The sequence below is a fragment of the Amphiura filiformis genome, chromosome 4, assembly GCF_039555335.1.
Source record: "Amphiura filiformis chromosome 4, Afil_fr2py, whole genome shotgun sequence".
NCBI lineage: Eukaryota > Metazoa > Echinodermata > Ophiuroidea > Amphilepidida > Amphiuridae > Amphiura > Amphiura filiformis.
The window spans coordinates 12,841,111-12,913,199 of record NC_092631.1 but is presented as its reverse complement, the minus strand read 5'-3'; the positions used below and the strand labels follow the sequence as shown (position 1 = coordinate 12,913,199).

Here is a 72,089-nt window from a genome sequence, read left to right as displayed (position 1 = left end):
GCTACAAAAATATCAATAAATTGACAGATATTAAGTTGCCCTTAATAAAGCAGTTCAATAAATTTCATATTTCTTATTGTATAAAATCAATATCATATGAAAAAAGGTCATGTCAGTCTACTTGACTGAAATTAATATGATCAATAGATACACTTTGCAGATCAATTTCCTTCATTCAATGTTTGCACAGCAAATTACACAATATATCAAGGGGGGAGAGGAGGGGGCACTCCCACTTGACGCATATGTAGGGCTGTTAGACCCCTTTTTTAGCATCGCTGTCACCCAGAAAAACCCATCTTTTTACAAACACATACTCTATCACCCAAAGACCCCTTATTTTTCATTCGATCTGCCACCCAAAGGCCCTTGCTTTTTAATATGAACATCAATTAGGGGTTCGTTCATATATTTTCATGACTAAATGGTTGTTTATGCAAAAGGGGCCGCTTCCCCGTTCATACATATAGAACAGTTTGTGATTCTTATTTCATCAAAATAATATATAACAAGTAACCAGGGTTCTAGCTAGAGATTTTTTAGTGCCACTGTAAGGTGGTATTTGAGGAAATTTTTCGTGAAATTGACAATTTCATTGACAATTTCATTAGCAAAATTTTAAATGATTTTGCAATTTTTGACACTTGAGTGCTGGGTGCTAGAGCTTGTTTATCAGTGGTGGGCTCTAAATCTGAGAGATTTGAAGAAATTAAAATCTGAGAGATCATAAGAAACTTATTCAATGGTCCACATTGCACAATTTTACGGTCCAGCGCTTCAGATGATGAACTCAACTAGCCAATCACAACGCATAAGTGAGCTAGCGCGATTAGCATAAAATCACATTACCATGTCGACTTTACACCCAATGCGTAAATGCTGGCAACCAACTTATTTTTTGTTAAATCGGGCATGCTGAACTCGAATATTAATAATAATAATATTAATAAAAAGCGCATTTCAAGGAGCTAATCAACATTATCAAAGCACTTTACAAAAAATACAAAATAAATACAAAACAGAATACCTGAATCATGAAGAAAGAATAAACAAAGAGGCTTAAATACTACGGCAATCAGTACAGGTGAGTTTTTAGGTTACTCTTGAAACTATGTAGTGTATACTTTTGGATAACATAAGTTAACAAAAATCAATTCGTCAGTATCTTTTTTCAAATTAATTTTCAAAAGATAGATAATGGTTATAATGTTTTCTTTTTTAAATATTTGGTGAATTTTCTCAAAGTTGATGAAAAAAAACAAAACCCTAAACATTTATATTTAAATTAATAAAAATATTACTGAAGCAAGTTTTAGCTATGTTGTTCAAAATGATCATAAGACTATACTGAACATTTCAAGAAAATCAGAACGAAATTAACACAAAATTGTGGTATCTCTAATTAAATAGAGGCCTTAGGTAGGCCTACTTAGTTGAAAGTTTCAAAAATACCTAATGACAATTTTAATGACGTTTCTTTCACTTGTAAGTAATTTATAGGCCTACACAATTTTATTTTTTACACTTTCGCTGGGATCACTGAATTTGTCTCATTTTAAGTATAGGTATAAAAATGAGGATCGAAAATTTGGCTTTGCCCTCTCACACCAAAATACTACTGCACGAGCCTCTGGCTTTGGGTGTTTACACACTCGCCCATTTGGCGCCCATATCAGCTTCAGTGTTTTAAATTATTTTTTATGAAAAATTCAAAATCATACATTTGACTGATAGTTCATAGTTATTATTTCTGCATGTAACCTCGCTTGATTGATATTTTCTCATTGTCTCTAGTTATGATCTATAATTGGTCGGGATTTTCAGGTGTTGGACTTGGGCTTATTGAGCAAAGTATAGCATTTGAAAGAGTGACGTGTGTTTTTAATTATATTTTTAATTTTTTTTACAGAACCAGGAAGAAGAGATATTCTATATTCACAAATACCATGTTACCTTTAATTTTATTTATGTTAAGTTGTTATTTGGACGAATATGAAAGTGTCATGTCAGATGCTCCATAGGAAAACCATAGCGCGCCCAACCATGATTTCTCTGTGCACTGGGCCGTAGAGTTGGCTGCATACTGGGAAATGCAATGAATAAGTTTGAAATGTTTGAAGAAATTAAAATTGTGCACTTTCAACATAAGGGGGCTATCATTTTCAAGGGGGTCCCAAATATAGGCCTACTTTGGGGGGTCATAAATTTTTGGAAAGAAAAATAAGGGGGGGTCATAAAATTTTTGATTTAACCAAAATGTAGGGAGTCACAAGATGACCACAGATAGTTTTATTTTATTCAAAAAGACTGATTTCAATACAATTTTAGCCTGTTTAGGGGGTAAGGTGTATCAGTGGTAGGGGGGAGGGGTCATAAAATTTTTGTTAAAAAATAGGGGGGGGGGGCTAATGTGTTGCAATGTTGTTGAAGCCGACTTTTCGTAAATGCAGGAGCCCCGGCCCCTTCCGAAGAAAATGATAGCCCCCTAACATACCATTTGACACAAATGTACCAGAAAAGGTTACTAATATTTGATTTAGGCAACTTTTTTGCAACTTACCAACATGAAGCTGTGTTGTACATGTACATGCTATGCAAAGCAGTTCCTGAGTTGGAGGTAAGCTTACGAACTGACATGTACGGTGATGCTGGTGATCATGGATTCCTTCAAGCTCAAGCTCCTCATGTCCTACCGCAAATTATGGTCCATGGGAACTTGTAAGCTCCCGTGATGCGTTTGACCATGATGTGCAAATATTAAATAGTTTCTTGTCATCTGACTGAGAGCATAAAAACGATATTGCTGAGCGTCTTTTTGACTCCAAAATGACCCAAATTCGCAATACCTTCAAGAATTATCATCAATCTTTGCCCGTCGCTCCACAACTGCTTGTGACCAGTTACTGGTCCAGTAGTCCAGTCAAATTATGAAATAACCCACCACTAATTGCAACAGAATCCATTTTACATGCGTCCATCTCCGGGGTCCATCTCCGGCTCCCTCAGAAGTTCACACATTGCCTAATTTGCATAAATACAAAATGGCTGCTTATGAAGGGGGCGAAATTTCAAAGTTGGTCAAATACAGGCAAATAGAATAGGCCTACCAATGTATTCCTCTCGTCATAAGGATTCAGAACGAGTGTAGTTTGACTTATCTCTGATCATGATGAACACTAGGCCGGGGAAGAGGTCAAATGTCAAAATTTAGATTCCACATGGGACAAAAATTGAAAAATTCTCTGATTCTAAAATGGTCTCAGATCCACTTGCAAAAACATTAAAAAAATCATTGAGCCCTGCCCCTGTTGACCTTAACCTGTTTTGTGACGTTAGTCCGTTAGGCCTACCTAACAAAACAATGCAACTTTTCTCATATTGATCCAGTTTTGCCAAATGAACAATTTGAGACCAGTTAGATTAAAATTGGATCATTTTTCAATTGTAGACGCATGCCCTGCGCCAGCCTGCGCATGTGGACCCCAAAATTTGACCGTTGACCTTTTGCTTATAACCTGGGAATTGTTTGTCGGAGACCCCCTGGCATAAGCGGCCATTTTGGATTTATGCGAATTAAACACTGTTCCACTACTTGGATTTTCGGGGACTTTTGATGCAAAATGGTTTTTTTAATGAATGGTGATTGCCTCTAGTTACAATTTATAGTGGTGGGTGGAACCCGAGGGGGGGGGGCACTCCAACTTTGGAGGTGACGCGACGCGTATGTAGGGCTGTTAAGACCCCCTTTTCAGCATCGCTGTCAGCCAAAGACCCCATATTTTTTTACGATCACATGCCCTGTCACCCAAAGACCCCCTATTTTTCCATTTGATCTGTCACCCAAAGACCCTTACAAGTTCAATTTGAATAGCAATTTTCATTTATCACTGATTTTGTTACTTATTTTGAAGAAAAAAAACAAAGAAATGTGTAGCCATTTAGAACTAGAAATTCGATTTTCGAGGTTTCTGTGGCGCTGTTTCGGCTCTCACCCAAAGATTCCAGTTTGTCATGTTCTCACCCCATATTTTTACATTTTGCTCTCACCGAATGCCAAAAATCATGCTCTCACCCAATGACCCCATATTTTTTACATTTTGCTCTCACCGAATGCTCCTTAGTGCGAAAGTGCCAGCCCTACACCTATATCCATTTCATATTGAGTGTTGCCCCGGGGTGGAACCCTTGTTTTTCTAAGTTGACTGGTCTACAGCCATGGAATGAGTGCATATGATATGGCATGCCTATGAGGTCATAACCTGAAGAAATAAGGTAAATGTCTCATTTAAGACATGATGCAGTCATGTCTACAGTAGAATTCACTACGACCTTTGCAGGACTTAAACCCCATTAAACTAACACTCATTGAAAACAGCTCAACTGATTAAATCAGATCTTCTCTGGTTAAATCCACACTACACATGTTTCTGTTTTACCTGTGCGGTATTGCAATGAGCTGGTATTATAGTTTCAGTTGGGTAACCGATTATAAAGCAAACGCAAGGTAACAATACTATGTGCGCCTTTGTTTACGAAATGAGACAATAGTCTGCTTATTGTTAACCAGCATTCTTGAAAATGAGAAACATATTAAATGGTTGTAGACTTAACACGGTTTGGAAATAATTTCTTCATATTTTTTGGTGTTATCTGTCGTTTACATATCCTTCCTAAGACACAAAAGTCCTATTACCTATAACATACACTAAAACACCAAAGTGCGAATATTTCCAAACACCTAAATTAGCTAAAAATTTAGGACATGTTACAAAACTACATTTTCTAGAATTTCAGAGAATACTTTCAAATTGGCCGGTTATTTTTCACACAGTGACGTTAACTAAGCAATGGCCTATACTTCTAACATACACTATTTGTAGAGGTCACGCGTCAATGGTGAGAGCACTGTATATTGTGTATAGGAAAACATATCCTTCCTAAAACACAAAAGTGCGAATATTTCCAAACACCTAAATTAGCTAAAAATTTAGGACATGTTACAAAACTATATTTTCTAGAATTTCAGAGAATACTTTAAATATTGGCCGGTTATTTTTCACACAGTGACGTTAACTAAGCAATGGCCTATACTTCTAACATACACTATTTGTAGAGGTCACGCGTCAATGGTGAGAGCACTGTATATTGTGTATAGGAAAACAGACAGTAACTGCAGTATGACTGACCATCACGACATGCTAAGTATGGTCAGGGGTTAATAACCCTAACCTCATATCAATTTGAAAGCGCCCTTTAGTAAAGTCATAGTTTATTGAATTTACAACCGTATGACAAAACAGGCGAAAATAGAAACTTTTTGCACAATTTTGCAATTTCATAGTGCAGTTATGTGACCACGGCAAATTCACCGTGACCTTTCCAGCCAAAGACCCGCTTAGTGAAGATTAAATCGAGATATGCAGTACTAAATCATTATAGTAATCGATTGTCCAATGCACATTTATTACCACGTGATATTATTAATCCAATGAGCGATCGAATTGTCCGCTACGGTCGACTAATCCAATCGATAATGACGCTATTGACATACATGTACGGGCGGAGCTCCACTGACCGAGTTTTGGGGTATTTTTCACTGGTTTGCTGTCATTTACTCATCAAGGCGGTCCTCCGTTATTATAAGGACTTTGCTAATGATTTAAAGATTGACATGTAGAGAATAAACCATACTTGATTGACAGAAAAGTACTAAATTTGTATCTATTACGGTTTCGTGACACCCTCTTCCAAAGAAGACCAAGCCAGGGTAGGCCCGGTGAAGCAAAACGTGCATTGAATAACACGGGAGTTTGGATATAGATGGTAGGATTTCTTTCTCATACAAATGTATGGTCCCCGGGTTGAAAATTCAGATATTTTGAAAAGAATAAGTAATTGAAACATAGAGCAAGTACTAAAATCATAGCTTTTACATTTTTGATATATGACGCTAACTAGTTCATCTCCTATATCTACAAGAAGGGGTCAAGTGCTTATTGTGAGTGCCCCTGTGGTGTGCATACATGTAGGCAACAATAACTGCATGATGTAAAGAGAATTGGTCATTGCACATTCTAATGAGGCTAGTATATGGACAATATATAAGTGTGCTCTTTCATTTGATGACATAAAATATTATAAGGAACACTTGAGGTTTTGACTTTTAAAACCTACATTTTGGTCAAAAATTGTGCTGGGATAGGTCGTTTTCAACAGATTTACCATATTTGCCTTGCTATGAACATTGAATTGCGTTATCTGTTGACCTAATGACAAGTGTTTTTAAGGGGAAGTGTTAGCTTTTTCTGATTGGATGAAGGGAACACTTGAGGTTTTGACATAAACCAATCACAGATTTCTATTTTCCACTCGATCTCACACTTATGATGCTATACACTCAACCGTGTAGTAAAACACAGTCTGCGTAGAGTCTAGACTCGCTGTGCTTGGAAATGTCCGTGTGCTCGGGTGTATCGAGGTGGAAACTGTGCGTAAGCATTTATAAGAGAATCGTTTTGTATGTCACCCTTTATACCTAACTCTAACCCTAACCCCCATAACCCCTGACCCCAATTTGCATATCGTGATGGTCTGTCAGGCTTGAGACATCTACCAGAAAAAAACTATGTATAGGGCAGAGGGGTAAAGTTTTAGGAGGAATGTTGGACCAAGTGTATAGTCCGAAACATCGATGCATCATGGCCAATTTTTATTCCTTTTATCATCAGAGCTAATCAGAATGTCCAGAATCATCCTGTAATTATTCATATTCAATGATCCCAGCGAAAGTGTGAAGGATAAGTCATTAACATTGTCATTAGGTATTTTGAAATGAAAAATTTGGCAAAAAACGAGTAAAACAGCAGTATTGACAAACATGACAAAGTTGAAGCCCCATGTAGCTAATATTTTTCGGTAGTAGAGAAATTATATTTTCATGTAAACATGTCTTATTTTGTTTTAAATACCAATAGCAGGCTATGTTAGAAGGCCTACATCTATGACAATAACATTAACAAAGGTGCTAAAAAACACAGAAACATAAAAAAGGTGCCAAAAGCTAAGCTGTATTTTTATGTTTGTACGATCCTCAGGATGATCAAATCACTGAATGTGACTTATAATGCAACGGATGGGTCTATCAGCAGAATAGACCATCCTTATGGAGCTAATCTAAATGACCCATTTCATCACCAATTTGCTACGTGTTTTCGTGACCAAGAGACAAAATCACGGGAAACCAGCAAGATACAGGAGAATGCAATTTCTTTCATGTGCTCACGTTTTATAGGACATTTCTTGACACCTTTGTGCTGTGCTAATGTCGTAAATCATTGAGCTTTTTAATGTATTTGTAATTTAATACCAGAAAACATAGTAACATGGGGAAAGCAGGGCAATTAGTTTCAGATGACACGAGATGGTGCAGATTCCCCACCCCATTTTTTTTTTTACAAAATGGTTACCAAAAGTTTGGAAACGTCATCAAGACCGAAATAATTGGATCTAAAAAAGATCTTTTTTACACTTATAAACGATCCTGACGAATCTGTTTCAATGATTAGTATACTGTAACTTTCTGGAATATGGGGGAGTAAACATCGCTTGTCAGAATGTTCGCTAGTAACCTACACCTCATCCTAAACCTAACCATGCTAACCCTGAATTTAACCCTAACCTAACCTAGTATTAATGTTTATTATTTATATCAGCGAACCTTTTGTCGGACCAGCGAGCTTTTTTTCGGACTAGCAAACGTTAGGAATATTGTTATTATTTCTGTCAAATCCTTTTTAAATACGCAATACAGTTAGGACGCGGGACTACCAATTCTTTAGAAATGCATAGTCGCGCTAAAAGTCGATCGATACATGTTAAAATCAGCACAATTCAGAGATACACCTTTTTGCTATGAAATTTATTTTCTCGGTCAAATATAAAGCAATATTTTTTTTTTCTTCAGTAATGTCAGTTAAAGACATAGTGCTTGGATATACATTTTTTTTTAAAATCCTGGTGTTAAAATTTTTTGGTGTTATCTGTCGTTTACATATCCTTCCTAAGACACAAAAGTCCTATTACCTATAACATACACTAAAACACCAAAGTGCGAATATTTCCAAACACCTAAATTAGCTAAAAATTTAGGACATGTTACAAAACTACATTTTCTAGAATTTCAGAGAATACTTTCAAATTGGCTGGTTATTTTTCACACAGTGACGTTAACTAAGCAATGGCCTATACTTCTAACATACACTATTTGTAGAGGTCACGCGTCAATGGTGAGAGCACTGTATATTGTGTATAGGAAAACATATCCTTCCTAAAACACAAAAGTGCGAATATTTCCAAACACCTAAATTAGCTAAAAATTTAGGACATGTTACAAAACTATATTTTCTAGAATTTCAGAGAATACTTTAAATATTGGCCGGTTATTTTTCACACAGTGACGTTAACTAAGCAATGGCCTATACTTCTAACATACACTATTTGTAGAGGTCACGCGTCAATGGTGAGAGCACTGTATATTGTGTATAGGAAAACAGACAGTAACTGCAGTATGACTGACCATCACGACATGCTAAGTATGGTCAGGGGTTAATAACCCTAACCTCATATCAATTTGAAAGCGCCCTTTAGTAAAGTCATAGTTTATTGAATTTACAACCGTATGACAAAACAGGCGAAAATAGAAACTTTTTGCACAATTTTGCAATTTCATAGTGCAGTTATGTGACCACGGCAAATTCACCGTGACCTTTCCAGCCAAAGACCCGCTTAATGAGATTAAATCGAGATATGCAGTACTAAATCATTATAGTAATCGATTGTCCAATGCACATTTATTACCACGTGATATTATTAATCCAATGAGCGATCGAATTGTCCGCTACGGTCGACTAATCCAATCGATAATGACGCTATTGACATACATGTACGGGCGGAGCTCCACTGACCGAGTTTTGGGGTATTTTTTCAATGGTTTGCTGTCATTTACTCATCAAGGCGGTCCCCCGTTATTATAAGGACTTTGCTAATGATTTAAAGATTGACATGTAGAGAATAAACCATACTTGATTGACAGAAAAGTACTAAATTTGTATCTATTACGGTTTCGTGACACCCCTCTTCCAAAGAAGACCAAGCCAGGGTAGGCCCGGTGAAGCAAAACGTGCATTGGAATAACACGGGAGTTTGGATATAGATGGTAGGATTTCTTTCTCATACAAATGTATGGTCCCCGGGTTGAAAATTCAGATATTTTGAAAAGAATAAGTAATTGAAACATAGAGCAAGTACTAAAATCATAGCTTTTACATTTTTGATATATGACGCTAACTAGTTCATCTCCTATATCTACAAGAAGGGGTCAAGTGCTTATTGTGAGTGCCCCTGTTGTGTGCATACATGTAGGCAACAATAACTGCATGATGTAAAGAGAATTGGTCATTGCACATTCTAATGAGGCTAGTATATGGACAATATATAAGTGTGCTCTTTCATTTGATGACATAAAATATTATAAGGAACACTTGAGGTTTTGACTTTTAAAACCTACATTTTGGTCAAAAATTGTGCTGGGATAGGTCGTTTTCAACAGATTTACCATATTTGCCTTGCTATGAACATTGAATTGCGTTATCTGTTGACCTAATGACAAGTGTTTTTAAGGGGAAGTGTTAGCTTTTCCTGATTGGATGAAGGGAACACTTGAGGTTTTGACATAAACCAATCACAGATTTCTATTTTCCACTCGATCTCACACTTATGATGCTATACACTCAACCGTGTAGTAAAACACAGTCTGCGTAGAGTCTAGACTCGCTGTGCTTGGAAATGTCCGTGTGCTCGGGTGTATCGAGGTGGAAACTGTGCGTAAGCATTTATAAGAGAATCGTTTTTGTATGTCACCCTTTATACCTAACTCTAACCCTAACCCCCATAACCCCTGACCCCAATTTGCATATCGTGATGGTCTGTCAGGCTTGAGACATCTACCAGAAAAAAACTATGTATAGGGCAGAGGGGTAAAGTTTTAGGAGGAATGTTGGACCAAGTGTATAGTCCGAAACATCGATGCATCATGGCCAATTTTTATTCCTTTTTATCATCAGAGCTAATCAGAATGTCCAGAATCATCCTGTAATTATTCATATTCAATGATCCCAGCGAAAGTGTGAAGGATAAGTCATTAACATTGTCATTAGGTATTTTGAAATGAAAAATTTGGCAAAAAACGAGTAAAACAGCAGTATTGACAAACATGACAAAGTTGAAGCCCCATGTAGCTAATATTTTCGGTAGTAGAGAAATTATATTTTCATGTAAACATGTCTTATTTTGTTTTAAATACCAATAGCAGGCTATGTTAGAAGGCCTACATCTATGACAATAACATTAACAAAGGTGCCAAAAAACACAGAAACATAAAAAAAGGTGCCAAAAGCTAAGCTGAATTTTTATGTTTGTACGATCCTCGGGATGATCAAATCACTGAATGTGACTTGGCAATGCAACGGATGGGTCTATCAGCAGAATAGACCATCCTTATGGAGCTAATCTAAATGACCCATTTCATCACCAATTTGCTACGTGTTTTCGTGACCAAGAGACAAAATCACGGGAAACCAGCAAGATACAGGAGAATGCAATTTCTTTCATGTGCTCACGTTTTATAGGACATTTCTTGACACCTTTGTGCTGTGCTAATGTCGTAAATCATTGAGCTTTTAATGTATTTGTAATTTAATACCAGAAAACATAGTAACATGGGGAAAGCAGGGCAATTAGTTTCAGATGACACGAGATGGTGCAGATTCCCCATTTTTTTTTTTTTTTTTTACAAAATGGTTACCAAAAGTTTGGAAACGTCATCAAGACCGAAATAATTGGATCTAAAAAAGATCTTTTTTACACTTATAAACGATCCTGACGAATCTGTTTCAATGATTAGTATACTGTAACTTTCTGGAATATGGGGGAGTAAACATCGCTTGTCAGAATGTTCGCTAGTAACCTACACCTCATCCTAAACCTAACCATGCTAACCCTGAATTTAACCCTAACCTAACCTAGTATTAATGTTTATTATTTATATCAGCGAACCTTTTGTCGGACCAGCGAGCTTTTTTTCGGACTAGCAAACGTTAGGAATATTGTTATTATTTCTGTCAAATCCTTTTTAAATACGCAATACAGTTAGGACGCGGGACTACCAATTCTTTAGAAATGCATAGTCGCGCTAAAAGTCGATCGATACATGTTAAAATCAGCACAATTCAGAGATACACCTTTTTGCTATGAAATTTATTTTCTCGGTCAAATATAAAGCAATATTTTTTTTTCTTCAGTAATGTCAGTTAAAAACTTGGTGCTTGGATATACATTTTTTTTAAAATCCTGGTGTTAAAATTCAAGCATCATATTTTGTCTTTTAGTGTGATATTTTGATTTTTATAGGCCTTTAGTTCGCCCGTGAGCTTTTTACGGAATTCATTTTTAGCGTCTCAAACTAATATAGTTTGCTAAAGAAAGATATTTCCCACCTCTGTAAAGCACATCGTGTGGGTCTATATATTATAGTTTTGTCAGAATTTCCGTTTTTATTTTACCCTTTTTCCCTTCGTGCTCCGGAAAATGTCAAACTCAGTACTTTATCTCGAGAACAACCAGCAGAAATAATCGATATTTCAATTGTTGTCAACCAGGTCCCTTTTCCATTGAAAACCAGGATTGCCTGACCAGCGATTTGGTAGCCCAAATCCCCAATTCTGGTAAATGAGGTGAATTTTGGAAATTTGCTCCCGTGATAGCCTGCAATTTCAATTTATAGGGGCTATGGATTCCATGATTATGAAAACCATTTTGTCTGTTTGTTTGTTTGTTTATTTACCTAGGATGAGGTCCTTGGGAAAATCCACTGTCCATCGCGGGTTGGCATTTTCATTACACCCTTCAGACTTGCGTTCGGGTTTGTGTAGGCCTATTTGTCATAATTTAGCGCTATAGGACCTACTTTCTAAATGTAGGCTATAGCTATAGCCGTGCTATATAAATATTATAAGGTACCGGTATGCAATATTATGTAGGCCTATGGGGTGAGGTGGGTACTCAACACATTTTAACCATGACTTACAATGCAAGGCTCATTGTTGCCATAAATGATTTTTCCTTTAGGTCATTATAATAGGTTGTTATAAACTTCCATGTTTAACCTTGTATTGTTTTGGCTGCTTCATTATGACTTTCGGTGGGTTTAAGCAATTTCAAACAAACACAAACAAAAGGCACTATACCCAGTCACCTTCATGACAATTGAAACACTAGGTAATTTTCTTTGCTATATTGAAGTTCTGGCAACACCGTATCCAGGCCGGGCACCCAGAGATATCGATCCACAATGCTAGTATTAGCCTAAGATTTCACGAGTGGATTTGAAAATTGTTCAGCTGGTAGTCAAAAATTATGGAATCAAAACGGAAATTCTGACAAAACTATGATATATCGCTCACGGTGATGTGCGTTAGAAAGTTGGGAAAAATCCTTCTTTAGCGAAATATATTACTTTGAAAAGCTAAAAGATTGATCCAAAAAAAGGCTCGCGGGCAGAGTTGAAGCCTATCAAAATCGAAAATCTTACACTAAATGACTGAATTTCACGACTAAGTTTAACACTAAGATTTGAAAAAAAAATACAGTATCAAGCATTACAGTTTTTCCTGACATTTACTGAAAAAATGAAAATTATTGCTTTTCATTTGGCCGAGAAAAAAAATTTTACACTGAAAAGGTGTAACTCAAAATTTTGTTCATTTGAATACCAAATTCGATCGTTTGTATTGCCTTATTAAATGACTGAGTGAGCCTTGCAGAACAATAACAATCGGTAGTCCCGCGTCCTAACTGAGTAGGTTAATCTGTGGCCCGATCCTGATATTCCACACAGACACTAAACTGAGAAAAATCAATATTATTTGAAGTTTTCACTCAGTGCATGAACCTATGTGAGAAAATTGATACTGCCCTCTATAGCGTAAAAGTTGGTTATTCAGGCTGTTGGGATTTGAGCAAAGATGACTACAAAAACAATGTGAAATTGTGGGATATTAGGTTCATGCATGGGGCCACAGGTTTGATATTTTGTGATTAAACAGAGATTATTGATAACCACTTCATTTTTTATAACTGAAATCAATGACAGATGCATGTAGATGCGTGGTATTTATTTATACAGCTTTTTAAAACAAATTCTGGTGTTAAAATTAGGTATGAAAGCGTACTTTGTAGTGTAAGATTTTTGAATTTCAAACTAATATAAACTGGACTCGAAAAGAAACTTATAATTTTTTACATGATCATATCTTGAAAATCTATCCACCAAAATGAACCAAAATTACACACAGGATTACTTCAATCCCTCTACTCGAATGAAATGTCAATATCCAAACCGTTACCTTACTTAATACACAACTGACAAATGCTGTATCACATGTCACAGCCTGGAATTTTGGAATCGGGTGGAATCGAATAGCAACGTTTGCACAGAATTTTTTGCGGGACATGAGAGCACATCAGACACGTCAAAATTCGACCTTTCGCATTGAAGATATGCATTTTTCCCCAGGGTCGGATTTACCTTTTTGGGGGCCCTGGGCCAGGTCAGAATTTGGAGGCCCCCAAACTCACCGTGAGGAAGGCATGTGTACTAAAATGGCCAAGTTTTGGTTTAGAGGGTGATGAGTATATTTTGTTGCGATTTTACTATAACGTTTGCGCGCTAAAAATTCCAATTTCAGACTATTTTACCCCAAGATGAAGGTGAATTTTGCTATGTAAAGGGCTAGTGTGCGCAAAGTGTGGAAAAATATGGTGTTTTGGGGCTAAAAACGAACATGCACAGGGCAATTTTGGAGGCCCCCAAAATATTGGGGGCCCTGGGCCCGGGCCCATCTGGCCCAATGGTAAATCTGGCCCTGTTTTTCCCTAAAACATTTTAGGTCTTTTTTTTTTGAGGGGGGGGGGACGTATATCTTCAATACGATAAGTCAAATTTTTCAAATGATGGACGGTTTTTTCTCCCAGCTACATACACTTTAAGTAAATATCATTAGATTTATAAAATTCACTTCGAGGACATAACATTTGCATTATATTGCGAATTTCAATATATCAAAAATATTTGATATCAGATGGCTATTCCTCGTATTCAGAATGCAATTTGACGTGTCTGATGTGCTCTCATGTCCCACAAAAAATAAGTGTGCAAACGTTGCTATCCGCGTGAAGAAGTCAAATCAATAAAGGTATTCGTGAGAGAGTGTTGGGGCGCAGGGGTCCGTATGTGTTCGTGTTCGCCTATGTCGGGATGTGTTTATCGAGTGTTATTTTGGTAAGGCAATCCGGAGACAGGAAAGCCAGTGTTACAATTGCTTTACACACACGTCAAATGGGCTGTGCATGACATTAGGTCCAGGAAGCTGTTCCATGTCAGTGTAGTTTGCTGTTGTGTCAGTTGGGCAACTGCTTGGTTACTAAAATGTGTTTAGACATGTTAGAGTAGCCTTGAAGTAATCCTGTGTGTAATTTTGGTTCATTTTGATGGATAGGATTTTAAGATATGACCTTGTGAAAAAAAATCTTTTTGAGCCCAGTTTAGTTCACTAAAGATAGATTTCCCCAACTGTATAAGGCACATCGTATCGTTTTCTGTATATTATAGTTTTGTCAGAATACCCGTTTTGTTTTCACCATTCTATTTTTCACTTGCGACTGCTAAAATGTCCAACTCGGTACTTTATTTCCAATTCAACCAGCAGAAATGATCGACATTTCTGTTATGGTATGCAGAACCATCCAACGCGTTGATTTAAAAAAAAAATAGTAATCGAAGTGAAATGGTGCAATCAAAACCAAAATTCTGACAAAACTATATAGCCCCGCGGTATGATGGGCTTCAAAAAGTTGGGAAAAATCTTTCATTAGCGAATTATATTACTTTGAAAAGTTAAACCGTTGACCTCCCCCCCCAAAAAAAAAGCTCACGGGTGAAGTTCAGGCCTATCAAAATCGAAAATCTTCATTTCACGCCTAAAAGGGATCGGTTAGCAACATTTGCACAGTATTTTTTGTGGGACATGGGAGCACATCAGATACATCAATACCGCGAATTATATGGCAAATTATTAAAATGTTATATTGTTGATATTTAACAGTCCTCGAAGTAAACTTTATAAATCTAATTATATGTACTTAAAGTGTATGTAGCTGGGAGGAAAAACCGTCCATCATTTGAAAATTTTGTCCTTTTGTATTGAAGATATACATTTTTGTCAAAGAAGCCCTTAAAATTTTAGTTCTTTTTGGATGGTCAAATTGTTCAAATGATGGACGACCTTTCCTCTGAATCTATAAAGAAAACCAAAATTGAAGCTTAAAATGAAGATTCAGTCCTTAAATAATACAGATGGCGTCAAAAAGTGCAAAATATTGTCATGTTGGGTATAGAAAACCACGCGTAAAATGGTTGATTCTTGTTTGCTTTTCAATGGAGAATCCCGGTGGAGAAGTTATTTAGTGGTCTGCGCTCGTAAGTCGGAGGAATATAATTTCTGATCAAGTTGTTACAATATTATAGCGCCATCTCCTTTAGACCAGAGAGCATGTGGACATTTGGTGACGCTGTTCAATGTTTCTTTAAAGGTCCGTAACCCGATCGACAGCATCATCCCCCCGATTTTTTTCATTGTTGATGAGGTTTTGGTATCACATAATAGATACTATTTTTCTCATTACTATCCTGAAATTTGACGCTCCAAGTCGATGTATTTTCGGAGAAATCATGAAACACAGCGGTTTTTACAGGTTACCAGTTGTTCGCATTTTACACGACACGGGAGTTTTGGGTAGTCATAGAATGAAATTCAGTGGCGTAACTTTGGTTCAGGGTGCCCGGGGGCGAAAGTAGATCGGGTGCCCCTAACCAATGGTGTGCATGGTGCAAAGCCCCCCCACCCGGACAAAAAATGAAAGAGAAAAGTGCTCTTCCGACAAAATTGAAAGAGAAAATCGGGAACGCAAAGGAAAAGAAAAGGGACAAGAAGCCCGTTTTCCACCAAAATTCATCCCGATCATGGGCCAAAATAGTGCAAAATACAAAAGATTTGCGCGCTGCTCGCTCGCACAATGTCCCTATTATATATACTTTGATCAGCTCGTAATAGGCGGGACTTGTTAGGCTTTTACCATTACGCCAAAAGTAGACCCACGTTAAGAGAGCCATTATTTGACCTGTCCGGCCTATATTTTGTGTGTTAAAGAAAGTAGACAAAGTATAGGACTTGCATTAGTAATTTGTGATGCTTCTGGAGAGGTGTGACAAAACAATTCTCAAAGTAAAATATTTTGATATTAATCCGCGATGTTATAAGGCCCGCCGATTAGGAGCTGATCAAAGTATAAGCCCTTTCCACCCAGATCATGGGCCCAAATAGCGTAAAATACAAACATTTTGCTCGCTACGCCCGCACATTGTCTCAATAAAGCCTTTTGGGAAGATCAAAGACTTAAATGTACATACTCTCTCTAAGAAAACCGGTATATGTATAATTCCTCTGAAAATACCGGGTCAAAATTATGCAAGCGCAAAATTGCTTTCGTTTTTGCCCTCAAATATTACCCCCCCGACCAAGAAAACTTGCTATGCCCTTGATTGAAAGCCATATATACCTACCGAATAACTTTAAAAAAATAGTGTTTCCGATAAAATTAATTTCATCTTTCAATGAACTTCATGTTAACAAAAAATGTTTTCATCTTCTCCAATGGCTTTACTTTTCAAGATTTATCACTAGCTGCAGTGACGTAGCTAGAGGTTGTGGCACCCGGGAGCAAGAGTACAAAATACCCCTTCTTCCTAAAACAATTGCGCGCGGGCGCGCGAAATGTCAGGCTAAAATACCACTAATTTGGTATAATCAAGTTGAATTTCGGTCTTTCAAATGACAAGTTAAAGGAGTATTTCGTGATCCTAGCATCCTCTTTTTATGACATTTTTCAGTACATATCCACGAAAAAAGCATATTCCCAAATTTTCAGTTGATTCCGATTTTGCATTTGCGAGTTATGCATGATTATGTGTATTACACTGCTCCATAGACAATACGTTGTAATTTCGTTCTGGTGCACCAGAACGAAATTCAAATTTCGCGATATCTTTGCTAAACGAATTAATCTGCAAGAAATATTTTGTACATAAACATTATGTAGCCAGAGTATTCCAGTGATATAAAAATCTCAACTTTTGTTGAGAAAAGTGGGGGGATGAGGCTGTGGATCACGAAATGCCCTTTTAAGGTGCACTGCGCGCGAAGCGCGCGAAAATTTTGTGTTGAGGGGGGCACCCAAATGAAGATTAATTCTCTCCATGGTAGGTAAAGGTGTCCACTTCGTTCCTATAACAAAGTATTATCGTGTCGAAATGCATGTGTATCCAGGCTTGGCCAGGGTGCCCCTTAGCCCGGGTGCCCGGGGGCGCGGCCCCCCCAGAGCCCATAGGAGTTACGCCACTGATGAAATTGGAATAGATTCGGAAGACTTCACCCCAGTACCAATTCGTCCGCAAAAATACATCAAATAGGCCCCCTAATGTCAAACTTTAGATGGCGCTATAATGATATAAAAAAAAAAACAAAAATAAAGAAATACATAAGAGGCGAAATAAATAAGGAAACATGACCTATATTGTCAAGCATGATACGAGGAATATGAAAAAAATTATGAGAGCACCCCCCCCCCCCATTAAAAAATTAGTTAAAAAATAAAACAAAGAAAAATCATAAATATGTGATGCGATCAAGCAAAATCAGTCGGAACTCGGAAATATTAAATTTTCAGTTTCTTACAAATTAGTAAAAATCATTTACAAAGCTGCATTTTGCAGAAAACTCCATTGAATTTGAACAACCAGTTCCAAAGATATGAGCAATTACAGAGTTTCCAAAACAATAGGAAAGAAAAGGAAATATTACCTTTGTTTGGCTATATCTCAAAATCAATATTTGCGAGTTCCAACTGATTTTGCTTGATCGCATCACATATGTGAAAATGTGCATCATATAGCTAAAAATAAAGAAATAATTAAGCGAAGTAAATACAGCATGGGCTATCTTGTCAAGAATGATAATGAGCGCAGTGATATGTAATGTTTTTCAAGATTAATCAGGATGAATAGAGGGTATAAAAGTGTACAGGGGCGAGCCGGTTTTCAGTGCCAAGGCGAACACTTCCTGTTTCCACCGGGACATGCGCTCGGCCTTTGTTTCGGGATGCCTGACCAGAATGCAATTCACGCGTACAAGTGTATCGGCTTGCTAATATGCTAATTATTCACATTTATGCTGAAATTGTTCCCGTTTTCTCACATAGATGGATAAAGGGGACAATATTTGACATTGTATGTAAGTTTGAAGAGAATCCATATCCTAAACCGATAGGGTTACCCCCCTTTAATGGGCAAACTGTGCTAAGCACAACGCATCTATGCGACAGTATATGCGGCAACAAAACACAGGGCGGTGTGGATTTTAAATGGAATCGCCCAATAAACTTCAGCTTGAATGGGTAAAGAATGCTGGTAGCTGCAAAATTGATACAACACTTAAAAAGAAATCGGACTGACCGATATATTCATAACATTAAACGGGGTCTCCGGCAATCATACCATTATGCCTTATATAAGTTTAAAAAAAGTACGAATCACGTGGTTTTATTTAAAACAAACTCACATTGACCATTAAACGAATAAAAACAGTCGACTCTCAACACGTGATATTCAAAATTCCCGCGCCGAAATTGTGCAATGATGTAATGATTATTCGTACTCAATTGTCGTCAGCCTTCATTGTGTTACTGGGACGTCATTGTACTCGACAATTTCGGCGCCCGGAATTTTGAATAGCGCGTGTTGAGAAACGACTGTTTTTATTCCTTTTTATGGTCTCTATGAGTTTGATTAAATAAAACCACGTGATTCGTGCTTGATAATTATTTTTCTTACATATAAGGCATAATGCTGTGATTGCCGGAAATTTCCTTTAAATTGATGCGATTATAAAAGTTGCACTGCATGGGACGTGACTTAGAGTGTAAAACTAGGTTTGAATGAGTAGGTCCTATATCAACCATGCAAAATGCTCTCCAGATTGAAAAGACCGCGTCAGCATGGTCAGTTACCGAAATTTGATATTTGATAAAGCATACACCGAGAGCCACTGATGAATGGGTGGAACATTGCTTAATGTTCAACTTTTCACATCGTACCAAACTTCTTTTATTAATTTCTCGACCATTCGTATACATGGTATATTACAATCAAGTACTTTATTTACTCTACTTTATTTACAAGTAATTGTACATCATTGTCATACATCATATTATTCTAGTTAACTTTTAAGTGTTTTATTATTATTATTTTAAGAAAAATAATGACATAGACATTCATTTAGGGCTTAAAACTGTAAAACACTGGTCGGTGACACGTGTCCTGCCAATTCGAGGTTTGCTTTTTGAATCAAACGGTGTCTGCTAATTTAGAGCGTTCGCCGTAGAAGCGAAAGGTCTGGGGTTCAAGTCCCCACACATGCAGGTATTTCCGGATTTTTTCCTCTGGTTTATCTGCCTATGCATGTCATGTTTCCACAGTAATTTCATGTTAAATTTTGCTACTGCGCGATGAGTGGTTCTTCTTTGCCCTGTGTCTAGTATCATGTTTCTATTTTATCATTCATGTATCACCACGAATCAGGGCGGTGTAATAGCACTGCTTACATTAAAGAAAATATATTGAATAGCTTTAAGAATAAGAATAACGCATATTGATATGAAAAATATTTATATAGGCCTATCTATATAAAAATAAATATGTATTTCAAACTCATGAAACTATTGATAGACTAAGAAAAGTTAATTATCCCCAAAACCATCCCCACCAAGCATCGTGGCCGTGATTATCATCATTATCATCATTTATTAAATCATCATCATCTCCATCTTCGTCTTCATCTGCGTCGTCTTCGTCTCCACTATTGCCGTCTCCATTATCGACGTCTCCACTATCGTCATCTCCACTATTGTCATCTCCACTATCGTTGTCTTCACTATCGTCATCTTCGTTACTAGCACCAGCTCCGCCGGTTTCAGCCTCGCCATCTGACAATACAAAAAACGACAACAAGAAGTTTTAATGAAGAAAAACAATCAAGTTTATGTATTCGTGTATAACAGTTTGAAATAAAAAATTATCTGCAGTGGCAAAATTATGAAAATGGATTAAAAATCAGCAGAGCCGAAGGGCAAAAGCTGGCTTGATTTTGATTTACATCTGAGTATTCCGATATATAACTAACGTAAACTGTGGTTAGCTCAGAAATATTAAAACGTTTCAGAGAACTGTAAGGTTGCAAAGATGGTAAAAGAATTGACTTACTATAAACAATGTAGTTGGTTTTTAATTTAAGTTGGCGTAATGGTCAATTATAGATTCTTTAATGTTACTATATACACTGCGCCCAAAAAGTATCCGAACACTTAAAACAAAAGCCACATCTTAAAGACACTAAATCTAAATTGCACAATAAAGCAGTCGATAGATGGAGAATTTTTGTTCACGAAAGAAACTTTGATACCTTATTCGATCCGATGCGATTTTGTTACACACTAAGCTACACTCATTTGCATGACAAATGGTCGAGTTTCAAAAGTGACAAATGTAGGTATTTCCTTCCTCAAGGCGACCACCTTTTGCTTCAGGTTCAATAAAGCCTGATGAACGCTCACTCCGCTGCGATCAATATCTACGTGCTTCGAGGGAAAAGTTAATGCAATTTTGGTCACCTTTGAAAAGCTCTCTTTTTATACAAATTGCTGTAAGTTGCTTTAAGTTTTGAGCTATCAAAATAAATATGTAGAACACAATTTTCTACATATCGACTATTTTATTTTGTAATTTAGTTTTAGTGTCTTTAAGAAATTGCTTTAGTTTTAAGTGTTCGGATACCTTCTGGGCGCAGCATATTTTCCTGTGCAGTATTTTCATTTTACATACCAGGTTCTATGATCGTAATCTCGCATTCCTGATTTCTACGTCCTCTGAAAATATGTTTACACGGTCCATCTACTCCTCTAGCAAGAGTCATACGATTCAGAGACGTTACACTTCTGTTGTATTAGACAGTAAAACAAAATAATACAAACAATGAGACAAACGATATGAATGAGGCAAGGTCATCGTGATTCAAATATGTTACACTTCTGTTGTATAAGACAGTAAAACAAAATGATACAAACAATGGCACGATACACACATAATGTACACGTAGTACATTCTGTCAATACGGTCGTATTGGCACGGTAAATGCCGTGCTGGGATGGATATTCTGTATTACAGCATACGTATGGTCACGGTGTACCCCATTGTCAAAATACCACGTACTTTAGTACAGTAATGGCGCCCTCTTTTGGTCATAATTCACTTTAGTACGTATTTTCAACGTAGTGAATAAATATTTGAGGTAATATACGACCCCATAGAATATAAAAAGCAGAATACTGGTAGGTTAAAAACCGAAATGAGGTATGGGGCTGGCTGGGGGTAGCTACGGGGCGTTATCTCAAAGCCTTACTCAAAGACAATATTGTTCAAGGTAGCGCTGCAGGCTTATAAAGAAACAATGTTGCTCCATAAACAATAGAAAACAAGCTATAAATTAGCCCCCGACAGGGCCTGAAGAATGAGGGAAATTATGGGGTAAAGAGTAAAGAAATGTAAAAGTATGACATGGATGACGAGCTGTCCGTAGATATAAGTATGGGTGACGGCCTTTCGATAACATAATCTCTTGCTAACAGGCTACTGATGTTTAACCTTAAATTTACCTTAATGTTAAAACCTTGAGTAACCTTAATGTAACGACCTTGAAATGTAATTTCTAAAAATACTAGTTTTCATATTCTATAGTGTTAAAAATTTTGACCACGTTAAAAATACGTACTAAAGTGAATTATGACCAACAGAGGGTGCTATTACTGTACTTAAGTACGTGGTATTTTGACTACGGGGTACACCGTGACCATAAGTATGCTGTAATACAGAATACCCATCCCAGCACAGTATTTTCCGTGCCAATACGACCGTATTGACACAATGTATTACGTGTACATATGTGTGTATTGGGTCCAATGAGACAAATGAGGCAAGGGTCATGCGATTCAGAGATGTCGCACTTCTGTTTTATGCTACTGAACAAATTGTTCACAGTTTGTAACCTTACGGCTTGATATGGGCAACTCCCTCTTGTTTGGCCTTCCTCAAGATCAGATTGCACGTCTTCAGTGTATTCAGAATACTACTGTTCTATAGAAAGAGTTATCACACCAATCCAGTTGAGGGGCTTACATTAGCTGCTGGTTAGTTACAGAATTGTGTACAAATTGTTGCTTATTGTTTTAACATCACTAAATGACCTGGCGCCATACTTCAAATGTCTTCTCCAACCATATAACACAACTCGTATGCTCCGTTTCAGCGACAAATCACTTCTCTGTGAACCTTGTTCAAAACATTCTTGAGGGGACAGTGCATTTTGAATTGGTTCACCTCGTCTTTCGAATACTCTACCATCTCAAGTTAAATCAAATGCGTCTTTAGCACAGTTTTAAAGTTAAAAATGATATGGGCAACTCCCTCTTGTTTGGCCTTCCTCAAGATCAGATTGCACGTCTTCAGTGTATTCAGAATACTACTGTTCTATAGAAAGAGTTATCACACCAATCCAGTTGAGGGGCTTACATTAGCTGCTGGTTAGTTACAGAATTGTGTACAAATTGTTGCTTATTGTTTTAACATCACTAAATGACCTGGCGCCATACTTCAAATGTCTTCTCCAACCATATAACACAACTCGTATGCTCCGTTTCAGCGACAAATCACTTCTCTGTGAACCTTGTTCAAAACATTCTTGAGGGGACAGTGCATTTTGAATTGGTTCACCTCGTCTTTCGAATACTCTACCATCTCAAGTTAAATCAAATGCGTCTTTAGCACAGTTTTAAAGTTAAAAAAAATCTTTTAATGGAAGAAGCATTTTCCTGATGTAAATGACTATATTTTTGTTCCCCTATTGATTGTTGTTGTTCAAATGTAATGTTGTAATTTAAGTTTATTCTATTATTTTATTTTGTAGTGTAAGTAAATTTTTGTCTCGAACCTTGAGCGCCATTAATTTGGTGGAGATATTGCGCATTATAAATTCACATTATTATTATTATTGTTGTTGATGTTGTTGTTGTTGTTGTTATAATAATAATAATAATAATAATAATAATAACAATAAGTATTATTATTATTATGCTTATTATTATTATTATTATTATTATTATTATTATTATTATTATATTATTATTATTATTATTAGTACGAACATTTGCAGATGCCCCACATACTCAGTTTTTAGCCTACATGTAATGTATACATTATTCTTGATTTAGAAATATCTGCTCAAAAAAATCTAGAGGTGTAAGATCACATATTGTTATCTCTAAATTCCAAAGAGTGAAAAAGTCAATCCTCCTCGGAGTGACTCTTCGGGTCAATCGAAAATATTGACATTTCAATCTACCAAGAGTGAAAATCACATATTTTCCTCCATACGAGTAAAATTTTCATTCTGCAAAGAGTGAAATTTCAATCTTTTTAGAGTGTGTTTAAATTTAATAAACATAAATAAACTTCAATCGAGAGAGATTGTGCTGAGGGAACACTCTGTGAAAAGATTGAAAATTTCACTCTAAAAAGATTGAAATTTTACTCTTTGCAGAATGAAAATTTTACTCGTACAGCTCAACTTACCGTACTTTGCCTAACCAGACAGTCCATGCCAAAATTGTTACTACACTTTTACATTTCATCGAATCTCTTTTTGATGTCTCTCATTTTGAACATCATACTTGAAAGATGTATGCTATGTAGAAACTTTATTTTGCAATTTCATAATTTGCATATTATTAGCATATTTGCAAGAAAAAACATGAAAATCAATAAATACCTATATTTTTCACAATTTCAATATTTTATTAGAAATTAAGCATGTAGGCCGTTTGTTATGACTTGATGAATAAAACTGTAAGACAGATTTTGATATTTTTGCTTATGTTTCCTTTTTTGCCCCAAAATGTGTAAAAATCACAATTTGTTGGATGACCTATATTTTCTTTGAATATTTATCGAATTTCTTAATTTAGGTATAATACAGTGCAGAAAAAGATGTCAAAAAAATCTGTTAAAACAGATTTCCAATAAATTGTTCCATTTTCCATTTTGGGTTAAATACTCAATTTTCATAAAATGAAAACATGTCCATTGCACTTTTTCCTCGAGATGTACTATAATATCAAGGTTACGGATATTATAATCCCTTCTTATCTTCACTGATCCATCAGATACCTATTGTTATGAATGATCAATGAAAAGGTTCAGAACTGGGCTACTAATGGTCTTGTCAAGTATCTATAGTTATTTTCATGACTGTGTCAACTCAAAAATCATTCAAGGTCGAATGTAGGAAAAGTATGATAAGTTGAGCTGTATGGAGGAAAATATGTGATTTTCACTCTTGGTAGATTGAAATGTCAATTTTTTCGATTGACCTGAAGAGTCACTCAGAGGAGGATTGACTTTTTCACTCTTAAGAATTTAGAGAGTATGGTAGTTAAAAAAAGTACAAAAAATATCCGTCAAGTGGTTTAGCTTTAATGCCCTTCGGAAGAGAGCGGTCTACAAGGATAGTCACTAAAAGTTGCATTCGATTTACACAGGGAATTTTGCAGGCCGTGCCGTGCCCTACTTACGAAAACCAAGTGCGAATATTTCCAAATATCTAAATTAGCTACAAATTTAGGACATGTTACAAAACTATATTTCCTAGAATTTCAGAGAGTACAATAAAATTGGCCGGTATTTTTCACACAATGACGTTAACTAGGAAATGCCTTATACCTCTAACATACACTGTTTGTAGAGGTCACACCTCAATGGTGAGAGCACTGTGTATTGTGTACAGGAAAATGAACAGTAACTGCAGTATGGACGGTCTTAGTCTTCCACATGACCACCAGGGCGTGGCCACCATTCCTCTGTATGCAGATATCAGCACTCCTCAACAGGGCATTCACGTCTTATGAGAGACATCTTGCCTGCATGTCAACTTGTGCAATTTTGTGTCTCGGAAGTTCATCAGGAGGACTTGTGAATACCTTTGATTTCAGATAGCCCACAAGAAAAAATCTAGAGGTGTAAGATCACATATTGTTATGGTAGTTAATCCGATTATTACATCACTTTGCCAGCAAATACCTGTAGACATGCGATTATCTTCAGTTGAAGGTTTATTATGTGGTAAAATACGTAAGAACCAAAACAAAGTAAAATATGAAAAATTTACAAATCGCTATTTTTACTTACCCATCAACCTGATAAACTGTACACGAGCAACTCCGGGCGTTTGGGCCAAAAGTGTTCTCCTCACTATTAGATGCACTTGAAGAACTACTCGCAGAGCTACTTCCCGAACCACTCGAAGAGTCACTTCCCGGACCACTATTAGAGCCACTTCCCGCACCATTCTGTAAGCCACTTCCCGAACCACTCTCAGAGCCACTTCCCAAACCACTATTAGAGCCACTTTCCGCACCATTCTGTGAGCCACTTCCCGAACCACTCACAGAGCCACTTCCCGAACCATTAGAGCCACTTCCCGAACCATTAGAGCCACTTCCCGAACCACTCTCAGAGCCACTTCCCGAACCACTCTCAGAGCCACTTCCAGAACCACTCTCAGAGCCGCTTCCCGAACCACTCTCAGAGCCACTTCCCGAACCACTTCTAGAGCCGCTTCCCGAACCACTCTCAGAGCCACTTCCCGAACCACTACTAGAGCCAATTCCCAAACCACTATTAGAGCCACTTCCCGAACTACTTGTTGCATCGGCACTAATGATGTCTTCAGCTAGTTCAGAACGCGTACAACATCTGGTAACCGATTCCGAGCTGAAATACAAACGCATTTGGTTTTAATAATTTCAGTGGTATTGTTTTTGTTGACAAAAATAATAAGACTAAATCAAAATTATTAACAACAAAGTCAAAATAAAAGCAAATAAACAAATTCAATATCATACCTGTCTAAATTTGTACAAATTATGCAACCATTGTCCTGATGGAAGTCACAGATGAGTTTCCCAGCCTCACCAATAGGGGGCGCGATGTCACTACAGATCTCTGTTGTGCACGGAGGACAATCGGGGCTGATGAAAAGAAGGAACATAATATTTTTATAAAAAAAATCATATCAGAATTTTAATTTTTTGATTTGTCGACATCATGCTTGAAAACAACTGCAGGTTATCTGGGATTGAGCATACGAGCGTAATTTCAGAACAGCTTCCCAGCAAACACAAAAACGTTTTAAAAACGTTTTAAAAAAGTTATATTTTGGCTTTTGGTTTAGGTAAAACGTTTTAATAACATTAAAATGTCGGGTTATATAAAGGTCATGATAACGTTTTAAAACGTTTTGTATGAAAACACACTACAACAATATTTTTAAATGTTGTCAAAAAATGTTATTGTAAACTATTTTTGCAAACATTTTTGTCCAATAGTGTGTCAATACTTAAATAACATTATGTTAAAATATTTGAACCCAGCAAACACAGAAATGTTCTTAAAATGTTTTTTCAAAACCTTTTAGTAACATTTAAATGTCGGGTTATAAAAAAGGTCATGAAAACGTTTTTAAAACGTTATTGAAAATATTTTGGGCAAACATTTTTCGCAAAATATTTTTTCAACGAGGAATGTCCTTCTGATATCAAATAATTTTGATTTTTTGAAATTCGCGATATAATAGCTCGTAATAGGTAAGAATTATTACGTTTTTGTTACTGTGCACGTCAATAAAGTTCCATCACGCCTACGTAAATTCACAAAAGCGCGTGTCAGTTAAGCAATACGCAAAGCGCGGTTCGCGTAGGTGGTGCGTAAAGCTGCTTGGACGCTATTCAACATCAATTTACGATGTTATGAGTCCGCCCGATTATGAGCTGATCAGAGTATATGCTATAATTTACTCAGGACTATTATTCATCAGTTTGATTCAAGTATTTTCGCGCCTTTTCGTAAAGTTCTGGTCATCTGTTGTGATTCCATACATGGTACTGCACTGTAACCGACTACACTGATACGATTCTAGTAGCAGACTATGATTCAAACATCTGTCAATCATTCTGTCCCTACCAAGAAGCTTAGATAGGAAGGAGAGACAATAGATTACGTAACGCATTGTTCCTTTGATGCCGATTTGATTTGCCGACAGGCTATTAATAAAAGTACTACCATTGTTTCGAACAAAGGAGTTCCGCCATTAAATTGGTGACTGACCCGACAGCATAATTATTAACGTTTTACCCAACGCACTGCAGGGTTCATTGTTCTATTGGGTCCGATTAGAGCGCTGACATATTGGAAAATGTTGCCAATCAATATTCATGAGAGTGTACATTCAATGTCCAGTTTTCGAAATTGGGGGACTTGTATTTGGCAGGTATGAAAGACATCTGGCTGCCTAGGTGTTTTAGTTACGTAATGTATAAAGGTTTTGGCATCATTGAATGACTGCCTACTGCTGTATGTGTTTAGTTTTTATTCTTTATTCATTCATTAATTTTAGTCTATATTCATTCCTTTCTTTTCCTTTCTCTGCACATATTCTTTCTAATGTCTACACTTTAGGGACCTATCACTCCCTCGATGTCCTTCTCCCCTTCACCCCATCCTCATTTCTTTTTCTTTTTGTCTTCTCCACTCACCTCCAATCTCGATCGTCCATCAGCTTCTCCTCTTTTCACCCCTCGAGCCCTCCTTTACTCCCTCACTTTCCCCTGGATATTCGTGATATTAAGAAACCCATTTGACTTTATTGAATACGTCTATATAACCATGATAACTACATAAACTGCGAAATAGACACGGATCTATACACCTGGCAGCCACGCCATGTGTTACAGGTAATCGATCAGCAACTCTATTCAATAAGCTACCTCTCGCTCAAGTGGGTGCTTTCACATGACTTTCTTTTGATTACTTATTGACAGTAGCCTGTCTGTGAAAGCATTAATACGCTGTCAGGTCAGTTACTTAATGGCGGAACCTTTTTGTCCTGATCAAAAGGTCGATCTTGTCGGCAAATCAAATCGGCACAAAGGAACAATGCGTTACGTAATCTATTGTTTCTTTACGTTATATCAATCCTCCTTGGTTTTACCTGGCAGGTGACTGTCAATAAGTGATGGATAAAAAGTTCTGTGTAAGCGCACCACTTGAGAAAGTGGTACCATTGTTCTCACACAGCCCAAGGGTGTGCTGACTTGTCCTATTTTGGGCGCAAACACACAAACATTCTATAGGCGGCGCCCAAATTAGTTTGGGTGGCTAATTTGAATAAACACGCTTTGGATTGACGATTCGCTCACGAGCAATTATTTTCGTTCATTTATTATTGTAATAATGGATAAGAATAATAATTGAATACGATATTAATAAGATCCCCTCCGAAGTTCAAATATTTTCTTTGCGCAGAAGGGCTTGTTTATATAATAATTAATTGTCATGATTCAAACTTCTTCGTCATTAAAATATTAATGCCAATGCATTGTCTTCTATAAATATATTTAAAAGTCACCATGATTTAAAAACCAAAATAGTATTGAGCAAATTAAAAAAATCGCTGAATGCAGCATTTCCAAAAGTTCAAAAAGTTGGTAAAAGGGTCGGATTTCAAAAGTTGCAAATTATTAGTCACTTTCGGCAGTAAGTTCCATATGCCTAGGAGAAATGCCAAAGCTACAAAAATAAAAAAAAGTTTATTTGTTGTGAAAGTAGACAGAGTAAGAGCGATATCATGCTTATTCTTAAAAAAAAGTATCTAAAGCCCGATTTATACTCCATAAATTATAATCGACGGCGAATATTCGTTCAACAAGTTATTCGTTATGAAATATTTGTAAATAGGCCGTGAATGAAATCAAGCGAGAGATTTACTTTGAAAGGAGACCTTGTATATTGAAAACGTAGCAGCGATATTGTTTTATTGGAACAAAGTGACCCAAATTACACCAATTGATATGATAGTGACATTTCAGTGTGTGACCCAAAATACACCAATAGCAGTGACAGCGACATGTCATTGTGATGACAAGATGTGTGCACATAAATCCAGTCCACCCCTCCACAACACCCCCACACTGGCCACACATCACACCCATACACACACAGACTGAGATACAGTATTGTACTTCTTGTTAGACCATGCCATAGTCCACTTTTGAAAAATAAAAACTGGGATTTAATCATGATGAACGCATTCCGTTGAACTCAAAATTATACTGATGTGTATTAGAATTAAAGTATTCAATAGTAAATGGTCATAAAAAGTTTATATAATTAGTGACAGTAAACGTTTAGTACATCTATGCCTATGTTATTGAATGCAACATATCTTGGCAGAATAACTTTCTCACTTCAATACTGAATAAAATCTGATTTTGGAATCTACCAATTTATTGATCCCGAAAGCCCGAGTAAAAAATTCACTTGGGAAGCTAACAGAGGGAGTACGGTGACTGAAAAGATCAGATATGAAAATCTATCAATTGTACACAAATTAATACAAAGTAGAGTTTTATGCTTAAATGTAATAGCAATAGTATGCACAATGGGCAAGTGGACTATGGAGAAGTTAGCGTTTCTTTGAATCTTTCGCCATTATATTCAAAGTACAGGCCACATCAAAATGGACAAGACTACCACATCAAAATGCAACATAGGAGTTTCCTTACAGTTGAATGTTCTAAAAGGTCATAAAACTTTTTATAAAATCTATAAATGCAAAAACAATCTGCTATTTCAGAAAAATCTTAAATTGAAAGAAATATCGATTGGCGATTTGATCAATTGCCAACCAGTTATGTAATATGTATTTGGTATGAAAACTTACCCTGCTCCAATGGTGTCTGCTGGCAGTGGGTTCCAAATACCCTGGTTGCCTTGGTCATTATTTAGATCAAATATGTCAAAAAACGGATGGAATCCCCCGCTCAGACCTTCGCCATGTCCTGTGTGTTGTCCAGGACCTTGATCCTCGCCTTGTCCCGGACTTTGCTCCTCGTCTTGCCCTGAGATTTGTCCATCGTCATGTTCACCTTGGGGCCCTAGAAGCCATCCGAATAATTGTCCGATATCAAACCACGGCATGTTGAATCCTTCATCCGTTCCATCGTCTTGTCCCGGGCTTTGTCCGTCACCTTCTTCCGGAATTTGTCCGTCACCTTGTACTGGGCTTTGTCCATCGCCTTGTCCCAGGTTTTGTCCGTCGCCATGTCCCGGGCTTTGTCCGGCACCTAGTCCTGGGCTTTGTCCGTCGCCTTGCTCTGGGCTCTGTACGTCGCCTTGTTCCTGACTTTGTCCTTCTTGATTGCCTTCCCATTTACCATTATGACCTCCTCTAAATCTCCCTCCTCTGGAATTGCCTCTCTTTTTGCCACCAGGTGGAGCAAAAACACCTTCGAAAAGACACAGTCCAATTATAAGGAGTAAACATATTTTGAAGAAAGTAACCCCCATGTTGCTACTTGATATGAAATCTCTCACCTCACCATCCAATGTTTGACAGTAGCCTGCCTGTTAAAGCATTAATATTCTGTCAGGTCAGTTATCGATTTAATGGCGGAACTCTTTTGTCCTGAACAAAAGGTGCCAGCTTCTGTAACGGACTGTGCTGTAAAGAGCTGGAGTAGTTATATTTATATAAACTCAATTGAGTTGACTTCATCCGACAAGATGAAGACAGAAATCACAGTGGGACTCTGAATTTCTGAACTGTGAATAAACAAACATCAAGAAGATTTTAATGATCAAAGCAGTATTTATTGCATCAAATCAACCTGAAATTTGACAATACGTTTGTAACAAATTATGAAATTGCGTCGTATTTGTGCTCAATTGTTGCCGGCCTTGCCCTTCATTGTATTACTGGGACGTCATTGCATCAGACAATTTTGGCGCCCGGGATTTTTTAATATCGCGTGTTGAGAGACGGCTGTTCTAATTCGTTTTTATGGTCAATACAAGTTTGTTTAAAATAAAATCACGTGATTCGTGCTTGACAATTAATTTTCTAACATATAAGGTATAATGTTGTGAATGTCGGAGGTATCCTTTAAAGAGATGTTACCAAGATATTTGTTCGTTAAGGGCTGGGGTATGAACGTTTGGACAGTATTTATTTTGGGACATTAGAGCACATCAGACATATCGAATTGCATTCTGAATACGAAGAATGTCATTCTGATATCAAATAATTTTGAATTTTGAAATTCGCAAATTTAATACACATTTTATGGCAAATCATTAAAAATTGATATTTTTGATATTTAACAGTACTTGAAGTAAACTTTATAAATCTGATGATTTATACTTAAAGTGTATGTAGGTGGGTTGAAAAGCCGACGATCAATTGATTTTTTTTCCCAAAACACCAAAAAAAAAAATTAGGTCTTTTTGGGAAAAAAATCCATATCTTCAATATGAAATGTCAACATTTTCAATTGACTGTCGGCTTTTCCTCCTGCTACATACACTTTAAGAATATATCATTAGATTTATATAATTTACTTCGAGGACTGTTATATATCAAAATTTGAAAAATATCAAATTTTTATAATTTGTCATAAAATTTGTATTATATTGTGATTTAAAAAATGAAAATTATTTGCTATCAGAAAGACATGCTTCGTATTCAGAATGCAATTCGATAGGTCTGAGGTGCTCTCATGTCCCACAAAAAATACTGTCGAAACTCAATAAACGCTCATTTTAGATCCCTTAAAGAGATGTTACCAAGATATTTGTTCGTTAAGATGGTGTGAACAAAAACGTGGTGAACCACAATTATTATCCTATGACGCATTTTTATATTGTCATACACGGGTTTGCTTCTCATCAAATCCACTGGAGCAAATAAAACACAAAATTGAGAAATATAGCATGATTTGAATACAATGCCTCAATGTAACACAGAAAACAGAACATCGGATCACGGCCCTTTAAGTCGAAAACACCTGATATAGGTTGAAGCCTACTCGTCTCGCATCAGACCTCAGCTGAGATTTCCCGCGGAGTATCAATAAACCGCGATGACGGCGCATTGTCTCTTTCACGACCCACTGCTGAAAACAACTTTGTTCCCGAGGAGTGAGAGTGCATCCGACCTTTGCGGGAAATATAGCAGACCAGATCACGTCAATCACTTGTGATCAAGCCATCAGCACTGATGGCGAAAGCTGAAGTCGTGAATAAAATGTCTGGATTTGACCATAGACTGTGATTTGACAAACAAAAATATGCAATATTCTGATCTACAATCGGAATGATGCATTTGTTTACAGAATGTGGCGTTAGCTTGTAGATGAAATCGGATATCTTACTATAATCTCAAATTTTCACAAAATTTGCGGGAGGTATAAAAAAGAAAGAAAGAAGAAAGCGCAGTGATTTATAGTGCGCTACGCACAAGCACAACGCCTAGACGTTGATCCACAAGCCTCAGCACACTTTACAGGTAATGTTTTGAATTCTCTCGTTACAAGTAGTTATGTTATATAACCCCTTTCAGTCACCCAATGATTAGCTCTATCCAACCCCTACTCCTGCTGGATCAACAGAAGACAATGCAATTCCGCCGTTTTTACTGTTGAAGTCTGGATGTGTGTTAACATCAAACAATACGACTAAGGGAAGAAGCTAATGAGTCAATTTGTATTGTATGTGCAATCATCCAGACTTAACAAAATTGTATTTTTATTTACGTAAATGTGGGATCCTGGTGAGTAATAGAAAACACACCCTCATCGGGTAAGGAAAACAGCATGATATCAGAAAGCAATTAGCGTTATTACGCCATTAAATTGAACAGTAATATCCCAGCAAACACAAAACGTTTTCGACATCATTCGCAAAAGGTTATAAAAGGTTGTCAGAAAACGTTTAAATGTCGGGTTATATAAAGGGTATATTAAGAGTATAAAACGTTTTCATAACCTTAAAAACATTTTTGATAATCTACTGCTCAGCAAACAAAATGTTTTACAAAAAACGTTTATATGTCGGGTTATATAAAGGGTATAAAAACGTTTTAAATCTAAACAGAATGTTATTTTGGGGTTGAAAAAATATTTTGCGAAAAATGTTTGCCCAAAATATTTTCAATAACGTTTTAAAAACGTTTTCATGACCTTTATATAACCCGATATTTCAATGTTATTAAAAGGTTTTGAAAAACACATTTTAAGAACATTTCTGTGTTAGCTGGGTTCAAACATTTTAACATAATGTTATTTAAGTATTGACACAATATTTGGCAAAAATGTTTGCAAAAATAGTTTACAATAACATTTTTGAAAACATTTAAAAATATTGTTGTAGTGTGTTTTCATACAAAACGTTTCAAAACGTTATCATGACCTTTATATAACCCGACATTTTAATGTTATTAAAACGTTTTTACCTAAACCAAAAGCCAAAATATAACTTATATAAAACGTTTTTAAAACGTTTTTGTGTTTGCTGGGATGCTTAGTAATGGTTAGTAATGCTTTCAGGAAATTTGTGCTTTTAATTTGTAAAAAAGCGAAAGGAAAACGATATTTGTTAAAGGTGAACCTCATTGAAAATAAAGTTATATATCAATGGAAAGCTTATGATGTCAGGATATTAAAAATTATTTTTTCCGATTTTTTTGATGGCCAATAAAGCGGAAAAATTAAGAAAATGATTGAATTTTTGGTCTTTTTTAAGGCGCCCAAAAAGCACCCAAATCAATCGTCTATGACCTTGGGAATGCTCGTGACGTAAGCTCAGGGTTCGCAGTCACGTGATCTTACTCGGAAACGTGTAAACAAGACTTGCTTCCTGTACTTTGCAAGCTGCCCGGCAAGTCTGATTTTCACAATAAAGCTTGAAATTAGAGGAATCTTCAAGTTGCTGGTTCCTTCTATATATATTAGAAATAATAGAATTATTGTCAACACATAAATTTTCCGTAAATTTTGACAAAATTAGTCATAACTGGCTGGGTATAACTGGGTAATTGAGTTTGAATTTCGCGCTGGGATCAATCCCATGCGCAAATGCTTGCTGCTACCGATGTCATGGACTGAATAAACATGATCGAATAACAAATTAAATACTTGTTTGTGACATTCCTATATTCTTGATTCATTGTAAAATGTCTGATTAAAAAAAATATCGTCTTGAAGTAATCCAAAAATTAATAAAAAACCGCCGATTTCATCAAATCCAGCCCATATAAAGGTTTTCATATTTAGCGTATTGCGGTAATACATTCTTTCCACACAATCGCGATTGAAAGAAACAGATCCTCGGGCAGATACTTTATTATAAAATAAATACAATTTAGGCTTAGTAGACCGTTATTTGATGGAATTCTGAAATCTGAATCAAATTAAAATATTGTCACTTGTGTCATGATTCTTTAATGATAGTACAATCAGTGTACGGTACTGAAAAAGTGAAACATTCATGTTTTATCGATTACCGAACACGATGCGTAAATTGCTGCTGAAGTGCAGGGACGGATATGCACCGGGGGGGCCACTCAAATATGGCAGTGTACGCATGCGTGACCAAATTTTTTTCAAACACCCCCTAAACGAGTTTTACCCTACCAGCAAATTTAGCCCCTTAATAAGGTAATTTAGTGTAGAATTTACCCCCTAAATGAGTTTTTGGCTGGTGAAAATGCAACAAATGTACCCTTTTTGGACTCATAATTTACCGAAAATTTGAAAAGGTACCCTAAACAAGTTGTCCAGTTTCAAAAACTACCCTTATTCTTGAAAATCACTGTTTTTTAGACCCTAAACGCGTCACGCGCGTAACTTGCCTTGCCTAAAAAAACACCCCCTTTTACTTGTTTTTTTGGTCACGCATGCGTACAGACCATTTATGTGAGTGATCCCCCCGGGGGATATGCACAAACACAGCGACTCGCTTCGGGGCTTCGTCCTCTGTGTTTCATGGGGTGTTTCAGCAAATTTGATCAATCGTTCCCTTATATTTGGAACATTTACAGGAATAAATTTTGCTGATGAAGTAGCAATAAGTTGGAAATATCAGAATGTGAATATCAAATTGGTCATTTTGTCTGCAAGTACAGTACAGTCGCGGATACTGAACACTCGGCGTAGTGAGACTCGGTGAGTCAGTCACTGAGCTAATCCCGTGTGTCTCTATATACGAGTTCGCCTATCATACATGACCGGTTGTAAAGCTAAGAAATAATTAAAAATCCTGTACATGTACCTTATTCTATTCCTTCATTTTCTCATTGTGATAAGTTCATCTCAACTTGGTGTGACGATCTGAACTGGTAGCACCAGCAGTTATTTTTTTGTAATCTGTTTTCATTCCGGTTCTTCGGCGAATCTTCGCTCTTCGTGCTTTACTGTAATATTCCCTATGCATATCGTGGATGGCTTGGCCTATCCCAAATCACCCCGGCCAGCACTTTTCCCATTTTTAAATCCACACACTTTATTCAGGAACTTCATTCTTAATTTGATCATGATATTTCCTTCATATTATTCTTATTTTATTGAAGATATTTTTCATGTAAAGTAAGTTGACAATGACTGAATTCGTGCATTGGCCCGATGCATGCCACAGTAATACACGGACATTGTGTTTACAATCAAACCCGGAAGTAACTGTGTGTCCCTGGGCTGACGTCATCAACGAAAGCGCCCAATTTGAACGATTTCGTTTTGTAATTTAGGGGGTGCCAAAATCCAATCTTTGCATGGAGATTATGTCTAGCCTGGTACGCTATGCAAATAAAAAATATTCTTTTCTGCTTCCTGACATCATAAGCTTTCCATTGATATATAACTTTATTTTCAATGAGGTTCACCTTTAATATTTTTTAACTAGGGCTTTACAAGCACATAACTAATTAGTCAAACAAACAAATTATTATTAAGAAGAATTCACAGACACCTGCATAGCCTGACCAATGTGGCCTTAATACCCTTAAAATTATTATACTAAACCATATATAAAATATGGTATGTTTGTAGCCTTTCTTAATTATTTAAAGAAAACACCAGATAGTTGCTACTAAATAGTATTTATCAACAACGAGAGGAGAACACGGATGACTGTTACTGTCAGTAATAATAAATAATTACAGAGATTGCAAAACTTTCTGCTAAAAGGTTTTCCCTGACCATACAACAAGTTACCACAGACCTAGTGACAAACTATAATGAGCTGTAACATCATCACCCAATTTACATCTCGCCGTCCACAGCCAATACAATTGGAGCACCATTGGCCTGTTTGCCAAATATTCATCAGAACCGCATATACTGTCACGAGAGGGTCATATGTAAATGAGAATGTACACTACATTACACTACTCTAATGCATTCAACAAAAGCATGATTGCAATCTACCGCGACAGTTCTTCTCACACACATAACAAATGCACTACCATCAAATAGGTTGATGACAACATTTGATTGAATTGACACCTTTGTTTCCAATGGACATTTTATTGTGAAATGTCATTGTACAAGGAATACATAAAAAAAAAATTCCACATAGCCCCCGAATGAAAAGTATTTAATTATCTTTGTAATCACTCAAAAAGCAGTTTGTGTGAATTTTACATCCGAACTAGGTGCTATTAAATTTTTACGAGCCTTTTTATTTTACATGGGGGTGACGATTAGAAATGGAAGGCAATATTGAAAAACCCTCATTTTGGGCCATTTTAGACACTAAAATGCTCATAAAAAAGAATAGCCTCTAGTTCGGATGTAAAATTCACACACAATGCTACCTGAGTGAGTACAAACATAATTAAATACATTTCATTCGGGGGCTATATCAAAAACAAAAAATGTCCTATACCCTAATGGTTATGGAACAAAGGTGCATGGACTGCACTGCGCTACTGATTACGGTGAAGGACACTGGTTCAAATCTTTGTTGGAATGTGTACATACTATGCAATATCGATCACCCAATTAGTCGATGCATGAAAAATGAGCCGATGCATGAAAAATACCCGAATGATATTCAAATTTGGCTCAAATATACGTTATGGTTCATACTATCGAGTGAGTTTGATATTTTTACGAATGGACTGTAGTATTAATGGTAGCACACAGCCTTCTGTACGAACACATGGCACCATGGCATTATCGGGCTTTGATTCACTACGATGAGTGTCTGATTTTTAAGTTGTCAATTCACCACACAGGGTGAATGGGAGATGTTCTCGAACCTTTTCTAATGCTCTCCTTAGATTGGTCTTTGAAATGACAGTCCCAAACAAATGCAAACAAAAAATCATTACTAGAGTATCATTCCCAAATCGGGAAAGACGAATGACCGCTAGTACAATCAAAATGTCTCCTTAACCTCTCCGCAATCAAGTATAAAATGTAATTTTTTATTGGTGTCCCCCAGGGGTCAATTCTAGGCCCTGTATTATTTATATTATTATATGATGATGATATTGTCAATGATATTGTGAATGCTAACTTTATAATACTTGGTCTACTGTTTCCTGCTGACCCAAGGACAAACCCTGTGGTGAAATTGCCGCTGTTGTCGCAGTGAAACAAACTCGCTAGTTTAGATTATTACCATAGTCGAAATGAAATGTGATATGAAATTAACAGGATAAATGTAATGCAAGTAATAAGTAGCTCTTGATCAGAGCCCTCGCAGTACCTTAGAGAGATCCAGTGATCCCTGAGTAAAATAAACCCAAGCAAGTGACTAGTAAAGAAAATGTAAGGCCAATCCCTGCCTGGTTAGACCATTCTGTAAAAAATTAATACCACTCGACTCCTAGTACAGAGCGGCAAGCTACACTATCACTAGGCAAGCTACATAAGTCATTAACAAGTAGGGCCACTATTTGTCTACCCACAGATAGTGGTCTACCCCACCCACCAACCGCTAAAGCGGCCGGTCTTTACTATACATGATGCAGTCATGTCTACAGTAGAATTCATCTCGACCTTTGCAGGACTTAACCCCATTAAAAGCTATTAAACCAAGATAACACTCATTGAAACAGCTCAACTGATTAAATCGGATCTTCTCTGGTTGTGCACAAGTGACTGTTTTCATGTGCGATATCGCAATAACGCTGGTATTCATAGCTTCAGTTGGGTAACCGATTATAAAGGAAACGAAAGGAAACAATGTTATGTGTGGCTTTGTTCACGAAATCAGACAATGTCGTGCTTTTTGTAAACCAGCATTCTTGAAAATGAGCAACATAATGATTTTTGACTTAACACGGTTTAGAAATAATTTCTTCATATTTTTGGTGTTATCTGTCGTTTACATATCCTTCCTAAAACACCAAAGTACGAGTATTTCCAAACATCTAAATTTGCTAAAAATTTAGGACATGTTACAAAACTATATTGTCTAGAATTTTAGAAGAGTACTTTTAATATTGGCCGGTTATTTTTCACACAGCGACGTTAACTAGTCATATCCCCATACTGTTAACGTAGGGCTATTTGTAAAGGTCACGCGTCAATGGGAAAGAGCACTGTGTATTGTGTATAGGAAAACGGACAGTAACTGCAGTATGAGTGTCAGAGGGCATATGGCATGGTTTTTCATTATTTCTTTTAATTGGATGGAAAATAGGTCGGCGTTGGAGCAAAGCTAGTAATAAGCACACTTGTGGCGTCCTGTAAAACCTTTTCTGTATTGAGTACGTGATTTAATCATAATACATTCCATCTGTAAGGGCTGCTACAAGATTAGTAAGTTTGACCTTCAAAATAATTAGTGAAAGTATTTTGATTTCATTTTTTATATTACTCGAAACTTTTAATGTATATAAATAAATTAAGAGTGTATTCTTGCGGGAGAAGGTACTTGATTTGTTTGACTTAAGTGTGCGACTCGAGCTACCCAGAGTGTAGTTGATCAGAAAAGCATAGGCCTATATTTTATATTTAATAATATTTTATGATTTGTCTCTAAAAATAAATTAATTGTTATTTTTAGGCCAATTATTTCTCGTAGCTGTTGTGTGCATTTGTTTTTGCCAGAGAAAATGAGTCGCTGGTTTTGCAATGACACATTTGCTTCGGAATATGTTTTTGGTGCTATCATTTCTTTGGAAGAGGGTCCCTATACGAGGAGAGGGTCATAAATTTTTGAAAGAAAAATAGGGGGTCATAAATTTTTGCTGCCGAAGTGGGGGGGCCGCAATTTTATTGGCGCCAAGTTTTTGCAAATTTGGGACACCCCCTTTGAAGAAAATGATATATCGATAGCCCTTTATTCCAACGTTAATAACATTTGAAGAATTTATATTGTAATTTAACGGTAGTGAACTTGAAATATTTCATTTCAATTTGTATGTTACGTGACTCGCTGTGCAATAATTTATGAGCCGGGGAGGCCTCCTTGTTAAATGGGGGGGTCTTCAAACGGTGGGTCCGAGGGGATTTCTGTATCATCATCAAAAACTTCACCCCATAAAAATCGTCACATTTCGACCCCATTGCGTTCTTAACACCTGAACAACGACAGTTTGTATTTCCGCGTTCACGATACTGTGTTCACGCATGCGCATTAACGATTTAGACGATCGAGATTGACCTGATCCAATCGATTTGAGCCGATTTAGATGAATAGTCGGCAACTCACGTCTGCACTTTGAAGAGGTGAGCGAGCCATCCCCTCTTTCCTCATCTTCTCTGAGCTACGCGACCCTCACCCATTTCTACAGATAAATTCCCCCCCGAAAATTGGGACCCATATCTAATCATTTCATATTTTAATCAATAATTTGCAAATCCATAGCACCTAAATCTCGCGCGTAAGCAGTGCGCGAAAAATGGGATATTATGTTTAAAAATGTTGATTAATTTACTGTGTTTTTCTTGCTGAAGGAGATTCACGAAATTTTTTTTTTAATAGATCTGTATAACGATGTTTCGCGAAAAAAAAACCACCCATTTATGCGACACATTCCTGTATGCCTCATATACCGGGTGTCCCAAAAAAGGTTACATGTAATAATCTATAATCTAGTTAATGTTAACAAAATAAATATTAATGTTCTTTTCATGGCATAATTTATGTACCCTCTACTAGTACCCCTGTGAATGTCAAGTTCACAGCTTGCGGATTTAGCCCGCATTCCAAGCATTCCTGAGCAAATTATTTACGTGACATAATATTCATTACCACCGGCGTCTCAGGTGGCATTTGCCGCGGGGCATTTGAGTAGGCATGGCAGATGCATTATTTTATTCTAATCAACAGAGAATAAAACTTATTCAGTTTTATTTCAGGAGTTCAGTCAGAAACGTACAACATTCTTACAGTATATAAAACAACACCGATTTCAACTCAAGAAAACCCAAACAAAGCCTAATGCAAAAGATTGTTAAAACAAACGTCACACGTGTGCCTGTGTTCAAATTTCGTTGTGCGATATTTTGATAGTTAGCCACTCTTGACACCCCTGTCATCTTGGGCACATATGTTTTAAACTTGCTTTTAAGATGCGGAGTTGAAATTTATCAGACAATATTACAAGAAGGATGAGTAAATAATATGGATATTGTTTTGCTGTACTATCAGAAAATGTGGTCCATTTTCTACGGTACCTTTTTATGGGACACCTTGTATGTCAGCGCCCCTCCCCTCCACGTGAGTATTACCTTTTAATTTCACAACTATTTGAATATTAAACGTCATTATTTGAAAAAGCCAACCTGCGTTATGTCTCAAAATCTACATACCTACACAGTACATGTATCCGACTAGACGTCCTGGTTTATACCTTTGTTGATTTGAACTATCCAGTGTGATTATCTATGATGAGCGAGCTTTACAACACTATTAAGCTCAGCACTGTATACTCAACTCGTGACAAGCAGCAGGGTACGTTGTAATGAGATTTTTTACATCAACATTTGATGGAGACCAGTAGTCATGGTCATGGTAGTCTTGTTTTCCAGGTATCACTCAACATAGACAAGAATGCAAGATGTACACTTGGATAACAAGCTGCCATTTGGGTATTTCGGATCAAGTGGCGTAATCTATCCATCTAGAATGAATGCTAGCAATAGCGAAACCTCAAGAAGACCAATCGCATATTTTAGGACACCAGTGTTCATTACAAATATATGATTCCAATGCTAGTACCTATTCTTTATATTCCACACAATAAATCTTCTGCAACATGAGGCATCTTATTTCCGTTTTGCAGTTTGTTATGACTATTGGAATATTGGTTCTTTCAGATATACCCATGGTGCAAGGTAAGTACTTTACATAAAAACGAATTGTTGACAAACGTATTTAGAATATGCTACTTTACTCTTGGCTATTAAACTATTAAAGGCGCTAGAGCTAGTGGTAGTCAGTGGAAACATATGTGACCGTCCAGGTCGAAACGCTCGTAAAGTCGGCCCCTGGTCAATTTGGTTTTCTTCCGTGTTTAAAAAATATATATCATAAGCTTTACAATGATATATCATTTGACTTCAAACAATATCCAGAAGCGGAGTTATGGCTTGTTAAACTTTGCTCCTTCAGTAAAAGGGTACATTACTTTGGTGGTACATTATTTCTCTTTTTCCATATCGCTGGTATTACATATCAAATTGTCATAATTGGCGGTCACTTCAAATCATCCCCAAGTCAACGAGGTTCAGGAATGTCCTCTCATTGTTGATTGTTAGTTAACCCACCACTTGATAGGATTTAGCCAAAGCAAACAAAGACTAGAGGTATTTACTAACTCTATACATAGGTATAAGCTTATTATCCTCTTCAATAATAGGATTAAAGATTGGCGTTTGACTGACACTAAAATGAGAAACATGTAGGACAAACATTAGGTAAATATGAATACAACCTATTTTGCACATTTTGCACTGTAACTCGAAATACAATTTGCCGACTTTACAAGCGGTTTGAGAAGGATGGTCACATATTTAGAGGGGCGACCAGACTATTGACCGGCTCTACCGGGTACTTAAAACCATAAAAATGGCTGATAGAACTTTTTTGGTTCTTTATGGAACCTTTTCCGGGAACATAGTTTATTCTAAGAGTGTAAGTCCCTATATATCAGGAGAACCATTCCTTTCTCTTGAATAAGAAACCAATTTTTCTCTTGAATTGTCCCTTTATTGATATCAAATGTCATTTTCCCCATTCTCGTAAAGGTCTATTTAGTGATTTGCCCTCCAGATGATAGTAGGAATCATCAGATTTGGCACCTTTGTTTGTGTCATATTATGCTAGTGGTAAAGCCGTGTATTTTTAAAGACAATGAGACATTTTACACGCACTACATGTATGTATGTATTTGAATGGGGCTTTAACTTTTGCTGTTTTACTCTTTTTTCTTTTTACGTCTTTTTTTTTTGGCAAAATTTTTCATTTCAAAAATACCCCATGACAATTTTAACCCAGAGGATGATTTAAGGAAGCCCCATCATGCACTGCAAACGTGTTATCCCCAGAGTTTCAACTGCCACTTTACTTTTTAAATCCCATTGAATTCTGTGCAAACGATGTTGTTTAGGAATTGTGCGTGTGTCATTATTATGATGTGTGCATAAAGGATAATTCACACCTTCTGTAGGTAACATAAAATGTGAAATCGACTAGCATTTTGAATGCGTTTTTATTGTAAATATATCAGTCCAAATTCAAATTTAACCATGCCCGTCAATGCAATGTGCGAGCAGTGGTGTCATGTTCACTCACACAGCTGTTGTAACCGCATGTCAACACAGTGGCGTGGTGGGAAGTGCTTAAATCATCCTCTGATTTTACCCTTCACTTTTAGGCGATTTATACTTAATTTAAACATGTTTACACTTTTGCTGGGATCACTGAATTGGCCATTAATTGAGTCGTGTTTGCACCATTATTTGTCTCGTCTCAAGTTGAGAGTAACGCCATGTTGGATTTCGCAGTGGCATATTCGAATAGCACGTGCTAACCTAATCCTGCGGGGTGTATACGATTTGTCCGTACGCTAGCGACGCAACAGCGTAAACGCATTGATTCGAACGTGACACGGCAAAATCCAACATGGCGTTACTCTCAACTTAAGACGAGACACACTATAATAGAGTAAAATACATCACACTTTGATATATATCAAACTGACATTCCATTAAACAGAGTGTTTCTTATCACATGCTAGAGGCACTCCAGGCTTCAGCTAATCAAGCTAATCAAACCGATGAAGTTAATGTGAAAAACGTTGATGGTTCATTAGGTATCATGGATAATTGGCAGTAAAATATTGGGTTGTTCAAACAACCTGTGACACCGAAGCATTACATATAGGCTTGGTTCAAAGTCTTGGCAATTTTCCCCATTAAATAGCGAAGCTTGTCGCAATTTAAAGTAAATCCGAGTTCACAATAGAGAGCTGTCAATTAATTCGGAATATTACAATTAAATACTGATATTCAGGGAAATGATTTCGAAGATAATGCTGACAGGCTCAAATCATTCACTTCTTTAGTTCACTCCCCGATTTGTTTCAAGGAATTCCGCGACAAGGTTTCCAAATTGTCCATCATTGTCTCTTTTGTCATTTACCATGCCAAAGACGAAAGGTCTTGGGACCAGTGCAATTTGCTCAGTGCATAATGTGATAAATAATGAAATCTTATATCTTTTTATGTCTTTTAATATTGCTATTTCTAGTGCTTATATGTTTTTATACTGTATTTGTCCGCCCTGCATGATCTTTTATACGATCTGTCCTGGGCTTATTGTATTCCTTTATTGTTCAATGGTTTTATATGTATTTTGATAATAAAGTGATTTGATCTCACTACTACTACTACTACTACTACTACTACTACTACTACTACTACTACTACTACTACTACTACTAATACTACTACTACTACTGCTACTGCTACTGCTACTGCTACTGCTACTGCTACTACTACTACTACTACTGCTACTGCTACTGCTACTGCTACTGCTACTGCTACTACTACTACTACTACTACTACTACTGATAGTGATAGTGATAGTGATAGTGATAATGATAATAATAATAATAATAATAATAATAATAATAATAATAATAATAATAATAATAATAATAATAATAATAATAATAATAATAACAATAATAATGATAATAATAATAAAAATATGCTAACCACCTTGCATGAGAGATAATAAGAAAAAAAATAATACATTGCACTACTCTCTCCTTTCCAATCGTTTAGTATGAAGTTTGATGGAACTTCATATATGTGACCCGTTCCGACAAAACCAAGAACAAGTCGCATTTTTGACATTTCATGATTTGAATACAAATGTACGCATGGGACAATAAGCTTTAAAATGATACCAAAATTATGTACATAGCATCAATACTTTTCAAGATGTGGATAATTTTGTAAATGATACTTTGATATTTTTGCCAAATTGTTAGTCTGATGAATGTAATTAGTTTCCTGTCTTACACAGGATTGAATAGTGATTATCATAGTTCAACTGTCAATTATTGATTAAATAAACCTCTTTTTAATAAGTACTTTCAAGGATTTGAAAGTCCACTCAGTCCCAAGGTCAAATACTATGAAATTTAGAATTCCAAAATTTGATTTTTTTTATGGGAATGTCATCTTTAAAGGCCTATAGCTCAAGTTGGTCACAAATATAAAGTATAACAAATATTGTTTTGTAAAAAGGTTTGTTGACATTGTTTAATAGTAGTCGAATTGATATCCGTGGTACTAACCGAAGCACAAAAGTACCAGTATTGGGCTATTCCATTTGAAGTTCACAATCCCCCTGTAGAAGTTTTTGAAAATATCTTTCACGGGGAGAGTATGAACTTCAATTAGAATGAACACATTATGTAGCTCCTTTGAATTGAATTACACCCTGAATGAACCTAAATCTTCCACAGACGGATGGTGAGTTTTAAATGGAGTTGGTGAATGTGCTAATTCCATTTGAAATTAATGCTCCCCGCAAAATTTTCCATAGACATTTAATTGGAATAGCCCATTTCAGCCTGTTAACTTTTGTTATAATCCCACATTCAGTCCAGTCAAAGTACATTTGATATTTATGCACAGTTTCCACCTCGATACACCTGAGCACACAATTTCGTCAAAGCAAGCAGTGCTTGTCTCCACAGTCTTTGATTACACTGCACGGTTGAGTGCGTAGCATCATAAGAGCTGTGTGAGCTTCTAGCTGGTGACTAGTGGAAAATACGGCATCTGTGATTGTTTTTGTCAAAATTCCAAATGTTTTCTTCATCCAATCAGAATTTTTTTTTTGATATCGAACGAAATTCCCGCTAAAACACCCTTTTTTCATTACGTCAACAGATGACGTAATTCATTTCGTTGCAATCGGAGCATTTTTCTGTGTGGCCAAAAAAACTGACCCCCCAAAAATGTTTTAACCTTTTTGCTTATAACTCGAGAACGATATGTCGCAGGTAGGTCAAACTATACTTCTTCTGAATCCTTGCAATGAGAGGAATAATTTGGTGTTAACCAGATTTGAGCAACTTTGAAACTTGACCACTTTGTTGACCTTTAACCTTGAATATGGCCGGAGTGCCGGGAATTATTTTTTGTTAACATCTTGCATGTGTTATAGGACCATAAAAGCAAGCTAAAAAGTTGGTATGGTAGAGTTCGGGGTCATCATTAAATTCCCGTAGATACCGGACTAAACGCTAATCATAACCTTAGCCGTAACCCTAATTCTAACTTAGAATTTCTTAAACCTTAACTTATCATAACCCCACCCTGTCCTTATAACACTAACCCTAATCATAACCTTAGCCGTAATCATAATCCTAACTTAAATCTTTTCGGACGTGAGGGCAAACCGTAGATCTACACGATTCAAAAATGAATTTGGTGTAACTTATAATCATTTATACAGCCATATCAAAATCTTTCCGGATTTTGTGGGAATGGGTCACAAAAAGCGAAATTTGACTTTCCGCTGTCTAATTACTTGGATATCTGGTTTGATACAAATACGTCTTTATTGTTTATGTTTGTCCTCAAATAGCTACGAGTAGCAGAGTGAAACTAATAGAGCATATTACCAGTAACTACCACAGTTCTATTAGGCCAGTATTTGACACAGATACAGTAACAAATGTCACGCTCAGGGTGTTGTTTCACCATCTTATTGATATGGTAAGTGCACACAGCTTATTCAAACCACGTTCTTTACTCTGACATTAACCCTCATCTAACGAGGGTGGGGCCCGGGGGGCACTCCCACTTTGGAGGTGACGCGTATGCATGGCTGTTAAGACCCCCCTTTCAGCGTCGCTGTCACCTAAAGATCCCATATTGTTTTACGAACACATGCCCTGTCACCTGAAGACCCCTTATTTTTCCATTTGATCTGTCACCCAAAAGACCCTTATTTTTCCATTTTGAACAGCAACTTTCATTTATCACTGATTTTGTTCCTTATTTTGAAAATACAACGAAATTTGATGCCATTTAGAACTAGAAATTCAATTTTCGAGGTTGGCGCTGTTTCGGCCCGTGTTTCGGCTCTCACCCAAAGGTTCCATTACAAAAAAATGTCATGTTCTCACCCAATGACCCCATATTTTTTACATTTTGCTCTCACCGAATGCCCCTTTCTGCGAAAGTGCCAACCCTACACCTACAGTACCAATCAGATTTGCCTCCGACGCGCTAACAATTTTTAACAACCGCCAAATGATTGTGGGACCATTCTGTGCACTAATTTTAACGATAAAAATATTGACCTCCCACCGTACCCATGGTAATAAGGGCGATAGTTGGTGCAACCTCATCGTAATTGTATAACCCAATAAAAAAACAATTGTAATTAGATTAGAATAGTTTTTTCATATTTAGCCAAAAATTTGTTTCTAATATTTTAAGCCGAAATCGATTTTGGCCTGTATTTTGTGTACAAACTGGATTTTCTTTATTTCTTGAGAGCATACTGACATGGTATTTTTTGTTTTCGTTGTGCCCTTTATTAATCATTTTCAGTTGATATTTGATATAATCTCACCGATCGTTTTTCTAAAATTCACAAAAATTTGCTCAAAAAAAGGTTATTTTTGCGGATTTTTTTGTAGTAAAAAAGTTCAAAATATTTCGGCACTCTTATGAAAATAAAGAGTCCATTGGCCGCATCAGATTTTGAACTACACATCGCAGTTACCTTCAAAATTGAGTGTCACCCCCGGGCATCTGGTATTGATATTAAAACGTGTGATAGTCTAATGATATCTTATAGTCATGTAGAAAAAAACAGAACACGTGGTTCGATAATTAAATTGTCTCAACTGATTACCGAAATGCTGAAATAAACGGTGTAATATAAAGCAATTCCCTAGCATGTTTAAAATGCAGCCACGATGCGTTGTTGATGATGATACATCGTAGCTGAAAATTACCTGTGGGAATTACTTAGTGCGAATGAAAGTAATACTTGAATTATGTACATCGATGTACTACCTGTACTTGCTCAAATAACATAAAATACATACTTGATTCTAGGCATAGACCGTAACGGTGTATGTTGTAATTGACTGCATCACAATACTAGTACGTAATAAAATAAATTATGTTTTATAGATTTTCAATGTCATACTTTTTGCGAATAATTTACTTATATTTTGAATAACCTCTATCTTTGACAGGATACAAGACGACAGCTTTTCACTATAAGTATTTGGGTGAAAGAGGTTAGTATTGATGCTCTTTCAGTTTTTTCTAACTTATCGCTACTAATTCACAATGATGGTTATGTTATTGATTATTTAGATGGCCTGACTGTTAGAGGGTATCAGTCAACACAATTAGTGCATAGTATGACTCCTACAGTCCCTGTCCCTTGTCGACAGTAGACTCATTCGTCTCCATTCATCATGTTCATTGCGTGTTAATGCATAGATAATAGAAGAGACACGGGTGTCTTCCCATTCGGTCTTCCCATAGGTCATTAATACGATGTTGATTAAATGATATGCATGAATGTAATGCATAGGTGATTAGGCGAATGGTTCCGCATAATGTCATGAAGTGCAATTACCTGAATATAATATGGCTGTTTTGCCCAACATTGTATGATTGGACATATGTACCTGCCATGTTTCATTTCATTGCCATGTAACATCCTCTTGGGCAAAAGTTTGTTTAAAAAGTAGGTTACTTTCTGTTATTATTGTTTTGTGTGTGTGTGTTCTTAATTTCAGACTTGGAGAGATGAATTTATATCGTGGAATACATCAGACTTTGGCGGAATACAATCGATTTACGTCCCATCACATATTATATGGAAACCTGATATTACACTTTACACAAAGTAAAAAATTCAATTAATATTTTCACATATTTTTGAACATTTAACTATTTGTATTAGTAAAAGCTGAAGTAGTAAAAGCTATTAATTCAAGAATATTGTGTCAAATGTTGCCTGTAGTTTATTGGTGCTCATAATATTTTTACATTACATTGATTTCAGATTCAGATTCAACAACTTATTGAAACTTGTATTAAACTGGGACTTATTTATTTATTTATTTTCATAAGAAATGGTTTAGTTTCACCGCTACATAAAATGTCATAATTATTAGCTCTCATACTCACATTTATGTAGTAACTCTCAAGACAAATTGAATGCATTTCATTTGGAACATTTAAAAATCTTATACCAATTATCAACTTTAGATTGGAGTTTTATATTTGATGATTTATAACTTTTTCATGATTCGTACCTAATCCCAATATTTTAATGTGCTTACAACAACAAAGGTGTAAAACGTATTGTTTAAATTGTACAATTACCGGTAATTATTATCTTAATATTATTCAGGTATTTGCATGCTCAAAGACTTGGAATGAGCAAATCTACGTTATTTCAAACCATGTTTCAAATCTATTAAAAAATCCCATCTCATTCAAAATTTCAAATTTATAGTTTCCATTAATTTTTTGCAGGATTTGTATGGGAATTGCTCAAATTAGTTTTGATAATTTTAGCTTTCTATACCATTGTGTACCATGTGATAGTTATTCCTGCTCTGAAGTTGTAACTGATTCAATCAAATAAATATGCCAAATATTATGAAAAGACACATCACTTTCAAAAGCAAGTAGGAACAGTTGATTTCAAGGGACATCATTGTACTAATCAATTATATTGTGTTGAGATCATAAGTTTAAATTTCCAATTATGAAGTTTACCAACACAGATGAACTTTCATGCTAATTATATTGTGCCCATTTTATTGTGGGCAAAATAATTTACTGGATGGGCAAAATAATTTACTGGATGGGCAAAATAATTTACTGTGTGGGCATTTGCCCAACCAGTTTCGCCAGTTATTTACCTCCCTGGTGGGAGAGGGTGAGGGATTGAGAGAGGAAATACCAATCATAAACATGATAAACCTAATATTTTATGGCAAGGGGTTTCTAGAGAAGCTAACACTACACTCTAAATAGGAAATTACATTTATCAAAATAAATTGTTTTCTATTTTAGTGTGGATCCAGAATTCACCCGATTCAAACCAGACCCTTTATCGTTAGTTTGGTACGATGGTCGAGTTGAATGGCTGAGTCCAGGTATTCTCTCAAGTTACTGTAAGATATCTGTACGTCATTTTCCATTTGATACTCAAGTGTGTGAGATGAACTACGCATCATGGTCTTATACTGATCTTCAAGTTAAGTTGCTTCCCGAGGTAGGCCGATTGGCAGCACAAGACAGGTAGGTTCAAATACATGTAGTTATAGAAAAGGGGCAAGGAGCCCCTTTTCCACCAAAATTCACCCGATCATGGACCAAAATAGTGTAAAATACAATTTTGTTGCGCGCTACGCGCGCACATCGTCACAGTAAAGCCTTATTTGGAAGCTCGAAGAGTACAGTCTCTCTAAAAACAAAACCAGTATTATGTATTGTAAGATGCAACTGCCATTTTTTTCGTCTGTGCCCCCCAAAATTTATTTTCCCCCTCTGACCAAGAAAGCTAGCTACGCCCCAACTTGTAGATGAAATTCTACGGTATTTTAGTTCTAAACATTCATTGCATGATGCAGTCATGTCTACAGTAGAATTCACCTCGACCTTTGCAGGACTTAAACCCCATTAAAAGCTATTAAGTAGTAGATAAAGGGTGAGAAACAGACCATTACCATAGATAATCGGTGTCTTGTTGAGGTATGGAGAGCATGTTAGTCGCCTCCGAGCGAGACCCTTCATGTCTCACCATTCAACAAGACACCGATTATCTATGGTAATGGTCTGTTTTGAACCGTTTATCTTACATTTACGGTGAGCCAAAATAAACGAATTTGTTGTTATGGTTTATTCATTTTCCAAAATACAAACTGGAAAAGCTGATATGATTATCTTGTGTAAGTTTAGGGTTTTCCAAAAATAAAAACACACCGAGACAGTGTAATATTCTTTCTGTGTGTCCTGCGTTCGAGTCTACGAGTCTTATCAAGTATCAATTGCAAGTGATTTAATCAAATCAATACAGCATTGATTTTAACGGGAGATTCTATTCAATTCATTTGTGGCCCTGTCCCACTCGATAGCCTTATTTAATTCTTATTATTAATTCTTTATACATATTCGTAATATTAATAATGAATATGTAAATAGTTCAAAGGTCAAATTACCAAAGTGGGTGTGTTTTACCTAGACATGACGGTAACTCATTTAACACCATAGAATTTATATTTATCTTTAATATACTTATAGAACAAATGTCCTGAACCAAATCAACGCATATTCCTTGGTACCCTCCTCGACCTATTTTGGTTGGGGTTAGGCCTCAGATTGTTGTAGTTTTTCTACATCTAGTCTTGTGGCCTGTAATGTACTGCATTTTAGGTGCAAAATATCCTTGGTTGAACTTAATTTGTAAGACCTCATGGCTCTTGTTTTGTAACCTACTTTGTCGGAATCTGCGTTTGTTGGGAGAGGGGGGACAAAGGTAGATTGACATCCTCGTCCTAATTATACAGGCTTTAAGAGACATAATACAAACTAATTTGCATTATTCAATAAAGGTGTTTTTGGTGTCATTCAATACACACAAGTATTGTTTACCATCTTCATTTAAATCTAATATGCATAAACTTGCATAATAATTTATGCTGATCGTGTAAAATATATTAAACTTTGATGCATTTTAAGTTTGTTGAAATGTCCAAAAAGTCAAATAATGTGGCCAGTGTTTCTAAATATGAACATGTACTTCTCCTGTTCAAAATTTATTGACCTGACCAAGATTATCTTGACCTGTCCAGATTATCTTGACCTGTCCAGATTATCTTGACCTGTCCAGATTATCTTGACCTGTCCAGATTATCTTGACCTGTCCAGATTATCTTGACCTGTCCAGATTATCTTGACCTGTCCACATTACTTAATATAATCAACAGTTGACCAGATTTTGAACAAAAGAAATACAATAGATAATGGAACAAAAGAAGAGGGCTAGACGTATATACCAAGATAACACTCATTGAAAACAGCTCAACTGATTAAATCATATCTTCTCTGGTTAAATACACACAACATATGTTTCTGCTTTACACGTACAATGGAGCAATGCGCTGGGATTATAGTTTCAGTTGGGTGAACGATTATAAAGCGAGCGCTAGAGAACAATTCTGTGTGGTCTTTGTATACAAAATGAGACAATACGTGCTTATTGTTAACCAGCGTTCTTGAAAATGAGAAGCATGGTGGTTTGCAGACTTAACACGGTTTGGAAATAATTTCTTCATATTTTTGGTGTTATCTGTCGTTTACATATCCTTCCTAAAACACCAAAGTACGCATATTTCCAAACATCTAAATTAGCTAAAAATTTAGGACATGTTACAAAACTATATTTTCTAGAATTTTAGAAGAGTACTTTTAATATTGGCCGGTTATTTTTCACACAGCGACGTTAACTAGGCAATGTACTATTACCTATAACATACACTAAAACACCAAAGTACGCATATTTCCAAACATCTAAATTAGCTAAAAATTTAGGACATGTTACAAAACTATATTTTCTAGAACTTTAGAAGAGTACTTTTAATATTGGCCGGTTATTTTTCACACAGCGACGTTTACTAGGCAAATCCCCATACTTTTAACGTAGGCTATTTGTAGAGGTCACGCGTCAATGGTAAGAGCACTGTGTATTGTGTATAGGAAAACGGACAGTGACTGCAGTATGGTGCTAAAATGGGTCAAACTAGCAGCTGTTTGGCATTGTAGTTCCCGGCACTTGAAAACAGTCATGTTTAAAGGGTTCACTCCTACCAATGCACTGTATTTCGAATGCATAATAACAAATAACATACCACTTGCAGATATACCATACATACTATGTAAGGTAATAAACATCTCAAAAAAAGTAACTAACCCCCCTTAAATAATGGCCATTATTCAAAAAGGGGCTATTGTTTTGCAAATCTATAAAATGCGCTGGAAGCAGAATTTATTTCTGCGCATTTTGACACCTCATTTGATACGATAGCCCAGAAAACAATAAAACACCGGTCAAGTTAATGTAGTGAGGTACAGATTTGAAAGTTGCACTTACATACAAATTTTTACAATACAAAAACACTCAGATATCATTACACAGATTTTCTTCCATTATACTAAATGTAAAATCAATAGAATTTACTGCAACTTTTAAATCTTTGGCTTCATTGATTTAAATGTACGCCGTGACGTCAATATTTAGTCAATTGCTACAAATGAGGTGTCAAAATGTGCAGAAATAAATTCTGCTTCCAACGCATTTTACAGATTTGTAATACAATTACCCGTTTTTGAATAATGGTCATTTTTTGAGATGTTTATTATGAAAGCACAATGCTTGCATTTGATTGATTTGTATCGTAATGAATTGATTGATAAAAGATTATTCCATATCAGACATTTCCTTAATTATTAACGTGTAGTGGAAGTTGGTATCCGATGCACATGTATCATAAAATTCAACTGTACTGCTCCGGGGTACTGCTGCCATTGGTAATATATAGTGTTGAATGTTCTTTGTTCATTTCGTGTGACTATTTGTTTGTTTGTTTGTTTGTTTGTTTAAACGGTCGCCCGTTTGTGTCACATACCTTCATTGCTATGTCATATTAAAGTCATTTTATAAAGAATGATTTTAAACTCTTGATCTCAATATAAAAGTACCACCTCCCCGTCCGTAAAGAAATTCCACTATGTTGCTTGCTTCTATCAAATAATGCCGACAACAAACTTAATATTAAATTTCATATTCATAAGTGGTAGATCCTAAATTAGAAGAATTTGTTAACTTCAACACTACTTAACACTACTGAATCTAAGTGTGCAGTCCAGCGTCTCTGTTCAAGTTCGGTCCTTTGTTCCTGATGTGGATGGCTTCTAGGACTCTTCTGGAAAATTATTTGGGTTCTTTTTCCAACACCTTTACGTTTTCCCAGTCTATTTGATGGAAATTATTACTCCTGGAGATATGCTCATGTACAGCAGATTTGGAACCGGCAGCCTTTGATTTATGGTCAGATAACCGCCCAGCAAACACAAAACGTTTTCGACATCATTCGCAAAAGGTTATAAAGGTTGTCAGAAAACGTTTAAATGTCGGGTTATATAAAGGGTACATTAAGGTTATTAATTATTTTAAACTGTTGTGATTTGGTAGTTCACAGCATCTTACGAATGGTAGTGAGCTTTGGAAAAAACTGTATTGCTCAATTCATAGCGAGTGTGTAGAAGAATTAAAATATCACATATACTTTTATAGGTGCTGCGGCTCTTGAGTTACGTTGTAAAGAGGGCTGAAACAACACTTTTGTAAAACGTACATAACTCATTAACATCAATAAATTAAGCAAGTTTGCAAACTATATGATTTGCAGAATGAACTTTTGCAAAACATCAAGGTGTTATTTTTCAATAATATATTGATCTAGATAATGAAAACTTTTTGTAAGGGGTTTTGCAACAAAATAAATTTACCCCTTTTCTAGAAACCACCTTTGCAATCAAATTTGAGCCCATTTGTTTGCACTACATTATGTAACTTGACTAATGCTTTGAAAATCAAAAAGAAAAATTGAAATATCTCATTTACTTTTTTAATTGTGAATTTTTAATTAAATTCTGGAAAATGGCATTTTTTGGGTATTTCCGAAGCTACACCTTTTGTTAATTAAAATGATGTTTTCAAACATAGTGACCCAAAAACAGTTCCTTTTGGTTTTAATAGGTAAGGAACATTCCAGGCTACCATTATGCATCAAAAAATTTAAAACAAAACAATTCTATATTCATTTTAAGTTCAGATTTCCGGAAATTCCCTAAGATTTCCCAAACGGGAAATATGCGATAACTCGGAAGGAAGGTAGTATGAAGGTCAAACAACCACCAAAATGTGTATTTTTACCCACACTATAATATTATGCCAATAACTCAATTTGGCCAAAAGTGGATGTAAGGGGTTTTGAAACAAAGCTCTTCATATGTATTGTATGATGCAACTGCCATTTTTTTATTTTTTCCCCTCTGACCAAGAAAGCTAGCTACGCCCCTGCTTGTAGATGAAATTCTACGGTATTTTAGTTGTAAACATTCATTGTGCTAAAATGGGTCAAACTAGCAGCTGTTTGGCATTGTAGTTCCCGGCACTTGAAAACAGTCATGTTTAAAGGGTTCACTCCTACCAATGCACTGTATTTCGAATAATAACAAATAACATACCACTTGCAGATATATCATACATACTATGAAAGGTAATATTATGAAAGCACAATGCTTGCATTTGATTGATTTGTATCGTAATGAATTGATTGATACAAGATTATTCCTTCTTCACTCATACCTCCCGACACTGAGATCCCCCACCGGGGCCCCCCTCACACAAACAAAGAAACATACCAAAACACAATAAATTAGCATTAATTGTCGGTACTGTTATTGATCAGAGCACTACTGTAATGCTCCATGATTACCATTATGTTAAACATAATGAATCCATTGTCTTAAATTACCACATAGATCAGTAGATTTGAATCTATTACAATAGGACAGCCTACACAGAATACGAACGCAGCAACTAGGGAGCTACGAAAACTCGAAAAACTTGAACTTTTTATTATTATTAATATTTCGAATTATTGATAAAGAACAAGAAAATTTGAGAACGTAGATTGGCCCAGCCTAGTCACCCCATGCCAATCTGGTGTTCGATTCTCCCTCCCGCCAAAATTTCACGTGCCAAAAGACCTTCCCATCCAGAATACTAACCAGCTTGACCACAGCAAAAAAAATATATATAAAAATTGTGTGTTGTAGGCTCCAGCTACCGACGTGAAGTGATCTAGCCCCGGAACAACCCTTCACAATCTCATTCCCGATGACGTAATCGTGAAGAAGTTTAATTTATTCTAATTCAACGAGGGCAGTATCAACCGAATAAATTTCCAATTCTTCACTCATACCTCCCGACACTGAGATCCCCCACCGGGGCCCCCCTCACACAAACAAAGAAACAATAAATTAGCATTAATTGTCGGTACTGTTATTGATCAGAGCACTACTGTAATGCTCCATGAAGGAAAAAAGTCAGGGAATCAGAGGCCAAGTGATTTTGTCACCGCCAACCTGCTTTCAAGCAAAACTTTCCCATAGCCATCTTTGGCTGACTCGGACTTCCACCTTCCATACCTTTTAAACCTTCAATCATTAACCCGAGTATTTTGCCTCAGAGGCGCTGCCTGAACGTAGACTATGGACACAATACACTGAAGCATCCCCAACAATAGGTTTTAGGGCATTTAAAATGATGTCTCTAACACGAATAAATAAAATATAGGCCGGTTAGCATCTCATAACCCAATTTTATAGCCGAAATATTTCTGAAAATAAAACAATCTGAATCAACAACTTGAATTGGGCTATTATAAACTCTAAATACTTTTTAAGCAAAGCAACAGGTCATGTTTTTGAGCCTATGTTTGCAATTACCACATGATTACCATCTCTGAAAACATCAGATTTACTCTTCGGAATAAATATTGAATGATGTGACTGTTTGAAATCAAGACGATCAAACTTAATGGGCGACAGTTCGTCAAAACGTGGAAAACAAGCGTATAAGCTCGTATACGACTAAACACATACATACTGTTTTGATATTGCGAGTTTTTTACGGAAAGATTTGCTGAATCTCACAATAATACTCATACATTTGAATCAATATTCCCGGTGAAATAGGCTCTTTTTTGACTTTTGAAGACAAAAGCTTGCGTTTAAACCCTTCAACTAAGCTCAAGGAGTGCTACGCAGATCAGCTACCAGCCAATTTACGATCCCAGGCAATACTGCTGACTGCTGTAAGGTTAGGTACTGGTGATTTGGGCTGCTCAAGCTGATAAAATAAGGAGAAAGACTGATAATAAGGATCAGCCTGTATTTTACCCTAATTAAATTTACTTGCCCATGCTCACATTTATTAAAAGCGCTACTACATGTATATTGGGCATTAGTAGATAAAGCTTTAGAGTTCAAGACTACAGAGGGCAACTCTGCTACCAGTTTTTTAAGTTCTTCATGCTGGTTCTCAACTTCTCAACAGGCCTATTTGTCCATCTTCCGCTCCCAAATATTACCTGAAAACAAACAAAAACAAGAATCAGAATCTATATAATCTGAATAAACTCTTATATACACTACGGATACCTGTTATAAGCATAACCTTTCTGATCGCATCAACACAATGATTCCCAACTGCTTGGGCTTACCTCTTTTTGATACTAGGCAAAAAGGGTAAAACAAAATGTAACCAATAGAGATTGGATAAGATCTGCTGTCTGACAGCATTTATACTTTGCTAGATACCATCAGTCACAAAACCACTATCCAAACAGTTTGGAAAAATAAAAATTTGCTGTCTGACAGCTTCTACAGCACAGGTATTAGAGCTTTATTTGAAAAGATAATAGTGAACGGCATTCCAGGGGCATCCCAACTGATGACTTTTCACAACGCAATACTAGCAAATAACCACCATCCAAAACAGATTGTATACAAATCATGCTGTCTGACAGCATTACTGACTGCAAAAATACCATGATATGAACAGTCGTCCAAAATGAGTGGATATATCTGCTGTCTGACAGCATCTACTCACCGAAACAACATCTGCTGTCTGAGAACATTATTTATCGTGTCAATATAATATGTACACTACAAAGCAAAGCGGCCTATAGAATGAAGACCCATTATATGATCAAAATGTCGGATTGGATACAAAATCTGAAATTGCCCAATCATCAGAATCAACAATACGACTTATAAATCAACCGTCATGCATTCTCTGCTCTAGGTATCCGCTCTAATTCCAAAGATTAAGGAAATTTTGTGTCTGACACAAGTCCCGCATATTCTGCAACACATGTTTCATACTACCTTGTTTAGCTAATTTAGCATGTTTAGTTTAGCTACTGCTTGATTGTCAGTAAACCACTTAATCCTATGATTGGAAAGTTTACCAACCATAGATTGCATCACTAGATCAACTGCCCTTGGTCTCTCCATGTAGGGCTTTCAATAATAGCAAAGCTATAGGCCTACTCATATCTTTGAATTTTACTACTTTCTTATGAATGAATTGGTTCACAAATCTTAGATCGAGAATTAATCTCTTCCCATTCCGACTAGATAGGAACTGCTATTAGGGTTAATAACATGTGGCGCTATATGACAAACTTCAACTCCCAGGCTTCAACTGTGCCTAATTTGACGAAATCAGGAATAGGCCTAGTTACAAATTGCCTAAATCTCTAAAACAGATTTGTTATTTCTTGAAACTTGAATTGGCGGCCAATCATAAATGGGGTAACATAACCATATTTTACCATGTCCAGAATGAAATCAAGAGCGCCAATTTTATGCCAAAATTCTTGGCGAGATTTTAGTCTACCAGAAACTAATATCGCATGTACCATCAGATTCTTCGTATTTTGCTGGATCAAATCAGGATGATTCACCCTTAGCATTATCTATATTCATGATATATACAAGATCACCGTACTTAACTTTTATTTACTTTAGCGGCTATCTCCAGTCTGGGTTGCATTCTGGTAGCGCTGATCTTCGTATTGATTGATACTGCGTGCTGGACAGGTTTCCTTCCAATGGCCGAACTTGCCGCAGAAAAAACAGGCTCCCCTAGCTTGCTTGAAGCCGTGGCCATACTCTGAGTTGCCAAGAAAAAGTGTATCAGGATTAGCCCTAATAGGGTTGAAACCAGTAGTATACTGTATGTCTGTCTTGAAGCGTTCTGGGGACTTTCTCGCTTGCTGCTTCTGTTTGATTTTCCTCCCTGCTCTTGCTTCTGCTCGCATGATCCTCTTCTCGTCGTCTTCATCTTCAGCCAGCTCATTGGTCTCATATTCAGCGACGGTTGTCCAACCATGTTCGCTCTGTTCAGCCAATTTGATCAACTTTTGTCTATCTTTTAGTAGACCCACGGCTTTTCTTAATGATTGGTTTGCATCAAACGGTTTCTCTATAGCTTCTTCTAATAACTCCACAATGGATCTGGTAAAGAACAAAAAAATACCAAAACATGGTAAAGGCTCATTAATTTTATTATATAATGATCATGATCACACAGACATCGATCCTTTATAATCGCGATTCCTCCATCGTTTCGTTTCGTTTCGTTTCGTATTGGAATTTCCTCCTTTTGTGTAGGAGCACCTCTTCCTTTTTGAAGAGTAAGTTCAGTTCACAAACATCCACTAGTCACTTGACAGTCACAAATACAGAAGAATTGTTCCTTCTTCCTTTACATTTAGTCACAAATCACAGTCACAAAAAATCTAATATATATATAAAGTTAAGGTTGTCGGCAGCGGCGAGGGGAATAGGGTCAGGCAGGGGGCAGGGAGTAGATGTCCAGTAAGATGTCCGGCTCTTGGTTCTCAGGTGAATCGGGATCTGTAACAAGCACAAAAATATAACAAGCACTTGTTAAGGATCATGCATAGATCTCTGTTCTGTTCATATTAATGTCAAAAGCAGGAAGCAGCATGAGGCAACAGCACAGCAGCAATCAAATATGAGTTAAGGTGCAGCAGAAGCTTTATAAATCAGGTTACTGGGTGCTTGCAAACTCAAATCATCCACTCGCAAGAACAGTAGATAGTGCACTCAAATGTCTAGGGTGGTGCTAGTTCAGGTCCAATTGCCCAAATTGCAGTTAGGGTTCACAGCAAATCAAAGGCATGCAAATAGGTGTACACTTCAAATCCATCCACTCTCAGTGCAGTAATATAAGCAGTGCAATCAAAACATCTAGAATTGGTGGTGCTAGTGCAAGTCCAATTGCACAAAAGGCATCTAGCATCCAAAGCAAATCAAATACACTAAAAACACGCAAATGTACTGGCATGCAAATAAAAGGAGAGTCAACTGACATCTCTAAAACAAAATTGGCATGCTCCAAATCAAAACAAATGTTAATGCATGCAAAGGGTTAACTCATAAAACATGCATGGTTAATCAGAACATCTCATGGTGCTGAATGTCTAGCAGCGTGCACAGTAAATAATTGCACACAAATTCCTTCTTGAGTGCATGTTTTCACACATCCAATAGTGATGCACATGAGTACGGCGGCAGTTACATCGATCCATCTCGTATGGTAGGCTGCTGTTGCATTAAGGTGTTCCACCTCTTGATGTGCATCATGTAGCATGCTTTTGTCGCGGTCCTCTCCATTGTGATCAGCTTGTCCATTGGCAGGCTGTCTGTCCCCAGGAAGTTGGAGTGCTGGGGATTTAGAAGCATCATTGCACAGTCTCTTTCAGACCTGAGTGCCTCCACTACATTCCCATGTGTGACTGTTCCCTGGTGATATTCAGCATCTCCTTGACGGCTGTGTCTCTTTCGTGTTTTAGAGCGGAGCAGGATGCCAGGAAATGGTCCCTGTTCTCCGGAGCTGCATTGCACGCTTTGCAAGTTGGGTTGACCTTATTCTGGTTGAACCTGGCGATGTTACCCTGCAGCTTGTATGTCCCCACTAGCAGCTTTGCCCTGATGTTTGCTCTCTTGGAGATCTTCACATTGCCTTGTGCAGTCGTCCACACTGGGTGAGGTTGATCCACCTGGAACATTTTTGGATCAATATACTTCAGAGATGAGAAATTTTCCACATCTTGTCTTATATGCTCCGTCCAGTGTCTGTTGATACTTTCCTTCACCATCGCTTTCCATCTTCCCTTAGATGGCGGCTGTAGGAGAAGATCACTTAGGGGAGGAAGACTGTAAAGAGCTAGAAGTATATTGGTCTCCCGTGTCCATGAGTTGGGCATGTCTGTCAGGTACTGCCTCTCTATGATACGGTGTGTGTAACTTTCCTGATCTTTGATGGCGTTCCACAGGAGAGACAGTCTGGCTTGGTGTATTCTTGCTTCAGCAGGTAGGGTTCCTAGAAGAATCAGGACTCCAGTGTTGGCAGTTCTGTCTGGAAGGCCCTGGAGAATCTTCAGGGTACGAATGTGGAATCTGGTGATGGGCTCGGTTTGCCTGGAGGCATTACACCATGTCTCTGCGCCATATACCAGCCTGGGCATCACATATGTGTTGATGCACTGATGCATGATAAACTCGCAAATTTTAGACGGCATAAATATTTCACTAGCAATCGAAGCTAACGACCTATGCTGAAAATTATCACAATGTATCACAACGAATATAATGACACCCACTAATTTTGATGAGCAAAAACATCAAAGCTTATTAACTCTAATACACATCAGGCTGAGCTGGGTTGAATCAAATTTCGCGCCACATTTCCTGACAAAGGAACTCGAGAGAAAAATTGCTCCGTGCGCACACGCCCACTCTCAGATTGTAAGCATAAAAACATTACGATACGGAACTAAGACTTTGTATTAAATCTACACAATTAAATTCGACCTTTATTTATTTAGACCCCAACTTATTGATCGAGCAGAAACTCTTTATTACATGTATTATGGAATTGAACCGGGGTGGGGTAATTTCGCGCCAAAAATTCAAACAAAGAATTCAACCCGAAAACTACAATAAAAACTCCTCAACAGCCCAATTTTACGGAACCCGGCTCACTCATACTCAAGTAAAATCTACAACCCTATTGATCATGTATTATATAAGTAAATGAACACTTAACTGATTGAATTCAAACTGTCTCTTGTTGCCTTCCCTCTTCCAGTTGACTTCCTTCTTCGCCGAAACTTGGCCCACTTTCTTCTGTAACACCTCCATGTTTCTCTCGTTTTCTTCTTGAAACTGTCTCTTGGTTTCCTCTAATGAATCTATGAACCTGGACGCTAACTCATCCTGGGAAGACTTAACAGACCTTAAAATAGATTGAAAATCTTCTTTGGTTGCTGCCTCGGTAGACATATCGGCGGAATATAAAAATTGTGTGTTGTAGGCTCCAGCTACCGACGTGAAGTGATCTAGCCCCGGAACAACCCTTCACAATCTCATTCCCGATGACGTAATCGTGAAGAAGTTTAATTTATTCTAATTCAACGAGGGCAGTATCAACCAAATAAATTTCCAAATATCAGACATTTCCTTAATTATTAACGTGTAGTGGAAGTAGGTATGCACATGTATCATAAATTTCAACTGTACTGCTCCGGGGTACTGCTGTCATTGGTAATATAGTATTGAATGTTCTTGTTCAATTCGTGTGACTATTTATTTGTTGTTTGTTTGTTTGTTTAAAAGGTCGCTCCGTTTGTGTCACACACCTTCATTGCTATGTCATATTAAAGTCATGTTATAAAGAATGATTTTAAACTCTTGATCTCAATACAAAAGTACCAGCTCCGCGTCCGTAAAGAAACTCCACTATGTTGCTTGCTTCTATCAAATAATGCCGACAACAAACTTAATATTAAATTTCATATTCATACGTTGTGGAATATCCTAAATTAGAAGAATTTGTTAACTTCAACACTACTTAATACTACTGAATCTAAGTCCAGTCCAGCGTCTCTGTTCAAGTTAGGTCCTTTGTTCCTGATGTGGATGGCTTCTAGGACTCTTCTGGAAAATTCTTTGGGTTCTTTTTCCAACACCTTAACGTTTTCTCAGTCTATTTGATGGAAATTATTACTCCTGGAGATATGCTCATGTACAGCAGATTTGGAACCGGCAGCCTTTGATTTATGTTCAGATAGCCGTTTTTCCAACTTTCTACCTGTTTCACCAATGTACATAGCATCACAAACTAAACGGGAGATTTCATAGACGGCCCCTGACTGTTTACATTTGTCTATTTTATCTTCCGGTGGCGGAGTGTGCGGTGGGGTTTAAAAGCCGTTGGAACACCTGCTATTCTAAACGCTCTGTGAAGCTTCCTTCCAGGTAAGGTAAAGTTATTGTGAAACCTTTGGAAGTTTTGCTATCTGATTCGTCCTGTGGAGTTGGTTTTACGCTTTTCCTGGGCTCTGAAAAAGGTCCAGTCGTGATAACCACAGTCAAGGAGCGCTCCCTTTTACGTGTTCGATTTCCTCAGCTCTATTACTCCTTTATAACAAAATCTTGACCACACTTAACTGTGCTTATTGTGTTCTAATGGATGGTGTGACGCGAAAATTAGATACTAGTGAGTGTGAGTTGGTATTCTAAAGATCTTGACCTTCACACTGCCACCACCAGCCCGCACGAACAGATGTCTAAGAAAGGAAGTTCCCCCATCTTCCTCTTCCTCTCTGGTGAACTTAATGTTGTCGTCTTGCGAATATATGTGATCAGTGAATTCATCCACATGCGAAATTTATATGACGCAGAATGTGTCATCAACATAACGAACCCACATGCGCACTGGATGAGGAGCGGATGACAACGCTCGCTTTTCAAAATACTCCATACACGCGTTAGCCACCAGGGGATTACAATTAAGGGCTGCCCATTGCGCATCCATCCCTCTGTTGGTAGTATTTCTCTCTAAACACAAAATATGTGGTGCTCAAACAAAAATTCATCAGGTTAATGACGTCATCCACTTCAAGATCTGCTGCTGTCCCTGATTTCCAGGTTTCGTTACTTTCCAATAAACTGCGAACAACGACAAGGGGTTCTTCCACCTGGATAGAAGTGCATAATGCCGACACGTCAAAGGACACTATGGACTCATCAGGTTCTACTTTAAAGTCTTTGATCTTGTTAACAAACGCTTGAGTATTACACTCTAAAAATACCTATTCAAAAATGAATAGAATCTATTCAAATTTGAATAGGTAAACATGTACGCCGGGCACTTAAGAGAATCTATTCAAAATGAATAGAAAATTCTATTCAAATAAATGATCCCAAATTCTATTCAAAAATGAAGAGGTCACTTGTCAGAAAATGAATAGTTTACTAGTTACTGTTGATTAGAATCTATTCAATTTATTTGAATCTATTTGACTCTAGTCAAAAGGGAACGAATTTGGGGAAATATGCCTGGAGATGCATCATCTCTTGTCCGCTTCGCGCTAAGAGAAGAACACTACGACTCATCACCGTGGTGTTGAATAGCCATCAAGTGTGTTTGATAACATAAAATTACTGTTTTGAAAGGGGATAGCAGAAAAGGTATTTGCTTGAAAATATAAAATCTATGGTGTTAAATAGCGACATGCCCTGTTTTCTTCATCCGTGGTTTTGTTTCCTATTATTTCAACTGAGTATAATATTTAGGATTTAGAGAAGATCCTCCAAACACTTTCTTACCAGTGCCTATGTCCCCACCGTACTGTACAAATGTGTAATGGCGGCCGACTAAGAAGCGAAAGACCCCGGATACAGCAGCGTGCGTACTTTTGACCAATGAAATCCCTCATTATTGTTGACGTCATTTTGATGAGTGTGTCGATTCAAAGTTTTCTGCGATGTTGATACTAAATCGCATCAAACGGTATGATTCGATTTAAAAATGATAAGGGATCTATTCAAATTGACGAGTTTCTATTTAAAAAAAATGAATAGACTTTCTATTCAAAAAAATGAATAGGCCGTTATTAGAGTGTAGTGATGTGATATTCAGTTTTTCCTATCAAAGGTGATATAATATCCGCAACAAAGATTATAAGTCACAGCACCGATGCTTGAAAACCATCTTTAGAACCATATAAATCTGGGAACATCAGCTACGATAGGATATAAGTTCCCATATGTCTTGCTAGTTATCGCACCCGCTTCTTTGAGTTATTTCAGCAACTTTTGTTTTGAAATTTCTGAATGGGGTCTTTTTCAAAATGTCATAGACGCTTACTTTCATCTTGCAGTAGAGCTAAAGCTTTCTATTCGTACACTGAATTGTCTATCACAACAGTTGGTTTTCCCTTATTAGCTTATCAGGGAAAACAAAACGTTTTCGACATCATTCGCAAAAGGTTATAAAAGGTTGTCAGAAAACGTTTAAATGTCGGGTTATATAAAGAGTATATTAAGAGTATAAAACGTTTTCATAACATTAAATAACATTTGTTGGTAATTTACTACACAGCAAAACACAAATGTTTTACAGAAAACATTTAAATGTCGGGTTATATAAAGGGTATAAAAACATTATAATAACATTCCAAAAACATTTTTGAAAACTTGGTACAAATCATTCTAAACAGAATGTTATTTGGGGTTGAAAAAATATTTTGCAAAAAATGTTTGCCCAAAATATTTACAAAAACGTTTTTAAAATGTTTTCACCACCTTTATATAACCCGACATTTAAATGTTATTAAAACGTTTTGTAAAAAATTTTTTTTGCAAAAATAGTTTACAATGATATTTCGAAAACATTTTAAACACATTGCTGTAATGTGTTTTCATACAAAACGTTTTAAAACGATTTCATGACCTTTATATAACCCGACATTTTAATGTTATTAAAACGTTTTTACCTAAACCAAAACCCAAAATATAACTTATTTAAAACGTTTTAAAAACATTTTTGTGTTTGCTGGGTTATCAGGGAAAACGTAAAGATGCTGGAAAAGGAACCCAAAGAAAAAGGAAAAAGGGACCGAAATTGAACAGAGACACTGGACTGGACATAGATCTAGTTTGGGACAATCTTTTCATACCCAAGACCACCAGGTGGACGAGTAAAACACCTATGACGTCATCTACAAGTGTGGCGTCATCCAAGGTTGTCAAATCATATCAAATCATCAGAGCCATAGCATCCGGCTGAGGACGCAGTTGGTACTGTGAAAGCGCTTCTGATAAGCGATCAAATTTAAGCAGTGTTGAAGATTAATACAAATTCTTCCAAACTTGATATTGATTATATTGATTATAATAATTATTATTTGTCTACCCTTACTTGAATTTTGATTCAGATACGTGGAGAATGGAGTGTGGGATTTACGATCAGTCACAGTGAAAGACAGAAGTTTTTGGTATTCATGCTGTCCCAATAACTTTTCTGAAGTCGTCTACACATTAACATTTCGGAGACATCCAGAATTCTACGTTATTCACTTAGTTTTGCCTTGTGTATTCTTATCAGTTCTCGCATTGCTTGTATTTTATTTACCACCCGATTGCGGTGAGAAACTGACGCTGGCTATAACCAATTTACTTGCCTTGGTTGTATTTCAACAAGTAATAGCGGAACATCTACCTCCCAGTGGTGATGCGCCAATCATTGGTAAGTAGATGTGAATGAGAAAATAACTCGCCATGAATTGTCCGAATATAAACCAATATCATGAAGCCAGTGGCATAACTAGGTGGGGAAACGTGTCCCGGGCGCTACCACTAGGCGGGGGGGGGCGCCAAATCGGCCTCACTTAAAAAAACTTACATTTGGCATGCATGAGCTTGATTGTAATTTCATAATGTCTTATTATTAAAATAAACCCCCGCGTGTAAGATATTCTCGGGGGGGGGGGGATAGGGGCGCCAATTTTGTTTCTTGCCCCGGGCGCTACCAACCCTAGTTACGCTACAGTATGAAGCATTGAAACGAGTCATATAGTTTGTATGCTTCTTCAAATTAAAGGAAGTGTCCGGCAATCACAACATTATGTCTTATAATATGTTAGAAAAATAATTATCAAGCACGAATCACATATAATAATACTGAAGCATAAAACAAAAGTTGTTGAAAGTTGAGTAACAAGCAAACAAAACACACTGCTTGAATCAAGATTTTAATGTGTTATTTATGTTTCTGCTTGTTGGAATCATTTCGCTTTGTATTCTGTCGGTCCGTGTCACGTCACTTCCGGTTGATGATGTTCGAGTGAAAACAAGTCCCTGATTCGATTTTTGTTGATGATTTCTGTCATTGGTGTTATGTAAATTTCGATCGCAAATAGTCAGTGGAATCAAACAACCATTTCTAAGTCTTAAGAGTGAAAGAAACTTACTTGATTTACCGTTTATATACTGACAAACTTAAAATTAAATTCCATTGTCGAGTGTCGTTTTTTTCCGAAATTGAATGCCACTCCAGCAACATCGCTATGTAGCCTCCTTCACAGCCGGTTTCTGTTGTTCACAACAAACCGTGCACCACATGCAGTTTGGGCCCGAGACTAGAGATAGCCCGGATGTTCGACCGACAGAATAGACCAGTTTATAATTTTTAAAATTCGACCTAAGCCTTTTCAAATGCTTTGTAGACACAAAAGGTGTCACAATTATTAGGGATGAAATAAAAACACGGCCGGCTGTTGACCGCCCGTTCCGTCCGGTTTCTATTGTTCTAAACAATGGAAACAGGACGGAACCGGGCAGATTCGGTCGTCAACCGCTTTTCGACTTTTGATTTCATCCCTTAGACTATAAAGATATTGCATATATTGAAAACATACATTTACCCTATTGTTGATTTTAATGAAAATAATGATCAATACACCATTAGAGTTTTCGTTGTTGTTATTGCTAATGCTGTTGATGTCGATGTTGTGATAATCACATATTTTTAAAACCCTTAGATATAAACTGGCCTCAAAAAGAAACTTATAATTTTTCACAAGGTCATATCTTAAAATGCTGTCCATAAAAATGAACAAAAATTGCACAAAAGATTACTTCAATACTCTACTCTAAACACTGGTCGGTAAACAAACAGTTGTTAAACTGACACAACAGCAAAATGCACTGACATGGAACAGCTTCCCGGACCACATACACATCCCAATAATTGACACCCAACACAAGAAATCTGTGAGTAAATGGAATAGTGTGGAACAAGACCTGTTTCTTAAAGAAAGTGTGTGAAAAGCAGAAGTAGTCCCGTTCCACACTATTCCACTTACTCTTTTGAAATAATCACCTGTGTAAGGAACTTGTACGCATTCTCACATATTTCTTTTGCTGGGTTCCAATTATTCGCCAGTGAATGTGGTCCCAGAAGCTGTTTCGTGTCAGTGCATTTTACTGTTGTGTCAGTTGGACAACTGCTTGGTTACTGACATGTGTTTAGAGTAGAGTATTGAAGTAATCATGTGTGTAATATTTGTTCATTTTTATGGACAGGATTTTAAGATATCACCTTGTGAACAATTATAAGTTTCTTTTTGAGGCCAGTTTAGAATGACCCTTTATTATAACATGACCCTTTGTTAGGTGTATTTCCAATGACCTGTTTCTTTTTCTTCTTCCAGAGACCTACTTTTTAGTCATGATCATCATGGTGTGTATGTCTGTAGGTTGCACAGTTCTTGTTATTCACATGGCAGGCAAGACCCATCCAGTATCTCCATTTACGCTCAAACTAGTAGAATATCTTGAACGCGCACTTTGGGTCAATTCTACACGTCAACAGGAAAAAGATTTCAACGGTTTTAGTTCCTGTCCAACATATGACATGCCAGAAGATGAAACATCTATTTCGGGTCACTCACGGAAATACTCGGACCAGTTGCAACAGTACCAAAGCAAACAAACGAATGCTATAAACAATATTGAAAAGATTGTTAACAATCATGACAATGTACTACAAGTCAATTCAAGTTCTGGAGACTTTTTAGCTGAATGGAAAAGACTTGCACTTGTTTTAGATAGAGTCTTACTCGTAACATTTTTGATATTTGCTCTGATTACAACCCTTACATTCGCCATTCAATTATACGCAGAAACCAAGGAGTGTATGGAAGGCACTGCAGATAAGGATGCTATAGAATTAATAACGTCTGATTAGAGAAATTTTGTAGTTGAAAAATTGATTATAATGACGTGTGTTTGCAGGGAGAAGAGAGAAAAGGCAAAGCGTACAATTGCATTACGTAAAGCCAAACGCAATACCGTTGACTTACAAGTTATCAATATCTTACAGAACTACCTCTGCACCTCACGCTATCGAGTTAATCACGTTTATTATGTAAAGAGAAACAATTTGCGACCATTATTTTCGGATCAATATTTCAGATGGTTTGTTTCTGTGGGTTCTTATAATCGGCATACCTTCAAAGCTATGCACCAGGCACAAAAAGAAACTCGTCAGTTATATTCATCCTTGCTGTTCAATAACTTGATAATTTTGGATTATTCTGAAATATAAATTTTGTTAATTGGACTTTGCTTTCTCATTTGACACCCTGTTCGTGAAAAACGAACAAGAATTGACCAAGATATGCGCCTCCAAAGCCTCAAACCCCAAACTCAAAAGTTGCCTTTTCAACGATTTTCAATGGGAACGCATCGTTGTATTGCACACAAACACCACGGGCCAATCAATAAAGCACACGGTGTAACAGGCACAATTGAATCGTTGAAATTGCAACTTTTCATTTTGGGGTTTGAGAGTTTGGAGGCGCATATCTTGGTCAATTCTTGCTCAATGTTCACGAACAGGGTGTCAAATGAGAAAGAAAAGTCCAATTAACAAAATGTTTATTTCAGAATAATCCAAAATTGAACAGCAAGAATTATTGAACAGCAAGGATGAATATAACTGACGAGTTTCTTTTTGTGCCTGGTGTATGTACAAATTGTTGTGCAAGTAGCATCTCATTTGATCTGTGTTATATATACATCCGCCTCACTAAGGCCACAAAAACTGAAATATGAAGCCTAGGGCTCACAGCAAACGCTATTGTTAAGGGTATACGAGGTATTATTGTTGGTCGAAGCAGCCAAAAAACAAATCGATTTTCATTATCTGAATCAATATATTATTGAAAAATAACACTTTGGTGTTTTGCAAAAGTTCATTCTACAAATCATACACTTTGAAAACTTGCTTAATTTATTGTTGTTAATGAGTTATGTACGTTTTACAAAATTTTGAATTCTTCGACACGCTCGCTATGAATTGAGCAATGCAATTTTTGCTAAAGCTCACTACTATTCGCAAGATGCTGTGAACTACATTTTTTGCTGCTTGACCAACAATACATCGTATAACCTGAAAGGTTTGAAAAAGTCATGTTTCTGCCATGTTTATTCACTTTAATTCTTCAATTAACGGAAACCAGACTTGATATAATAATATTGAAGCATAAAACGATACCATCCTGCAATTTTGAATAAATTATTTTGTCATTTACCACTTTATCAATTCAAATAAAAACTAAATTAATTTACTCGGTTTTTTATATAGTGCTACCGGCTTATTCCAAATGGTCCTGCCTTTCAATTTATAGTCGGGACTAATAGCAACTGGTAAACTGTATAGCTGACATAATAACCATTTAATAAAACAGGCAATACCATTCAGCTTTTTATATATCTATTAATAACGTACTACTTCATATACACTACTTACATTTAAAGCTGCCCTTATTCAACGTTAATACAGGCGGAATTAAAGTGATTGGAATCCATCCGTTGATGTTTATTAAAACGCCTGTTTGTTTCCAAATGTAACATTTGATCCTTCCGAAATGACCAATACTTTAATAAAGAGCGGAATCAAAATGATTGGTACTCATCCGTTTTGATGTATATTAAAAAGCATGTCTTTTCCTGATGCAACCATGGATCCTCTTGAAACAAAATTACCAGTACTTACAACTGTATGACCTTTTTTATAATATCACAATATCTACAAACTCGTTTTACCCTTTTTGTTTATAAATTACTGGAAACTGATCGCTTCCAACCATTTGACGCACCCTGTAGAGTTTGATTGAATTAAAATGTAATTGCCCCTGCTCTTAAACGGAGGCGCACGTATTTACATCAGGCTCAAAATAGAAACAGAGTAAAATGCATCACAATTTGCTGAGTATTTCAGTTATTGACATCCCATTAAATAGATTGTGTCTCGTATTCTGGCTAATCAGGCTAATGAGAATGACGGAGCTAATGTGAAAAAAATTGAAGGTTCAATAAGTATCATAAGATAAGTATTCATGTAAAGTCTTCACAAAAAGTAACGTATAGCCGTTATAAATACGCCTATAATAGCTTCAGAACTATTAATCGTATTCATAATATTCTAACATAGAAATACATTTGGTTGTCCAGTAAACACAGCAAAATAGGTCACAACCAATAGGACTGACTGGACCATGGGTATTGGCCCGGTCCACACTATTACCTAGAAAACAAAGCATCTCATGTATTGGAAACTATTCCTAATTGAAATTGTTATAACAATTTGTGATGTTACCCAGGTGACAAAACACATGAGATATGTCAAACTATTCTTTGTTTAATATGTTTTTCCAAGCGAACAATTTCAGACAACTTTGATCGAAATCGGAGCAGTTTTTATTTTTAACCCCTGTGGTCAATGGTGGAGACCAAAATTTGACATTTGACCTTCATGCCTGTAACTCAAGAATTGTACGGGTCAAACTATACCTTATTGAATCCTAATAATGAGAGTAATACATTGGTATGGGTTGTACCTAGAATCGACCAATTTTGAAATTTGAACTCAGCCTACCCGTCCATTTTTGTTTTATACAAAATTAACATTTCCCCTCTATTTTTGTTTCTCCTTTTTTGATATTTTGTTGGGGTGTCAATAAAAAAACAAACATTCAAGAGTATTGGGAGCAAAAAATATTATGTCTTTAAGGGATGGGGTATGAACGTTTGGACAGTATTTATTGTGGGACATTAGAGCACATCAGACTTATCGAATTGCATTCTGAATACGAAGAATGTCCTTCTGATATCAAATGTAACACCCCTAAAAGTTAGATTCCAGTGGTCCTCCAACCTCTAAAACTTCATCCCACTTAATCCCCTCTGCTGACCTCTGGCCTCTGCTGACCCTTGCCCACATATGGAGAGACTACGTGTGCTGCCAGCATGGATGTCTGATTCCTCTGATCATGCTGATATTAAATACTAATTTTATCATACATTGTATATCTTCATAATTATAATCATCAATATTCTGTTCTTGTGAAATACAAGATACTTTGAGTGAACCAGCTTCATTGGATTTATTATATAGCTGTTGGATTTTATATATGACATGGAATTATGTGAGATAGGAGACTACTCTGCTGGCTCTTTACAGAGATGATCTTTACAGAGACTGATTTGTGATTTGTGATGATGGTCACCGAGGGAGTGATTTACACCGATTGTGACTTTACTACAACACTGGATGAACTGTTGACTTTGAAATTTTAACTATATTATTATGGGATCCCCGCGAAGCAGCGCGCTTGCGTAATATTACTAGTAAAATGTATTAAGGTTTATTTTATTTTTATTTCCTTTTTTATTCTTAATAAATGTTTTTTTACTTAGAAATCAAGATAAGGCTCATCGTTGTTTAGTGTGATTATAAATTTTGTTCTGTCATTAGTGTAACGTCATTGTTTACACTTGACACATGAACCTGGGTTACAAAATGGGGGCTCGTCCGGGAT

At 36.6% G+C, this 72,089-nt stretch overlaps 2 protein-coding genes across 2 annotated transcripts; one reads left to right on the top strand and one right to left on the bottom strand.

Moving 5' to 3' along the window:
• Window positions 1–19,107: 19,107 nt before the first annotated feature.
• Window positions 19,108–30,880, bottom strand: LOC140150563 (uncharacterized). The gene is made up of 5 exons (XM_072172597.1): window positions 30,111–30,880; window positions 26,236–26,361; window positions 25,520–26,104; window positions 21,107–21,219; window positions 19,108–20,211 (listed from the first exon to the last, which is right to left on the bottom strand). The coding sequence occupies exons 1-5, from the start codon at window positions 30,734–30,736 to the stop codon at window positions 19,970–19,972; spliced, it is 1,692 nt and encodes a 563-aa protein (XP_072028698.1). The 5' UTR covers window positions 30,737–30,880; the 3' UTR covers window positions 19,108–19,969.
• A 10,186-nt stretch (window positions 30,881–41,066) lies between these two features.
• On the top strand, window positions 41,067–70,498 carry LOC140150562 (neuronal acetylcholine receptor subunit alpha-10-like). Its single transcript, XM_072172596.1, has 7 exons — window positions 41,067–41,514; window positions 46,289–46,419; window positions 47,919–47,963; window positions 48,474–48,583; window positions 49,765–49,992; window positions 65,640–65,950; window positions 67,917–70,498. Exons 1-7 carry the CDS (start codon window positions 41,436–41,438, stop codon window positions 68,450–68,452), a joined length of 1,440 nt encoding a protein of 479 aa, XP_072028697.1. The 5' UTR covers window positions 41,067–41,435; the 3' UTR covers window positions 68,453–70,498.
• Window positions 70,499–72,089: the final 1,591 nt, after the last annotated feature.

Bases quoted from the DNA above. Each gene is read 5' to 3' on its own strand.
- LOC140150563 (XM_072172597.1), bottom strand. From the start codon at position 30,736: ATGGGGGTTACTTTCTTCAAAATATGTTTACTCCTTATAATTGGACTG. The intron at 26,362-30,110 runs GTAAGTTTTCAT...TCTTTTCATCAG, and splicing joins GCAGACACCATTGGAGCAGG to CCCCGATTGTCCTCCGTGCA. The intron at 21,220-25,519 runs GTAAGTAAAAAT...CTAATACAACAG, and splicing joins ACAGTTTATCAGGTTGATGG to AAGTGTAACGTCTCTGAATC.
- LOC140150562 (XM_072172596.1), top strand. From the start codon at position 41,436: ATGAGGCATCTTATTTCCGTTTTGCAGTTTGTTATGACTATTGGAATA. The intron at 46,420-47,918 runs GTAAGTGCACAC...TATCTTTGACAG, and splicing joins TTCACCATCTTATTGATATG to GATACAAGACGACAGCTTTT. The intron at 47,964-48,473 runs GTTAGTATTGAT...TCTTAATTTCAG, and splicing joins TAAGTATTTGGGTGAAAGAG to ACTTGGAGAGATGAATTTAT.